Source organism: Tachypleus tridentatus, chromosome 11 (genome assembly GCF_004210375.1).
Source record: "Tachypleus tridentatus isolate NWPU-2018 chromosome 11, ASM421037v1, whole genome shotgun sequence".
Taxonomy (NCBI): domain Eukaryota; kingdom Metazoa; phylum Arthropoda; class Merostomata; order Xiphosura; family Limulidae; genus Tachypleus; species Tachypleus tridentatus.
In genome coordinates this window covers 51188269-51260357 of record NC_134835.1, presented here as the reverse complement: position 1 = coordinate 51260357, position 72089 = coordinate 51188269, and the positions used below count along the sequence as shown (strand labels likewise).

Below are 72089 nucleotides of genomic sequence, written 5' to 3'. Positions count from 1 at the left end.
CCAAGAAATGTGAGAGAGAATGAATAAATCGAGAGAGAGGCAAAACAAGGAAGTAATGTGACTCCAGTAAGAAAATAAAAACTGTTTCTAAATCTATATGTTATTGATTACAGTTAATAAACAACAATTTAATATGTTTACATTGATATGAGTTAATTCCTGGTGAAAATAAGTAAAATCTAAATAACGTTAGTGGAAAATAAGAAGGTAAAACTCTCCAAGAGGATAGGGAAGTAAGTAATATACAGTATTTGGATTCAAAAATTGGTATTGTAATATTATTGCTACTGAGTATGATGTTATCTTAACGTAACAGTTAACCAATGCTATAAGGAAACAAAGGTAACGAGGACTGATGCTTTCAACTGCACAAAGAAAGAGAACGTACCTGCTGATTTATGGTGTATATTTTTAGTTTCATTCTAGTATGATGTGACAGAGCAAAGATTTACTTTTGGACTACTATATTAGTTTAATGGAAGTTCATTTCACGAGAGAGAAAACTGTGGGACTAAACAGCCTACTAGATACTGTCTTTTCATGTGTGTAAGTATGTACACTGTATTTTATTTTTCTCTGTTTTAAAATAAAGGCTGTTTTCATTTTTATTAACATTCTCCAGTTTCATTGTTTTATCACACACTAGGAATTGGAGCTGCTTTCTGTATGTATGAAATCACTCCATTGGAATGCTGAAGTCTTTGTGAGTAGTTTACATAAAAATTAGGATATCAGTTGTATTTACTCCTTGCATCTGTCAGGATAATCTGGTAATTGAACCAAACAGATCATGGCTCTAATGTTCAAGAGTACAATAAAAGAGAATTTAAGATGGTGCCTAAAATACTTCATTTACGTCACTACTTGGAAAAGATAAATTAGGAACACCTAGATGAGTAGCAGTATGCCGAAATATAGACTACTACGCATATGTTATGTTGCTGATTCAATTCAGTAGAGAATCAAGTAATCCATTAGGCTCAGTTTAGGGCTTAGAAAAGGAATGGCACCGACGAAATGTATATCTATCTTGACAATCTGGTGTAATTCCAGAGTTAGGCATACTACGAATTGGCTTCGCAGATTGGGAGTACACTATGGTAGATAATTTTAATGAGGGATTTCTCAATAAGAATAATGCAGCAGCACTCCCATGGTAGCTATGTCTATCACAACATGTTTTAAGAGAGTTAGTTTAAAGTGGCCACCAAAGAGACAGCAGCCTAAACTCAGTCAAAGGGTTAAAAATCAGCAATCTACACAGAACGTAAATGACGAGTTTTAGGACCAGAGCTTGTCACCGAGCATGTCAGACGTGCCAATATCTCTGCCAACATGCTATTTAGAACGAAACGTTCATCCTCGCCAGTCAGGCCGTTAGTGCCGCCGGTAATCGTCGACGGCCTACCACCGAACCTCACGCCGTTTCAAGTCGCCATGTTGATCGCCCGAGCCAAGCCAGGGGCAACCATTGAACCATCCAGGACCCGAATTTTACGCCGGGGCGAAATCCTCATCCAACCAGCCACTACTGCAGACCAAATTTACCTGTGCCAGCCATGGAACACTGAATTTAAAGTAAGTTGTTCCCCCACTAAAAGTCCAGTCAATCTTTATTCTGTATTCCTCAGGGGCGTCGACCAATCAATTCAACCAGAAGAAATCAGACAAACCATAGAACCCCAAATACAAGCCAAGGTATATGCAGTTCATCGAATTTTTTCTAAGAACACTAACCATCCTACGCACTTCATGAAGATAGTGACAACGTTGAAGTACAGTGCTGACTGTATTTTACGTGACGGCTGTTATTATCATATATTTCATTTTAGAGCCGAACGCCCACATCGACGACCACTTAATACTGGCTCAAACAAAGCACCCAGATATCGCAAACAACCAACGGAAATCTTCCAACATGAAACTACCAAAATACCGCCGAGTCCAGATCTAATTAGAAGAAACATGAAGACAGATTCAGACAACTCGACTCAGAAGACGACAACTCCCACTGTTAGCAACACGCCAAGTTCCAGTAGTTCAAGAAAGAAAAAGAACAGTTCCTGCCAGACTTCAATCCTAGTTCCACAGAATTCAACAACCAGCCAGACTCAAACCATTACCAAGATAACCATCGACGCGACAGTACAAACTGAAAAACAAACTACCTCCACGCAGAAAACTCAAACCAAAATCTCGAGAAGAAACAAAGCATCACAGACCAGCGAATAACAACTCACCGAAGAACAGCCAGTAGTTCCACCAACGAGACCACGTTTTTCACTTGCACCAATGGGCTTAAAGTGTGAAAACAAGTTCATGACGAAGTTACCACCTGATCTACAAAACTGCAGCTAACAGCTTCCACGTATACCACCAACATAGTTCATCAGTTTTTTTTCTCTTCCCAGCTACTTCCGGGCACGGTCTGGGTAGATTTATCGGCGCCCAGGCCGTGAAAGTGAGTTTTCTCGGGGTGCTCCCGTTTTCCCCCACAGCAAAAATCTCTAGCATCGGATCTGTAGGTCCCAGCCACATTCTGAAAAGGGCCGTTTATTTAGTCTTAGTCATAGTTCAACCAGTCATAGTATAGTAAATTTTAAATCCATTCGCCAGTCGCCAGTGCACTTCGTCCTCGGGCCAAGGTCTGGCCCACTTCGCTTCACTTATGCTGATCTCGTCCAGTTCTCCCGTCTTGTCTCTTACTCACAAATACCCCACTCCACCTTAAAAATATTAGAACAAAAGTAAACGAAAAACCTATGGATATTCTAACAATTTATCACGAGAGGGGACGAAGAGGAACTACAGCGTTCCTGAACACCCCAGTTGGAGAGAGAATTCTTACGATTTCTCTCTCTCTAAACTAAACCCCTGCCACGTTAGTTTGCGTTTGCGTTTGAGAACGTAAATTTGAAGAAACCACATTAATTTTTGGTGACTGACTGAGCTATCTAGATCTTCACGCAGATTTCATTCTGCAGTAAGGCCATGGTATATGCTACACCAAAATATTTGCACAAGGGGTATGTTCTGTCACGATGGTACATGTTACTGCAAGATCCATTCATGGAATATATGTTGCAGTCACAGTCAATTCCTCCATGGGAACATCAACCAGAATGCAAATACAAACGCATCTTAATTGCTTGTGAATATCTGGACCACTGGACCTTGCTTCACAGCAGAGCTATCAGCTCCAGCCAGTAGTTTAACAGACACCAACCTACCCATAATGTCAGTGACCAACTATCTCATTTGGCTAATGCCAATGAAATAATACTAAATGTGAAGGTACAAGCAAAGGTCTAACTCAGTCTAGGAAGTTTTGCTTACAAAATGATGTAGTTGTTTTAAATCTTAGAATAGACGTGCTATAGAGTTTATCAGTCAGTTTTGTATGTGTGGCAGGTGAATTAGTCATCCACTGCGCTCAAAACCGAGCGTTAACAGTGTAATTCACGAGCGTATCTAGCACTGTACCTAAGTTTATATATTTATTTTAACGTTCATGGTATAATGCAAAGTCTAATACGTTTTTAAAGTGTAAAATTGTTATAGAAGCAAGCATGAGATAAACTGTTTTATGATTAAATGTCAGACAGCATTAGTTTGGGCAGTAACCTGCTTAACACGAGATAAAGTTCCAATATGTTCGTAATGGCCATAAATACAGTAAGTGAGGTATGAGAAAAGACTACTAGCGGTACAATTAGTATTGTATATGTTGAATCGTGACTGAAATCTATATAAAGTTATTAACACATTTAGAGGAATTGTTTAACAACTCCAATGACAATGTAAACCTAATGCATTCAAGCAACTTAGTGAATTGTGAGCAAATAAGCTGATGCGTTTTTAGGTCCAAGTACAGATCAGCTGTGCAGAACTGTTATGACTCAGTATTATATAAATACTAGCGAAGCATGTCTCCTAACCAAACACATACTAAAGAAGGATTATTGAATATAATTTCAAATTTACTATATGTAACTAACTACACAAAATGTGATTAGCAGTTATTAAAACATACAATTCCGTTTTACAAAAAATTAGCTGTATTATAAAACTATTTATCGCGTGTGTGTTTTCTTATAGCAAAGCCACGTCGGGGTATCTGCGGAGCCCACCAAGTGGAATCGAACCCCTGATTTTGCGTTGTAAATCCGAAGACATACCGCTGTACTAGCGGGGGCATTTATAGCTAAGATATATATTTGAGTTGATGATGTCAGTTTGACTCGGACTCTGACAAAGTACAGTGCAAGATAATTTCCACGAAAAGAATAAAAATACAGTTTTGACGAAAATGTTTGCGTATTTTGTAACCAGTAAGATCATTATTATTAAGATGCAATACAAATACACTTAGCACTTTCAAACTGAGAAATAAGTGTTATATTAAAGCATCCAACTGTTAATGACACAGATTCTATGGACATCATGAATGATATATTGGAACAACAATCAATTTTAGATTGGTTTACTTCATGCTCTAATAACCTCTACAAATCATCATAACATGCTGTAAATGAGGTTATTGATGTAATCCACCGTTATTTTATCCAAACTTGTTACTAGAAGGCACTTAACTCAGTTGAAGTAGGTGGTTTAGGGGCGTAGTTAGCAATTTTCTGGCCCAATTCTGCTCAACAATTCTCAATGTCATTACAATCTGGAGACTTTGATGGCGATGGCAATATTGTGACATTTTCCTGCTCTGGGTAATCTTGTGTAATATACGCATTTTGGGCAGTGACACTGTTATTCTGGAACACAAAGCTGTTGTAAAAGCATATGGTATAGATATCATATCTATGTGATGCCGGTAGGAAGCGCCATTGACTTTTTTCTAGAAGATATGAAAAGCAGTTTTTACACCATGAGAAAGAGCTTCTAAAAGATGTATTAAACCACCTCTTGCATATTCTCTGTGGGAAAGAGAATCGTTCTTTATCTGTTCTCTAGGCAGGCAACGAACACGAATCCTAATAACAGCCTTAACAAGCCTAAAAACAAGACAATTTGGAAAAGTGAAATATTGCCAATGTCAAAACTGTAACTTGGTATGCTATCTTGCCCAACTAACACCGTTACAGCATTAAATTCTTTTTAATACTGGTTTGCAATTTCAAGATTTATAGCAGGAATTTAACTTTTAATATCTCTCATGCCTCAAAACGGTCTTTAGAGATTGAAATGCAGTCTGGGATGCTTAGAAACGCTGTTTCTCTTCACCCCACATGAGAAAAAGTCTAAAGATTATATGAATTTGTATGAGAAGTAACTTATAGGCTTAGTAAGTTAAGTAAATTACGTTGTTTCAAGCTGAGAAGAAGCTGTTCGGTTTTTTGAATCATTTGTGGGCAGGCATACTTTTGACATAACTCAGGAGATAAATGTCGAAATAAGTGAGCAAGGAGAAGAAAGGTAGAATCAGGCACACAAGTTCTTGTTTGGGCTGTTGCTAATACTTACAATCTTTATTGGTTTCCAAATAGTCCTTCTTGCAAAATAACGTTGTTTGTTCAGTTGTTTTTCATTTTTATTATGAATTTATGGAAAAATATATTCATGCTATTCTTGTTGTATGTTGTTGAAAGACTTCGTTCGACCTTAAAACATCATCTCTGTGGTCATCTCTGGCAGTCGATCTTCGACGTCTATGTTTTCTCTAGTTTGATGATGTTTCAGGATTCTGGATACAGTACATGGGAATACTCTGCTGTTCTGGCAATGTGAGTTTGATGCATACCATTTCTGGGAAGAAAAATTTGATGCTCTATAACTTCTGGCACGTGACGAGGTATAACTCTAGACCAAGTATAGAAAAACTGTCTAAAGAGAGCACTTATGTGTTTCGAAAAATATTATATCAAAATCACACCATTTTATAGAAAACGTGTGTATGTGTGTTTGACTAACAAATGCTCAAATCTCGTGATGACGAAAAACCCACTTGAAGCAAAAATGTATCTCTTTGTTAACCTGAAGATGACCTCAGAAGGTCAAAACGTTGTTCTTTGCTTTATTAGTGAAAGTGTTAATACCCATGCCAACCGTCCTAAGATACAAATATTCAAAACAACTTATACAGACCAAAATAACAACTAGTAAATGTTTGTTGAATAATACGCTATCTTCTCTGTCACTTCTCAGGAATTAATTCAATAGCTAATCCCTGCATGTAAACAATAACATTAATATAGAACATTATGCCAACACTTTTAGCTAAGACTGTACTTTTGTTTACCATACAGTTTGCATGTTGAATTTTCATAGAACCTCCAAAACGCATATCCACAGTTTTTCTCGATATCGCCATGTAAGGTACCTGGTATTTACTTTCCTCTACTATGAAGTACCCTTAACTTAGCATTATATGGTAAAATTATTAGTTAATAGCTATTACATGAAATACTTAATACCATGCTAAATGGCGCCTTGTAGAAAGTTGTGACATGTGCATTTTGACCCCATTTGTGAACGTAAGGTTAAAACTAGTGTCGTGCCTACTTCATAGGGAAGTTACAAGTGCTGAAATGAAGTAGAAGCCGCAAGATGGAGTCATACAAACCTCTGAAAAAGCTTTTTCAATCCTGGCAGTGGTTTTCAGGAAGAAGAAAGGTATTCAAATATTCTAAGTGTACTTCCAGTGAGTTAACATATCAATACTGAAATGTTAAGTGTACTTCCAATGAGTGAACATGTTAATATTGAAATGTTAAGTGCACTTCGAGTAGGTGAATATGTTAATATCGAAATGTTTCGTTTCTACTACGTTATTAAATTATTTTACTCAATTATCAACTTGAGATCCATCGTGTAATTAAAAAGGTACAGTGAACACTTATTTCCTGAGTTGCTAAGTGAATTTTGTGATAAAAGCACAAGAAGAGCTTAGCTCGATGATGAGAATTTTGCTAAGTATATTATCCAGTACTCATTATATTTATCCTTCGATCATCACGAATAAATACCAGATCGACAATGAGAGAGTTAAACTTTTCTTAAGTGTGTATTACAGAAGACATTATGAATTTAAATACTGGTAAACAGACTTTTGTTTCGAAGGTCTTGGTTTGCCTGAATGTCATCAGTGATAACGTAAATACTGGAATACAAAACAGTTGAGTTTGACAGTCCTTACATGATATTAGTGTTGTTACTGAGCGTAGCTCTGCAGGTAACTTGGATTTTATCAAAGTTGTTCATGAGGTAGTTACAAGCAAGCTGTGTAAACTAGTAAAGTACTTAATAAACCAATTTAGATATGTAAATACACATTACAAAGACTTTCTCATGAATGTTTTAAACAAACTGAAATAAATGAAGCAACTAAACACAAAGGATAGTAAAAAATATGAAGAAAATGTGAATCAAATAAGAAAAAAAAAGGAATTAAACATGAAGACAAAATATTTGATCCCCAAATTAACACTCCTACGAAAAGAGGGGCCTACTTTTCGTAGGAGTGTTAAAAATTGATGAATATAAGGTTAACTCTGATAAAAAAATGTATATAGTGTGTGAATTTGTTTGTGTCTGGTCAAGTAGAAAGCTACTCAATGAGGTATCTGTACTGTATCCAGTTATTGAAACCCAGAGTTTAGCAATATGGGCTTTCAGGCTTAATGCTGTGACGGTTGGAGCAGCCTTTAAGACATTATTAGAAAATATGGTTTACTTGTGATCTTATTGATGAAGAAAAAAATGTTTCCACAATGACATTGAGACATTCTGGAGATTTGTGGAAGAAATAATAGTAACACCACTAAGATAAAGCCTTTTGCAATGGATACTGCAAAACAGAGTTGATATATAGATAGACAGAGCATGCTAGAACGTAGTGACATGAACTGTATCAACGTGTTGAAGCTCAAAACTCATTATAATCTAACATACTCAACCTTTGCAATTCCAATTTATTTATTAATACCAATATAAAAACTGTATCATGACTTACCAATTATCTACTTCATGGAGAGCCACCTGCCGTTGAAGATTTGGATGATAACGTTGATAAAGTGGTGTAGCTTCTGATTCATATTGAATACCTTGCGCATTGTCAAAATAACCAGCTCGTTCAACTGTTCTGTTAAAAAAGCGCCTTTTTGTAATGACATTTTAAGAATAATTTTTTAATATCACACAAATACATTTCACTCTTAGAAAAAACTTTAATAAACGCGATATAAAAACAAACCTTTTGTGAAAAAATGTTAAAACCATATTACGACTTCATGTGTATACAACCAAAGGTTCTTACAATAAATTACTGACGAAATTAAAATTTTGTCAGGATAAAAAAAAATCTTAAGTTGTAGAGAAAAAAAAGGTTCTGCACACGGTATGAAATTTCGCAAGATTTAAAGCATCATAGTTATTTATAAATACAAAAATATAAATATTTTTTATCCTTAAAAAGCACCATAACGCACGGTATTTTCAGATTCAAGTTTAAAATTCACATTACGAAAGATACGAGTCTATTAGGAACAGATATATTCACGTGTCCAACATAAAAAAGTATTAACTCCAGTAATGTAGCGGATTCGTAGCTCACGAAAACTATCAAACTCAATGAAACTATCTTAATAGTGCCTTGTACATTTTGAAACAAAGGCGCTTATTATATATAAGTTATCACGATTTACTAAAAATTGCATAAATACATTTATTTTAAATTATACTGAATTTATTATCTCTTCAAGATGGTTGTTGTTGTTGTTTTGAATGAAGCTCAAAGCTACACAATGGGCTATCTGTGCTCTACCCACCACGGGTATCGAAAGCCGGATTTTAGCGTTGTAAACCCGCAAACATAGCGCTGAGCCACTGGAGGGCCTTCAAGATGGAAGATCATGTTCTAGTGCAAACTGCTAAAATGTAGAAACTATCCTGTTTATCAAATTATTATACTCTTAACGTGTCGTATTCCCTGTGTCAATCTTCAAGTATCCACTCATAATGAATACTTGAAGTAGTGAAAAATAACAAATAAATATTGCATGAATACTATTTAATTTTGATCGTAGTAATTTCCAACTTTTTTTTTCGATTTCATGATCTACTGAATATCATACAGTAGGTTTACGTTTTGAGTTAACATCGTGTCAGTTTAAATTATACAATAATATTCATTTTATTACTCTAGTTTTCAGAAATCGTGATGAGTTAACCAGTCGTGAAATAACTGAAATGTTTTAATAACAAAATTTAAAGAGAAACAAACTGCATAAATCATCTGTATAAATGTACAGTTTCAAAATATTTTTAGAGGAAACTTGTATGTTGATTTGTAATTGTTGTAGAGCAAAGCCAAAATAAGCTATTTTATACATCCACCGCAAGGAATCTAACCCCAGATTTTAGCGTTGTAAGTCTTATTGCGTGCAAAAAGGAAATTTGCACTATTATATTTGCTTTACTTGAAATTATTGCTTAAAACATCAGCGAATAAAATAAAAACCGTGATACCTTCGATTGGATGGAAACTGCCCCAGTTGCCTTGTTTTTTGTCCATCAGCTATTACTTTATAATTATGGAGGACAGTGGACGTTGGATTTTGTTTCATATTAACATATCCAGACCCAATATATTCGGTCGGAGTCTTTAATTTGCTTTGTAATTTCTGTGATGTTCTTGGAATGATTACGTTGTTGACAAGACTATTGTGAAACGATTCACGTTTGCCAAGTAACATATTTTTTGAAACGATCGATTCCAGTGACAAGTAGGTTAGTTGCTCAGTTCTATCAACGTTAAATCTGTTGTTGACGGATAGAGGTAAGTCTGACATACTAGAAGATCTTGGATTTAGATGTGACTTTTCTTTAAGATGGTAGTTTGCAAAATGTTGCTTATTTTGCGTTTTGGAAACATTCTTCTTATCGACTAATTCTCTGGGTTGTGTAAACGTATCAGAACTTGTTAACTTGTCCAACTTTGTGTTATAAACATTTTCTTTTTTAAGTAATTTAACTTGATCCTCAAGTTTTTCTTCGGCGTATCTGAACGTTTTAGTAGTCAATGCACTATCTAAACTTGTCGCTTTGTTTGGATTTCTTAAGACAAGGGAAATGTTAGTCTGAGGAATGTTATATCTTTTTTCCTCTTTAAAAAAAGGTTCCTGTGTGCTATGTGAAGACATTACTGGCGCAGAGATCTGCTTAATGTTATAGAGGTTTGTTTTATCATTAGCACTAGAACTACATGCAGCTACCAATTTGTGAAAAGCTTCTCTAGATTTTCGTTTATCTTCTGCTTTGTCTCTTGGCAGAGCCACAGGACATTTTGAGTTTGAACTAATTTCAAGATTTATAGTTTGCTCTATTTCTTCTCTTGCAAATGTCGTTTTCGATGACAAAAATGATTTCTTATTCGAACCGACAATTGCTTGAGAGCCTGCAGCAGAACTTCCCGTAGACTTTGGTCGCTGGGAAAACAGCAAATTATCCATAGCGTTAGGAACTTGTAGAAATTTAGGTGATGATTTATTCAATTGATTAAGTTTTCCATTCCTTACATTTCTTTCTTTCCGAACTGCATTATAAGAGTTGGACCTAGAAAGACTAGAATTAGTTTGCGAATTACAGCCAGAAGTACTAAGGTTGGTTTCCGAAACTGTACGACCATCTACAGTCAATGGTTGATACGAATATTCAGGATTAACGTCATCTAGATCGTATGAACGTATACTGGAAGTGATTAATATCTTTGGTGGAAAAAATTCCGCTGAAGATTTCTTATAAAAAAACTGTCCCAGTCTTTTCAGCATTGCCCTTCTCTGACTACTAGTGTTGGACGGCAAACGGATATTATTAGGTGAAGAAGGTAAAGATAACTGTTTTGATATTTCACCAGCATCAGAATGATGAACATTTGAAGGACTTTGTTTTTCAATAAAATTTTGAACAATTTCAGATACGTTTTCACTGAAAGGTCGAGAATGAGTTGGGATGTTGAGTTCTTGTTGTAACGGGTCTTCAACAGAATCAGAAGTTGCTTGCTCAGTAATAGTTTTACGCATCAATTCACCAAATTTTTGAATCGCCGAAGAGTTAATGTTTCTATTACCCTCTTCTATAATCACTTTGCACTGCGGGTTTTCTGAAGTTTCTTGTTCAAATGATTGTTCATCCATTGACTGGTTGAACTCGCTAAATGATGGTGCTGAATAACAAGAAAACTGAGGTGCCAACTGATTACTCAAATATTCATCAGCCATTTCTTCACTTGTTGTAGATATACTTTTAGGATTGTCGCTCATCCATGATAATTTTAATTTGCTGCTTGTCTTAAGAAAATCATCTAAGCTCATTCTTCTTGGTTTGAAATGTTTGTTTATCAATGATGCTAATATTTCTGATGCTTCTTTGTTGTTTTTTTCATCATCGTGACTTAATTTATCTGAATGAACTTTCTTTATTGAGTGACTTCGTTTGAGTAAATCATCAAAATTAAAAGAATGACCTTGAGATCCATTGCTCGGACTATGAAGCACATTATCGAATGAGGCACAAAAACTATGCGTCCTAAGTCTATTGAAGAATGAATTTGGGTGATTTTCTGTATGAACATAGTTTTGTGAAAGATTTCCTTGGCTTGGATTTAGACCATAACAGGCAGCAGATGTGGATGGGTCTGTAAAAAGAAAAACAACAGATAGAAAATATTATTTTTATGCTAGCTTATGTTTTTATGACTAGTATAATACACGTTTCTTTGTTTCACAAACTATCGTAGATTGTAACGTATGATTCTGAATGGTCTGTGCTATTAAAGCCTAATTTAATTTTCGATAAAAGCTTATAGCAGTAAACTGTATGTATACTATTACAGGATATTAACATATCTTTTATCTTTAATAATGACCATTTATGACGGTTCACAACAACATATCATATTTCAAATCAAGTCAGATGATTTCTATTAAATGTATTTAATCATCGTTTTTTTACGTTTTACTATTTATACTAAGTTTAGCATCTTAGTATCTAGGGCAAACAAAATATTTATTTTTCATTATAAAAGTGTTGATCACTTTTCTCTTTTGATATATCATCACAATTACCATTAATAAGGAAAAGTTATTAGTATTATCAGCTATTCTGACAAAACGTACCTATGTTTAAAAACTTATATTAAAATTTAGAATATATCAAATTACAACTACAGAAATATATATACACAAAAATACTTGCTGTTTTTACTCTTTTCAATTTCTTCGGCTAAAAACCTTTCGATTTTGTCTGCAAATTTGCGTTTCACGCAGTACACTAAAAGGATGATTAAAAGCACAACTGATATGGTAATTAGGCCTAACCAAAATGGCTCTTCCAGCATTCGTTCACTAAGAGGTTTGTAATGGATCTGGAACAAGTATTGGTCGCAATGTCGTCCTATAGAAACATTTTTTTAGAATGATATATCGTTTTACAACAATGCATATTATTTTTCACATATATTCCGTATATTCTGATTTTTATTATATAGGGCGGCATAAAATGGAGATAAGTTATACACTAACGCATCTCTCACCACTAGACCATTAGGTTGATATAGAATAGGTGGTTTTTATAGTTACTAGTAACAGCCTGTGACTGAGCCAAAGTAGGGAAGTTCTGAAACGGTTCACTTTAAGAATCTTGGATATATATATACCGACAAACGAAATTTTAGATTCATAAACATACCATCTAGAGGACACGAATTGCACAAAATTGTTTTACCTGCTTTAATATAATTTTATTCGAAATCAGAATAATTACACAACTACGTTATTTAAACCCCTATTATAATCATCTTTACAATCTGTAAACAACTAATAATCAGCATAAACAAAGAATTGTAATGGTTCATAACATGAAGGTGTAAGTAAAATATTAGAAGACAATACTTCCAAAAAAGCTGTTTCCATGAAAATATATAATATATTTGATTATAAACAAATTCTTCACATTTTAATACTGATAATCTTAATGTCAACAATTAAACCGCCACATATTATTATTTCATATTTGTGTTGTTTTTATTTTTGCAAGTTCTAACATTTTGTAAAAATCAGTGCGTTCTTTACACGTCTACGTATGACATACGTTCGACATGATACTACCAAAGGTTGAAACTTTATTGTGTATATATTAATCTATACTATCTATGTTTATTACTGGATTAAGCTTCAGTTCTGCTTAATGAAAGTAGCTAGCTTTGGTCAGTAGGTGATGATAATAGACTCCCCATAACTTTTACCCTTGTCAAGAGCTTGACTGCTCCTAATAAGTGAAGCATACACTTAACAAATCAATCATTTAATAGGTCAGTTACCATTGCTTTCTTTATATATTTATCAAAAAAATCAAAATATGTCGTATGGTTTACAACAAAATAAATAAATTTTAGTTCTGTTTTTAGGTCTTAATTTTCTTTTTCAGAATGATGGGTTTATGGGTGAATTTGAGACACTTTCAAAAACATTCTCGCCTTGTAATATTGAAATAGAAACCTTCATAACCCAAGCGCTTTCGAAAGGTGGACCTTTTTTCTTCAGGGGCAATCTGGAAATCTTGTAATATGTTATGCATGATCGCGAAATCACGGCCTTCTCTTCAAATATAGTATGTCGTTCTCATATAAACACTTAAAAATTGTGTGATATCTTTTCAGCAAATTTGAATTTAAGTGTACGAATGTTTCTATTTACTTTCTAGTTGTATCTTTTTAAAGTATTTTATACAACTATTTCCTTCTATTTACATGGATACAATGTACTAATCCTTGTGACTACGAATCATATATTCTTAAAGTGTGTTATCATAGATCGCTTATGATTAAACTGTAAAATTTAAGCCGTTTAAATATTATATGTTTGCATATTTCTTTTTTATGTTTTTTCTATATTAAAATATGAACGGTATATATGCAACTAAATTTGTTGTATTACTGTTTTGTTTCCTAAATGTCGTATTTACGTGTTTAAACCAAATGTACGATTTATGTTGATTTACCTCATTTTCTTTTAAGTCTTCGTTTTTCTAATATCCCTTGTGAGTGTTGTATGAATACGAACTTCTTTATTACAACATAACTTAATGAAGAAAATGACTCAGATTTTGATATAGACCTTTTGATAGAATAATCCAAAATGGCATCGGGCATTACGTTTTAATGTTTCAAAAAATATTATTTGTTATTTATGTTGATTTTGAATCTCACTGTTTTAATTTACAGACAGCATTATCTGTAGCATTCTAAGTGGTTGAAAGAGCCACTTTTAATATCGTTAACATTTAAATATGCCGTTTTAATCATTTGTATCAATTAATTTAAGTGTCATCTTTTTATTTAACTGTTTGCTTATCGGGTATGTCGTCTGTATTATACTTATAATTGTTTACTTGGCTATGTGGTCATCTGTATTATGTTTTTAATTCTTTTGTTGTCGAGAAAGACACTTCTACCATTTTTAATTATTTTATTGTCGAGAATGTCATCTCTGTTATGTCTATAATTGTTTACTTGTCGAGAATGTCATCTATATGATGCTTTTAATTCTTTTATTTTCGAGAATGTTATCCCCATCATGTGTATAATTGTTTACTTGTCGAGAAGTTTCAAGACTTTCATTGCTAGTGCATATATATTTGTAGATAAACCACAAATATTAAGTTCCAACGTTTGCGGTAACAAAAAGGATCCGCTTTGTGGAAAAGTTTACGTTATTTGGTTTATTGAATGGGGAATGAAATGTTCACTTCATTTGTGCGCAACCATGTAAGTTTGCAGATACGCCTGTTAAATTTCATGTACATGTTAACATGTACCTAATTTTAAAGTAACAAATTTGAGGAAAGTCATTTTAAACCACCCACTGCTAAGTCTTAGATCATTCTCATCAGATTTAATAATGAGATTAATTCACTACTCTCTCCTATAACGCACTCACGACCGCAGTTTATAGATAAGTATTTTTTATTTACTTTTTTTACGCTAAAGGGAAGCAAACCACGGAATTTGAGATTCACATTTCTGCATACTAATCAGTATATTGCGCTTGTTAAACCTATTCAATTATCTATGATAAATATTTCCACCGAATGATTCTAGGTTGTATGTGGTGATTTTCCATATTCCTGTTTATTTACAATATTAAGATACTCATCTGATTCGCGAGATATGCATTTGTTTATCTGTCTTTTAAAATTTGTCTGCCAATTTAATTGAGTTTTTATATCAAGAATGGGCACAGCAAGTTTGAGGTAGTAAAGGCAGTGATGAAAACAAGCCCTTAAAGTTGCCCGTGCATGACTACGAAAGATAATCACTTTGGTGTGGTCCCTATGTATATACCTTATGCAATAATCTTCCAGAGTTCGTGGTCAAAGAAGTGGATTATGTTCTATTATCACAATATCTGTAATTATATCAAATTAAGACATAATAATAAATTACTGAAGCTGATCGTCCTGCGCGTTTCATCTGTCAAACTAAATGATTTATTGAACTATCTACAAATGCGTAATATCCTCTGCAACAAATCAGTTTTTGTGTTTCAGTTTCTTGGTAGGTCGAGTGTTAATCATTTGTTTGTTTGTTTTGAATTTCGCGCAATGCTATACGAAGACTATATGCGCTAGCTTTCTCTAATTTAGCAGTGTAAGACTAAAGGAGAGGAAGCTAGTCATCACCACCCAATGACAACTCTTGGGCAATTCTTTTACAAACGAATACTAGGATTAACCGTCACGTTATAACACCCCTACAGCTGAAAGGGCGAGCATGCATGGTGTGACGGAGATTCAAACCCGCGACCCTCGGATTATGAGTCGAGCTTCTTAACTACCTCGCCATGCCGGGCCTGCTTATCATTTCTCGCTCAAGAACTGGCCACTGAGTATGGAATGCGAGATAGTCTACTAAAATAAGCTTTGACTGATTGTACTTATATTTTAACTGATTTTTAACTTAACAATTAAATTAAGAAATTTTGATTACAACATGTTAACACATACTTGCGTATACTGCGCATCCTTTACTTCAAAATGAACAGTTATGTTGTAATAATAAAATTATCCACCTAGGGATCTTTGGCAAATTTACAAGACTTATAAATACGTATTTTATAGTTCGTAACCGTGACATAATTGCACACACCAAATAATTTGTTGTTTTTTATCAGAAATCATAAACATGTATTTCGATCTAAAACCATCAAACAATACATTAACTTATTTGTTTTATTTTTTCAGTTCAAAAGTGATCACATATGTTTCAATTTTTTTCATTGACATTCACATTGAATGGTACCTGTACCGGCAATTCTAGGGTTATTACTGTTAACTGTTAACTTTTGAAGAGCCCAAGACGCCAACTACTCATCTCTGGTATATACGTATGGGAGAATTTTTCAGTTTTTTGTGTATAGAACAAGAAGAGATAAATTTAATTTACCAGTGAAACCTTCAGTGCATCGACATTGGTAACCGTCTTCATTTACTACGTGCTCACACGTACCGCTGTTTTCACATCGACATCTGTCGTAAGAAGTCATGATTCGGACTTTTATGGCAGAGTCATTCAATAAAGAAGCACCTGTTAACAAGACCGTTACGTTAGATCTGCATACATACATTCGTGAAAGTAAAATCAATACACAAATAACTTCAGATTAGCTAACAAGATTCGTTATTAGCTCGAGTAGGACAAAGGTAAAGGTGGTTACCTAGCAGAGCTTTACATTTATAACCGTTTTCAAGTAAACAGGTACGACCGTATATTTCGTAATAATATTTAAAATTTTAAAACTGATGTTACAGAATAAAATAATGATGAAGTTCAAAGAAAATAATCTCAACTTATTGAGAAAAAAATCTTTATTTCTCAATATTTCAATTTATTATTCAGCATTACTAAGTAACGTATTGGTTTTGAAAGTGATGCCTCCCACTTGATCAGCCGTATATCTACGGACTAACAACGTTAGAATCTGGGTTTCGATACTCGCTGTGTGCTTAATTACAAACAAACAAATTAAAATTGCTTTTGGAAAACGTTGACTGCACGTTTTTACTTGCAGCGATTTTAATCATTTCTTTGAGCTATGCTCAAATAAGTGGTTGAGTTTGTTTGTTTGTTTTTGAAATTCGCACAAAGCTACACGAAGGCTATCTGCGCTAGTCGTCTCTAACTTAGCAGTGTAAGACTAGAAGGAAGGCAGCTAGTCATCACCACCCACCGCCAAAGAATAGTGAGATTGACCGTCACATTATAACGCCCCACAGCTGAATTGGCGATCATGTTTGGTGTGACGGAGATTCGAACCCGCCACCCTCGGATTACGAGTTTAGTGCTTTAACCACCTGGCCATGCCGGTCCAGTATTATATAGTGCAGATGATAAATAAAGGTGGTTTATGAAATAAAAGCTTTCAATCGAAACATTTGCCTTTTTATTAAAGCCTATAATGAGTATTAGTATTAAGAAACAAATAACACCAATCGGTTTTATATCTGCCTGTTTTATAAGCGGCATTTTTATATCAACATTTACGAAACTAGATATCCAGTTCTGAATTTTCATTATTCAGTTACAGTCAAGCGGAAGTTAATAAAAGAATCGAAGTTGTTGAGTGCACTTCACATTACCGTTCAGAATTTCAGCATATAGAACAATGCAACAATATTGGAATATTTTAGATGATCGGATTGTATAATCGCATCATATTATGATCTATATAAAAAAACCTGAAGATGAGCATCTCACATATTTTTCAGAACGGATTTTGTAAGAAATACAATGATTTTGTACAGTTGATAAGAGCATAACGCCATATATTGTAACATTTTGTAGGAACATTTAAATTTTACTGTGTCTCTACTACATCGGAAAAATATGAATACTTCTAATGTTAATGCAACAACTATGAAACTACAAGAAAATGGTTTATTTTCTCATTATATAGTCATAAGATAACACGGTTATCAGCCGTTTGTATTTTTGTAATTACATGGTATTAGATGAACAAAACTACGCTTAAAAATGTTGTTCGTACTTAGAAAGGCAGTTATTGCTAGTTTAATTTACATGTTTACCTTTTAACGGTAGCTGTAAAGCACTGACGATCGGGAGCTAATTAATTGTCATGTCAAATATTGTCATTTAACTTACAACTGAAACTTTACATGTTAGTTATATGTTCCATTCTAAAAAGATGCTTCACTATTGCGCCAAAATTGAGATATAAGTGCCCCCAATGTATCCTCTGGTTCTGCCGCCTATGGCTATAAATTTATCAGATAAATCTGTCTTATTAGAGGGTGACTTGTCTGATCTTCAAAGTAGTTTATACAGTTTAATTTACTTATTATGTCTTTAATGGTACTTGGCTTTAAAAGCTTTTCCTGTATAATACTGCCACCAATATACAAGACCAAATAAATAAATATACTTGTTTTGGAATTTCGCACAAAGCTACTCGAGGGCTATCTGTGCTAGCCGTCCCTAATTTATCAATGTAAGACTAGAGAGAAGGCAGCTACTCATCACCACCCACCGCCAACTCTTGGGCTACTCTTTTACCAACGAATAGTGGGATTGACCGTCATATTATAACGCCCCACGGCTGGGAGGGCGAGCATGTTTGCTGTGACGGAGATTCGAACCCGCGACCCTCGGATTACGAGTTTAGTGCTTTAACCACCTGGCCATGCCGGTCCAATATTATATAGTGCAGATGATAAATAAAGGTGGCTTATAACATTATAACGCCCCCACGGCTGGGAGGGCGAGTATGTTTGGCGCGACTCGGGCGCAAACCCGCGACCCTCAGATTACGAAGCGCACGCCTTAACGCGCTAGGCCATGACGGGCCAAATAAATATACATAAATGAGACTTATATCAATGGGAATCCGAATATTTACAACGATCCTATAAAAATACACTTATTCAGCGTAAATAGGAATGAAGATCAAACTTGAGCTTCAAAATTGCACGTAATTATTTTTTTTATTCTAAAGACAAGAATGTTACACAAACTTTGAGGACAACGCCTCTCCTATCCACAAAAGGTCTTAAAATGCGTGTAAATTACATATTACATTTGGTTTGAACCGAATCGTTTTAGTGTCTTGTACTTTTCCAGTGCTAGGTGATTTTCATTTACCTGATATTATTTTTGGAGAGAAAAGATGGTATCATAGATAAATCACGAATTACAAAATTATTGGTGGATAAAAATGAAAAGCGGAAAGATACCGTATTATAGTATACAGTATAGTATACGAGGTCTGTTCAAAAAATACGCGGACTGACGTCATAAAACAAAATGTACTTTATTTAGAAGTTACAGATCTGGGACCCCTTCAAAGTACTCTCCTCCCCAACGCACACACTTATCCCAATGGTGTTTTCACTTGTTGAAACAGTCCTGGTATGCTTCTTTTGTAATGTCCTCCAGCTTCTTCGTCGCATTTGTCTTAATCTCGGGAATCGTCTCAAATCTTCTTCCTTTCAAGGGTCTTTTGAGTTTGGGGAACAAGAAAAAATCGCAAGGAGCAAGGTCAGGTGAGTGTGGGGAAGAACAGTGATCGAGTGTTTGGCCAAAAACTCACGAGTTCTGAGGGCTGAATTTCGCAGCAACGCGGTGCATCTTCAATTTTTTAGCCAAAATCTCGTAACAAGATCCAACTGATATCCCACACTCTTCAGCAAGCTCCCTGACAGTCAGACGTCGACTTGCCCGCACCAGGGTGTTGATTTTGTCGACGTGTGGGTCATCAGTTGACGTGGAAGGACGTCCAGGACGCTCATCATCTTCAATGGACTGTCGACCATCCTTAAAACGTTCATACCACTTGATACATGCCGTACGCTTCATAGCAACATCACCGTAAGCCGTGTTAAGCATAGTAAAAGTTTCAGTCGCAGATTTTCCAAGTTTAACACAAAATTTCACAGCAAGTCGTTGCTCCTTCAGGTCATTCATTCTGAAATCCGCCAAACGAAAAAATCGCACTTCACTTAAAACCGCGTAGCTAATACACAAATGAAGATATCTGCAATCGGAAAATGGCGTCGTAATCAGTTGATCTGTGCAAACCTAGCGACACCAATCGGATTCCCCTGGAACCAACTGGAGCCGCGCAATTCAAATAGTCGGTGTATTTTTTGAACAGCCCTCGTATAACTTTATTTTTAAATACTGCAAAAAATTCTCAAACATTGGATCGAGAAATCATTATGTGTTATAATAATTGTTTTATTTGTTTTATTATTATAATATACCCATAAAAAGTTATTTATTAGTTTCACTTCTAAGAATTTAGAGTTTATCAGTTAGTGACAATAAATAGAGAAGCATAGATTTTGCAAGGTAATGAATAAGTACAAGTTTAAGACAGAGTGAGAATGTTTGTGTGTGTATTTTTTATAGCAAAGCCACATCAAACTATCTGCTGTATCAGTAGGGAATCGAACTCCTGATTTTAGCGCTATAAATCCGGAGACTTACTGCTGTCCCAGCGGGGAACAAGGTAAAGTGAACTGAGCAATTAAACGTATAATGACATTGAAAATACCTGAAACCACTTTATAATCCATAGAAAAAACAAACGGATCGTCGTCTCGATTCCCTTGATCGTAAATCGTAAACTGAAGTTTGTTTGAGAAAGACAGAAGTTCAAGCATTGTAGTTTCATCTTTTGATTTGTTTATAGAACATAGTTCTTCTATATAATGCCTTCCTCCTTCTATGCCGTCTATAGTCATTACTTTCTTTTCACAGATACCTTCTCTCCACACTGCGTTGTTGAAAATAGCAAGTATTTTGAAGTGCAAGGGAGCTAATAAACGTTTTGTATAGTTTACTCCCTCTGGTGGGGTATGTGGAAAATTAATGCTTGTCAGAGTTCCTGAATCTTCCTCGTTCAATATTACGATACTTTCGAGTAGTTCTCCATTCCCTGAGTATAATAAACAAGTAAATAAATACGATTATAAAAACAAAAAATTATGTTTAAAGAATTCTATGAAATGTTAGTAAATAAAACTGAAACATTTTTAAAAAATTGAGATAATATGTCTGAGATAAATAATTTAACTTGAAAAGACAGATTGGAAAAGAAAGTTCGCTATAGAAAGTTCTGTTGAAATTTTCTTTTATCCACGCTTAAGAAACAATTCTTTAAGAGGAAGAAAATTATTGCATAGGTGATAAATATTATAAAGAAAGTGAAATAAAATGGACAAAGAATTATACTGATTATGCACTTTAGTCAGTGTAATGTTATATGTCATAGATCACTGGATTATTTCTGAAAGCATAATTCATGGACAAAATATTAAGCAATGTCAGGTAAATATGAATTTCTCGAACTTTTCTAAACTATTATATTACGTCAAGTTATACCACACATCTCATTATAATTTAAATAGCTACTTTGAGTAAATTTAATAAAAAATTCGGTTATTCGAACACAACAGCACTGAAACATTTACAATGCATTAATGTATGGCATGCACTGTTTTAATGTACCAGGAACAAAATCATATTTCCATTAAGTTTCATTATGTGATAAAAACAACTGTATAGAAATCTATTAACTTACATAGTTCATACGTTACATTAAAACCGTGAGATTTTCCCTTTCGATGCTCGAAAGTTTTGAGGTCCATTGTCACAGTATTTCTATAGCTTAATAGAAGAAATCCTCTATAAATGCTTGTTGAATTCCCACACAGTACAACAGATTTTCGGGGCTCCTTTTCGTCCAGAAGAACATGTAAATAATCATTCTCACACAGACCTTTATTGTTTCTTTCTCCAATATCAAAATCATTGAAAGTGAGAAGTATTTGACGCTTGAGATTTGTTTCTAAGCGGGTTTGGCAGTGAATATTGGATAACAGTCCTAAAGGGTAATGAGGACTAAATATGTTGTTTTTATTTTCAACGTTTATTTTCTGACGTTTCTGACAAATGCTGACATCAATGGCTTTCCATGCAGCCTCAAATCCAGATCCACTGACAGCGTAATCGGAGTGAAATGTCAGAATAGCAATATTATTTGAAGAGATGAATTCAAACCTGGAAGATTTGAAGTGTCAGAAGTCATACATAATTAATATATATACATAATTAATACACGTTATATGAAAGTTACCTGACAAACTGAATGTCCCAAAACAAGAAAAAAACAGTATTCAACTTAGACTTTTCTCTTCTGCAAAATATAATATTAAATAGATTGAATATATTATGCACTATTGAAATCGGTCATGGAGCTTAGTTTGTAAGTGGTTATTCAACATTTGTTTGGGCTGAATAGAATCATAATTGTTGGAAAGAGAGGAAACAAAGTATATACTTTATATACGATAGTTTTAATGTGTGGTATTATGTTCTCTATTGTTGAAATCAAACGGATATATTACATAAAGAATGAACTTCATGTAGATTGTAAGGAGTTAAACGCAGTGAATATGTTTTCACCGCTTAACGGTAAAGTACAGAAAAAGCGATATTCACTGTGTACATCATTTATATTTTACGTTGTGCTTTTGAGATGGTGAAACATAATGAGCAGGTTTTCAATACGTAACTAATAAGAATAAAAGAAAGACATAGTTCTTGCTGTGTTCTCCATTTATATTCTGCACCGTACGTTTTAAAGGGTTAACTAGAGTGAGTACGTTTTCAGTATGTAACCATTAAATGTAGAAGAAAGACACAGCATCTACTATTTATATTTTACATTATGCGCTGTGGGAAAGGTTTCTCAACCCATGAGCCGTAAGAATGCGTGAAAAGGTCACAAACAGACTTCTTTAATGTATAATAGTTTGTGCATTTTAATTTTTAAACTCATATTCTTTTATTCAGTAAATATTCAATATGCCTGATGTTGGTTTTTACTAAAACTTTAACAGATATCAAATAATATCCATTTCCATCAGAGCAAGCTACCTACTTTGAGTGAAATGTTTAAAATAGTTAGTAATGGTATGGCTAATTAAATATGTTTTCTTCTGTACTTATAACTGAAGACTATAATCCATTGTTTCACCATACGAATATGCTCTCTGTTAATGATATTTTCGACCATAATTCCAATAATATCTCACGAGGTTCGGCCATCTTAAAATATTTGAGTTAATCTTAAATACATATACGAAGCTAAAATATCAAAACAGGCTCCATAATAAAAGTAACAAATAAGGAATAATATAGTATGCCATATTTATAAAACACACAAATACTAGCTGTTGGTTTCATATGTTTACAAACGGGTCCTGAGCCAAGGAAATATTGAGAACCACTGTTGTAGAGAATCGAACTCGAATATAATATCTGTGGAATTTCCTGTTGATACTATTTCCTGTATTTTAAAACCATTCATGCATGAACTTAAATTTACCATATTTTATATCCTATACCTCTTCTTTACCATTTTATATTATTAACGAAATCCACACGATATGCACTTCCTCCCAGATTATTTAGTACAGTAAATTAACTCTATGCTTTGCAGTACAAAATCTAACAAATATAAATTTCACAGAAGAACAAAGATCTAAGATGATTGTATATATTTATCCAAGAAGAAACAGAAGAGGAGGGGATAGAACAGGTGCTGTTTTAATTTATTTTTGTAGCCAGGAAATTCTACTAGCAAGAAAACCGTTTTTCATTTCTTTTGACCAGTTTTTATTTTTAAATGTTTTCTTTTGACTGTTTATTAAGGTTTCCGTTTTTGTTAATAAAATCAGTTGATTTAACAGGAATCTTGAAACTTTATTAGTGTTTGCTGTAGAATGGGTTAATCCTACATCATATTTAATATTTAATTAATATTTTTATTGGAATTGTGCCAATCTTAATAACATTATGATTCGCAGGTGTAACTGAAAGCCAGATGGCGACTTATATACTATGTAAGCCACGCAGATATCTGACTGTTCTAAAGCTGAAAGGTGAAAATAGGAAATTATTATTAAACAAAATCATGTTCTTACTTTTTCTACAAACTGATATAACAGAAAGAGCAGGTATTAATCCATATATAAATTGGTGAGAAGCTCAACAGCGTACATACCACAACTCTCACAAAATATCAAAATATATTTGTTTGTCCGTTTTTATCATCAGACCAAAAACATTTTTTATAAAACAGCGAGAAACAGTAGTGAACATATTTACACCATGTTTTATCAATGTTAGATCAATCTTGACAGAGTTACAGAGCAAAAATAGTGTGAACAATCTGTCTTTATGTTAACAGGAAGAGATTTTTGTGACCTTGTATGAATTAGCATTATAACTACGAATTATGTATAACTTTCTTTATCCTTCTCTTACATAATCTAACTCAAACCTAAGAATCTAACTTTTCAAAGTTATCAGTTTAATCAACTAAAATATAATTTATGTTGAAACTTGCGCTTTTCACTATGTGGTTGACTTATAACAAATCCCCATAATCAATAAAGAATATAAGTACTTTCTACATGGTGACCATACATGCTCCAACTCACGTCCAAGTATTTATATTTTCTGTTTGTTTGTTTCCGAATTTCGCGCAAAGCTATACGAGGGCTATCTGCGCTAGCCGTCCCTAACTTAGCATTGTAAGACTAAAGGAAAGGCAGTTAGTCATCACCACTCACTGCCAACTCTTGAGTTACTTTTTTATCAACGGATAGTGAGATTGACAGTAATATTATAACGCCTCCATGGCTGAAAAGGCGAGCATGTTTGATGTGACGGGGATTCGAACCCGTGACCCTCAGATTACGAGTCGAGTGCTTTAAGCGCCTGGCCTCCCAAGTATTCATAACACCATAAAGATTAAAAACTATATATCCGCTATCTCCGACTTTCCTCAAATTCTATGCTAATTTTTCTTCAATTATCCTTACAATTTTAAGACTGTTGACTTTTGGTTTGTTCCCTTTATAATACCCTCTCTTATGTATTTACATCTGGTCATCAGACTTTCTGTACTAAGACCATCATTAAAAACTATGGTAGATTAAGACAAGTAGAACTATTTCACAAACAAATGGTCACATCTTCTTACAGAATGTGTGTGCTGTTGTTTAGTAGACAGCTAGCTGGAACTTGTCACCTACTAAATAACAAGTAGAATTCTGTTTCCTTAATTTAAAGTAATTTACATTATTAAATACAAATAATTAAATATACATTTTAGTTATTTATGGTATTCTCTAGTTACATACATAACAGAACTTTTATAAAATAAAATAACTACTTTAGACGAAAACAATAGGCAACTTTGCTTGGACGCTTGGAAATGCCTAATCAGGCCCAAACCTCATCAAGTGTTCCTGGGTTGAGGTCGAAAATACCCCTGTTAGCGAGAGAACGCAGTTGATGATCTAAGACAGAATGGTCAGACAAGCTCTTCGTACTTTCTTATTTTTACTAATTAACACTATTTATTATTATTTGTAAGTATTATTTTATAATTTCTAGTAACTGTTTTGGTAGACATTACTACATGATTGGCATCATTATGGGAGCAACTATTAAAAATAATGTTATTTTTTTACCTTGAATGATATCTTCATTAAGAAATCCATAGTGGTTTTTTTCGAGGATATTAATTCTCGTGCACTAATAAAATAAAACTTACAAATTGCTAATGTAAGGAACAAAACTTGATGTAATGTATTTATATCTTATCAAACGAGGCATTACTCATGTAACTGGAAAACGAACTAACCAACTTAAGTCTGTTCGGTGACGTCCACAGAATTTCTTTTCAGGACTTTCGATGTCACTACGAAGAGACACGTAATCGTACAAACATTGTTCTTGCAGTTCCAAGTCCAAGTGACGTAATGTAACGTAAATTCGACTAAATGGAGGCCCAACAATAGTGTATATGTAGTGAAAATTGTTGAAATACTGGGAAGGAAAGTTGGGACTGGAAATTATTCCTTGGGTGCCTGTAGAAGTAATATTTTGGCGTCGTTGGACTGCTATTGGTCCAAAAGAGAAAGAAGTTATCTGAAACATTTTTCAAAAAAAAAAAAACATGCAGAAAGACAGATAAATTCTTCAATTAATAAGTTATCTTACTGGTGCATTAGTCTTGAGAATGATAAATATCTTCATCATGTAAAAACCTATGTAAAAAAAGCAGCAATTATTTCAGACGTCGATCGACGCATAATGCATAACGTACCTCACGTACGTTCGTTTTGTTTTTAAATACGAAACGTTACTGTTGAGCTACTTTTTGAGTTTTATTTTTGTTACTTCTATATTTATAATTGTTACTAATATCGAGATGGCTTTCAGTAGGTTGAGTTCCCAGGTTTTGGTATTTCAACTTTATACATATATTCTGTTGCTTCTTCACTTATCCAAATTTCTGATTTTTAAATTTCTATATATTTCAAACAGTTTCTAACAGGACTAGAAATAAATATGGTGATAATATATTAAACCAAAACATAGTGTTAATTTAACCTTTAAATCTTATGTAGTTAGTATTAATATATTTATATAAATACTTTACCAAATATTTCTCTTGAGATACTTGTTTCAAATTTTGAATTATAGCCATCATAAAAGTGAATGGATGTTGAATGAAAAAAACAACAAAACATGTTCCCATTCAAGGACTACCAATACGTATATAGATGCCCACACGAGGTAGGATGCTGTTTTATTTGATTAACAAAAAGAAACAAAAGGTAGAAGATTACATTAGTATTTAATAAATCTGCCCTTTGTAATACGTAAGCCAGAAACGCGGTTAAACATCGTAATGATAAGATATTAAATTTGGGCCTATGAATTGTACCTGGCGAAGATTTTGATTGTGATTATTCTTAGAAGTTTATTGTTTAGAATGTTTCGCAGCAAAACATCAGAGATGAGCCACATGTTCGATAGAGTTTATCCGGCAATTAGCCATCGTTTGTAGTACAGGCTAAGTGAGAAATCGCATTTTGCATGGGAGAATTGTCTAATCTGATTATTAGCGTAAACAAATAAAAGGCCTCGTTCAAAAAGTGACATATTAGACAGCAATGGCAGTCCCTTCGCATACCATTAGTTTTGATATTCAATTTCCTAAGTAGCACTCCCTATTATAACATAATGCCTCCGTATTGTGTTACGGTTCAACGAGAATTTCTGGGAGGATATTAGCGAAACCTGTTTTTAAAAATTGGCAATATGTGGACTAGTCGGAAAACGTTCGTGTCCTAAAGACTGGAGTGAAGTGAGTCAGTGTACGATATTGCCTGGAATAAGGAGTGGCTTCCGTCTAGCTATTCTAACATTCTTAAAGCAACTTCTAATGGGATTAACCACATTTCTACCTATCCTCAAAAGGTAAACCCCATTTTATTTTGATTATCCGGCACCTTTTCAACACAGTATGAAGTGTCTTTTCTGTTGGATTTCATCACGCGTGGCGTGTAGAAACTGTTGTTGTCTGATGTGACTGGAACTGCATTGTTGCTCTATCTGGACAGCACTATTGTATGTGATCTGGCAATTTCTAGTTTACTCTGCCAGTCCTCCTATCGCCCAACTGTGTGAAAATACAGTTAGTTACTGGTATTATTTTGTTCGAGATATGGCTGTTTGTATTTTGTGGACTTTACCGTGTTATATCTTTATACTGTATCATGGAGATGGTCGATTTGTGTTCATAGGAATTCCTATTTACTTATTGATAGGCTGTGTACATGAAAGTAATCTTACTGACAATATATACAAAAAACAAAAATATTTAATCTTATAAATAAAATATATAATATACTTTCACTTGTAACTTTGAACAAGTGATTTTTATTAATCAGGGTCACTGGATGGGTCAGCTTTAAATTTATAAGTTTAAAATGTTAAAATCTGGGTTTCGATATCACACAGTAGACAGAGTACAGATGGTCTATTATAGATATTTGCCCTAACTCAAACATTAATCAGTACAAAATAACTATCATCATCTTAAGTATTTTTATATAAATGATTTAAATATTTCGAACAAATAGTTGTGATATTTCAATATACTTTTCATATGATATTTTAAGTTGATGTTTGTTTGCATTAGATAAAGACCAATATTAAATAAGGGTTGTCTGCGCTAATAGATCCAAGTTTTATATTAATAGACTAAAGGGAAAGCAGCCAGTCAATAATACCTGCCCTTAAACTACTCTGATCGAATACAACGTACCCACGATCCGAAAGTGTGGGATGCAATTTTGCGACAACCGAATGCTAACAATGATCCTCTGAATTATAGTCAGAGATTCTAAACATCAAATGTAATAAAATATTCAGTAAAATATAGCTTTTAATAAAGAGTTTTATATAGATATTCTGATAAAAGAGTTAGCACACAGAATCACACACAAAAGGTGAAATTAATTAAAAGAAAAAAAACCTAAAACTTTTGGCTATTCTTGTTCAGAAGATAGTATTAATAAACTAATTATTTCTATATTAATAAATATATGTTTCGAATTAATAAACTAATTATTTCTATATTAACAAATATATGTTTCGAATTAAATGTTAAGACACCTGTCAGTATATTTAGAAAAAAATACATTTTATTTATTTTTTAGAATGAAAAAAAAAAATCAAAAGGAATGCCGCCTTATAAACTGAGAAAGTTTAAACGTTAAATCCTTAGGGCAATCACAAAGCGTTTAATATTGTCAATCTGTCTAATGTTTCTAGTAAATATCTGAAATTTAAATAAAGTTTTTTAATGTGAGCCACCTAAAAGAATGAACAAATCATGATCAATACATATTTTGTGAGGTATAACAGAAGAAAAAAATATCTCTACAGTCTTTGATTAAACTTTCAGTATATTCAATTGTGGGAAGCAAAATTAATTCCAATTCTACGTGGCTAAAATATAAGATACCTAATATCGTTTAATCTTCTAACTGAGATAACTCACTGTGATCTTAAGGATTCCATTTTTTTTTCTTATTACCTAATGCAAGTACGGTAACAAAATAAGTAGTGTATTACTGAATGTGATTTTTGTATCGAGTTGGTAGGTAAAGATGATTTTTTGTAACTAAGTATCAAACTTGTGGATATTCTTAAGTTAATTGTATCTAAGGATGGCTGATATGGATATTAACACTTTTACTAATAGAGCAGAGAACAACGTTTCGACCTTCTCTGCTTTATTAGTAAAAGTGTTAATACCCGTACCAGCAGTCCTGAGATACATTTTTACTTCAAGTGGGTAGTTCGTCATCATGAGTTACTTCTTAAGTACATTGTTTAACCATTTTTGAGTTATCACTGTCTTAATTGCCACTTTTAACTACATTGCACGTTTTAAAAATATAGAAATAATTTTACAAATATATCTTTATTCTGCTAACATTCTGAAAAATAAATTTGGAAGTTCTATAATTTGTCTATCTGTTAGCTGAGGTCCTGAACATACCCAATATTTCGCGATGACAATTCTTCATGTTTTCACTTCCTATTACAATACATAACGTCGACCATGTTAGCCATGGAAGCTCGTTTTACGTTTTTTTAATGAATAATACGTATCGCTCTTTGTATCCAACTGCACTGGAAGACATAGGGCAAAGGACAACAAGATAGAAAAAGAAACATTTGGACAGATAATTAGGCGTAAATTACGAGTATTAATTTTGTTTAGACTATGTGCTTTTAGCAATACCAACAATGAGCAACAATAAAATATAAATCAAAACTTTTCACGACAGGTATGAGATTCACCAAATAATTAAAGTAAATATAACTAGTTTAAGAGTAGAAGACAAAAACGCTAAAATTTCTAATAAATAGTTTATCTTTCTTTTTGCCAAAAAGGTTGTTTTGGTTTTTACTCTTAATATAGTAGCATAATGTTTTCAAAAGAAATTATAAATAAAAGTGAACTAAGATTTGAGAAAATATTGCTTTTGTTGCTATTTTTTGCGAAGTGATCATGTCTTTGACATAAGTGAATGAGCTTAGTTTATAAAAAAGTTAATCTAAGTGTTTTTACGCTTCCTATAGATGTTCAGATACACCTGAAACCACAATAATCATGAAATTTCTTAAGCAATTGATAATTTAACATTACTTGTAGCGTTCTTCATGCAAATAAACTTTCCTGGTGTGTTACACGTCTCGGATAGCCAATAATGATGGCTATCATTTCCCCGTATTTCTCTTCGAATACCCAGGCAATTCGATGTTTTTACTTGGTAACGACTTTTGTATTTTTTCAGCTGGATTACTATAAAAAAAAGAGAAAAAATACTGTATAAACAAAATTATTTTCCCTGAACATATATTGAGTTTCTTGTTAAAATAGGCATGCGGAATACGTCAAACTCAAACCTGTATTAATATATGTTATATGGAATATAAGTAATGAAATACGAAGTAAATTCACATATAAGGAACATGTAATTTCTCAACAGTTTACACATCTCCTTTACAAATTACACTTTTTTTACAGTACTCATTCTAAAATTAAAAATGTCATTACGTTTGAATACGTATTGTCAACACAGCTATATTTTCGTTTAATTAAACACTAATTGTTCAAACAAAATTCTTTTGAACATTTGCAAATAAAAGAATCAATGAACAAGCTCAAATATGCTAGTTTTTTATATACATGATACAAGGGAAATTGTAATAATCTGGAGAAGAGAATGACAGCTGTACATTAAAACCTAGGTCTATGAAAGATAGCGATGCGCGATACCTTTCGTCTATGTAAATACACCAGGTAAGTGATATCAGTCAGAAGAGAAGTTTAACATATCAACACTTTAGTCTATGAAAGATAACCATAGATAATATCTTTAGTCTATGAAATTTGTTAGTATACATGTGTATAGAAAACAGTTAATATGCATGTGTATAGAGAGAAGATATACAAAATTGGGTTACAAACTGGTAAGGTTTGAATGAAAAAGGTATCAACTAGGAAATATCATATACAGAAGAAATCAAAATTATGTGCACACGCAAGTGCATTAATCAGTCAGAAGAGTATCACACGCAACTACCATTCATTTTCTGCAAGCGGTTATGGGAAGTACAGCGTACCCCACTTCTTTAGAAGTTCTGTAGAACCCTCTTTCAGTAAGGATATACACACATATACTTTTAACGTTAATTCACCATTGCTTACTTCTGAACACCATTTTTCTAGAAAAACTCAGTAAATATTGTATGCCTATACAGTTATAACAGCCCATATTCGATTTAATTTTGTACATTAAAAACAAAAATGCAGTATAATTCTCAATGCAAATATGCCAAATTATCTCACTATGTTAAGCGAACAATTTACTTAATGCATGTTCATCGTTTTACCAAAATAGTTTTGTGATGTTAAATCTTTTTTATTGTTGTTGGTTATGATAAAATGAGTACTTAAAACAGTCTAGGTGTCTTTGGTTTATTTTAGTTTGTTTTTACGACGTACTCAGATAGATTAAGAAAGCCTTGAGAACCAATAGCTGAAATGCCTTTTAAAATGTTCTTTACATACTCCATTAAGTCCTGTAAACTTAGTCTATGCAACTAAATTAGCTTTCCACAAAAAATATTTTCAATTAACTTTTTTGCCAAATATCACTAAAAGGAATTAAATATTTTAAATTTTCTTTTCTTTTTCTTTCGCAAAAAGACAAATAATAAACTATGAGAAACATAATGGTAAATTATTTTATAGTCTCCATCTCTATTTATATTTTTACTTTTTATTGTTAGTTTTTTTAAAAAAACTGTCAAGAACTCGACGACATTTACGTGTTCATGGAAATTAAATTTTTCGTGGAGGCGTAAAATAAATTAAAGTTTTATAGAACGTTATTTATACTTTAATTTCATATTTTGGTGTATTAAACAGGGTGTTTAATCTAGACAGAAATTAAACCGGTATAGAGTGTCATTAAAGCATACGTTCAAAAATAAAGTTAAAAAAGTAATTAGATACAACAGCCATACCACAATATTACCAGAAATACAGGAGTTATAAAGTATAGTTCCGTTATGTTGTATGTCTTTCAAACAGTCAAAAACACAAAACCAATTCCGTCTACGTAAAGGCTCTGCATCGCCACGTGGTTATGGCGCTCGATTCAAAATCGGAGGGTAACGAGTTTGATTCCTCATCACTCTAAACATCGCTCTTTTAGCTGTGGGGGCGTTATAATGTCACGGTCAATCTCACTATTCGTTGGTAGAGTAGCCTAAGAGTTGCGGTGAGTGCTGATGGCTAGCTGCCTTCCCTCTGGTCTTACACTACTAAATTAGGGATAGCCCTCGTGTAGCTGTGCGCGAAAATAAAAACAAAACAAAACAAAACAAACCCTCTATATAAACCTTTAAATGGTTCTTTTCTGTTACCAGAAAAATACAACTATATAGAGCTTCTATCAAGAATGATGAAAGTGTCAAAAACACAAGTAAATAGTCACATCATTGAAACTGACTACACCATCTGTTATGTTATATTTATTTTCACATGCAGTCGATAACAAATTTAAAAAAATTAACAACATAATATTAATAATCTGAATATTTCCTACTTCTCTTGGTAACTTGAACAAGCAAAATTTTAGAAATATGACTGAAAATGTCTTAAATATAAGACCATTAATGTTTTTCTTCAAAATCTACCTATTTTCCATCTATTAGTTTTGTCGTTAGTTTTTATGTTGGTGTTATTTTACAAACATTATCGTCTGTAAAGCTCAGAATGTCCGTCTCAGGCTCATTAAAAGTAATTGCAAAATGTGAATAACGACAGAACGTAACAGTCTAAATATAGAGAAAGGTATTTCGAAACTGAATAAATCATCACACCCATTAAGTTATCTACCAATAATATCATAAGTAAAAGTATAAAAAATAACGTAGAATTAACGCTTAAAGTAATGTTTTCGTATCAATAAATTTCAGGGCTTACTCATTTCGTCAATCAGCTGTCCATCAATCCAGTACCAATTCTTTAATCCTGCTTCTTTAACTCCGCCCACCCAATATAAAACATTAGATCGAACTTCATCTACAGATTCCACAAGAGACTGAAGTATCATCTTCTGCTGGAGAGACGGGGCAATGGCTAATATTGCGCCAGACTCTATGCAAATATCATTTGCCTTGGACCATTTGACTTCTGGGTACGAGATTAACAGGTAGCAGGTGTTATTTAAAAGTCGAAACATTTGGCTATCGCACTGGCTGGCGACTGCTTCATTTTCTTCTAAGTCAGAACAAACGTACAAATTTATTTTGCAGAGAACGGAAAGCAATATGTTGAAGAATAAAAATAAGTAACAAATTATGCATGTAAAAACAACAAAGGCCGAAGAACAAATGAGTTTTTGTTACAAAGAAAAGATTATTAAAAGTCTTAATGAATCAGTATAAGATTAACTGAAGAATTTCTTTCAACTTAAGGAGTTATTACACAGGCAATAATTTCAGCATTGAAATTCGTGAAATAATACTTTCAAAATGACGTCTATTACAAATTTATTACGAAACATTTATTTTACTGACAAATTTATTTTTATCATATAAAGTTGTTAAATTATATATTCAAAAGATTTTAATACGCCTTTATCTTAACACAATTATTTGAGCATAGAGTCAAATGTGCAACATAAAATGAGCTCTGAAAGTAACAAAGCATTTTTACAATTTAATAGCTTTTATTAAAAATCCATAAAATCACCATTGGTAATATAAAAAATCAAGCTGTGTTGTATATTGACAAGCGGTGTTAAATATAGCAGAGGGTTAACATAGAAATTACAGTTACAAAAGACAATTATTGTAGTTTTTATATTTAGTTTTAAATTGTTAATTATGCTAATAACCATCAAGCTACTCAACAAGTTTGTAATAAATATTATTTCTATGGTAAAATCAATGAAACATGGTTTATGATCTTTAATACTGTAAACAAGTACGCACGAATAGCAAGTATGATGGATAATTTCATAAGCATTCTTTCTGTCTTATATTAATTTGTATTCTATGCGAATTTGTTTGTTTTTCCCTCTGTACTCCCTCTAAAGATTTCAAATTAGCAAAACCAAACTTAGTTTGTGGTCTTTGGTTGTCTCGAAAGTGCCCTTATCTATGTGGTGTAGCTTCTTTGCTAATGGGAATTAAAACACATCCCGAAGATCAACAAGGCAAAACGAGTGTTTTGAAATAGGTTTTAGGGTTGTTAAATCCTAATCTGGCATCAGATTTTGCGTTTCTGATCCATATCGGAATCCTTGGCGCCATATTTGAAACTACGTTTATGCCTCCCTTACTCAAGCTAGCGGGACCAAAACTGACACGCTTGATCAAATACCAAAAGCAGGTGTCCTAGCGTGTTTTGGGGATTTCGAGTACGAACCTCACTTATTTCTCAAACAAAAAAGATTACAAGTCCCCAATAATTTATTTATACATGATAGGCGTCTAATAATAGGTTTTAAGGATTGCTGAACCTGTATCTGGCTTCTGATTTTGTGTTCCTGGTCTGGAAAGATGAAAGTCTTTGAATCCAGCAGGAGAGCTTCGCTATTTTACGCCAATTAAAATAATGTTTTTAATGAAAGAGTTTCATGCGTATAAATAAATTAAGGTTAAAGTATTCTAAATTCGGAAAATTATGTACCTGTAATGAACAAATACGTTTAATTAACAATTTTAAACAAACACCACCTGTAATTAAACAGATGTGGTAGATATTACGTGTACTTTAAAGTTCAACAGAGCTCGGTAACGCAAAAACTACGTATTTTTTGTATATGTATTTTTAAAAAAATTGTAACACAAATCTAGGAGCGTTTAAACCTAGGATATTTTTTTAGGAAAATTGTGCTTAATTGTAACGTAGCAGTAATACAAAAATAACACAATTTTTCGTTTTTGTTTATAAGACTGTAATGTTATACAAAATACGGTAAATTACTATATACTGTTTCCATGAAATAAAAAAAACTATTTAGACTAAAAGTTATGTTTACGTCTAAATGCAAATGACAAGGTTACAGAAAACGCTCGGTTACGGAAAATATCGGTTATTTTGCTTCAAATGAAATTGTACTTTGAGTACAATCTTTATTGTTTGGAATTAAGTAAGAAAACCAAAGGTCTGTCATGTTACAGTTTTAAAAATTTATATACAACATTTTGTCACGTTTATAGAGTCTTCATAAAGCTAATTTTAGTTAGCTCTAAGAAGGGTTGTATAATATCCAAAAAAAATGTTTCTTTTGATATTTAGCTGACAACAAATTAAAAACATTTAAACTTTTATTCTTATTACTTAGATCACATTAACAATTCTCAAGCGACATTGTATATTTTCCTTAAACATTATATCGCTATGATCATTTACTCGATGACGATCTGGTGTTATGACTAAGACAGACGTACTGTCTGTTCTTACCAGGTCCCAGGCGAACTTCTGCTTGAAATCCTCTACCAGAATTTGAAATATCGGAGTGAAACGTAAGCATAATTTGATTAGTTCTGCTCAGGAAGCGAAGAAGCTTTAGTTTATCTGTCCAGTTTCCACAGTGTCGTGTAACAGAGTTTTGATTTTGTTTTTCTCCCTCTTGAATTTCCACGTAGTCATAGGAACATCTTAAAGAAAGATCAAAATAATAGCACCTATAAGTATTTTAATACGCCTTAAGATTTTGGAACATAAAAATAATTTTTTGATATTTTCAAGAAATATAGTCAATAATGTCATTATTAATTTACTTCCAAAAGACTTTTAGCGACATCATGTATGTATAGTATTAAGGATGTTATTCTATCATGCATGAAATAATTCTGGTGCCTAAAGCCAAATTAAAATGTGCAATTTTCAAAAAGAAAAGAGGAGGAATCATAATGTCGCTTAAATTCTTGTATTCACTGAAAATTCTTAGGTTAAAGAACGAGAACCAATTGAGAGCAGTTATTTGTATTAGATCTAGTTGTTTCAACCAGGCTTTATTATGGTAAAATTAAACTATGTAATTTAACGTTAATTGTAATAGTTAAGTCTGTAATGATACTTTTGACATCTGTTTTTATAGATTAAATATTTCCTTATAAGGTTAACATTGCTTCTCGAAATTAAACATTTATTAAAATTATCTTAAATAAATGTGATACATCGAGAAGCTCCGGTAACTGTATACGTTTTAGTCGTTAAATAAAGAAAACACATAAAAGTAAATGTTCATCGTTTAGTTAACCTGCTTCTATATATAATGTTTTCCGAGTAACAGTTATGACACAATAACTGTTGAGGAAAAACGTCTTTCATTTCATTAAAATAAAATAACATTTTATTTGTTGTCCTAATGTTGTTTCATGGTATCAATGATCTTATGAAAAAATCATTAACTAACAAGCTTTAGTGTTTGCGTTTTATCCGAAAACTAAATATTGGTTGTATATTATTAACACATTACATTTTTAACTTCAGTTCTTTTACTTCATTCTAGAGCTGTAAGTATGGATTACATCAGCCACATTATAGTAGTGAAAGAAAGCTGTTGTAAATGTAAATGAAAGGTTCTGATTTAAAAGAAATCTCGCTTTGGTGTGTTAAATACGCAGTTATCCACAAAACATTTAAGGTTAAATTAATATGTTCAATACAACAGTATTTCTTTAAATACAAAATTTCTAGAGTAATACAGAATAATTATAATCACAAACTCCGAAATCTAATTAATTTTATTGGTCTTAGACTCAACATTAGTAAAGTCTTTATTAACTATAGCCTGTATAAAGGGATATATTAACACTGTAAGTTGTATATGTTTATGTTTTAGCTTAGTTAGAGCCAAATTTTAAGGTACTTCAAACTTTCAGTAAATAAACTTATAATGTTATTTTATGACCTAACGTTAGATAGACCTTTTATAAACTTTAATATGTTGTTGTACTAAACGTCTACTAAAGTATATTTACCTATTCCTCCGACCCTGTATGGCGAGGTGGGTTAAGGCGTTCGACTCGAAATCTGAGGGTCACGGGTTCGAATCCCTGTCGCACCAAACATGTTTGCCCTTTCAACTGTAAGGGTGTTATCATGTTACGGTTAATCCCACTATTTGTTGGTAAAAGAGTAACACAGGAGCTGGCGGTGGATGGTGACGATTAACTGCTTTCTCTCTAGCCTTACACTGCTAAATTAGTGACGGCGAGCGCAGATAGCCCTCGGGTATCTTTGCGCGAAATTCAAAAATAAACAAACCTCTTCCTTGTATTTATGTCCTTTGAAAAATCCGCGCGCATACACATTTATATTGTAAGATTCGCGCGCCTTTTCAAGACTGAACACAAGAACAACAACTGAGTATTATAACAATACGTTACCAACTTTAAGGGTCTACAACAATATTTAATCATTGTTGGTGTACCAACTTTTACTTAAGTACTGTTGAATGAAATAGTATCCTTAAAATTCCACAATTTTTATTTTCTAATCCTTTTTTTTTAAAAAAATGGCTTGTTGATCCTCATATCCTTTGTTTGTTACGAAACATAAAGTTACACAAAGGGTTGTTTCTGCGATCTATCTACACGGGGATCGAAATCCAAGTTTTAGCGTTATAAGCCCTTCAGACTTACTACTGAGGGACTTGTGGGAGCACTCTTGCAGTTACATTCAAAATTATTTTATCTGAATCTCTTATATTACATAAATGGCTGATTTATTTGCTCGAAAAATGTTGTTTTTGTCAAAGTTTAGAACGAGGACATATATTTTATATGCATACATTATTACTATAATATAATTATTTAAAAAAAACATCATAAAATATTTCTTTATAATTTATTTACACAAACAAATAATCAGTATTTACAGTTTTACAACAGGCAGTTAGCTAGTTTTAAACAAGCATTACCAAACCAATATTGTTAGCACCTTTTGATTGTTTAGACAATGGGTTTTTACTTAGACTCAATACACGTAAGAGTGGATAAACTGCAATAAGAATGAGTTGTATAATATAATAAACATTGAGTTATTTCAGATGAACCACGTCCTATTGAGGTTAATACATTAGATACAAATCGCTTTTCTTGGTCCGCAACTTTTTTACAGAAAACCTCATTCTTTAATTTTTATAGGGAAGTTTTCGTAATACTAATTAAAGTTCACTTATTTTTTTAGTCTTTATTCAAACCAAATAAAGAATATAGTTTCAAAATTTTATTTTTGTGTTTATTTTAGACTGTTTTAAAGGGTAAATGTAAAACTGTTCTCGTTTAAAATATCCTTGAGAATATTTCTTATCTTGTCTAAATGATGAAGTACTTTTCTAAATACATATCATATGTTTCAATAACTATTGCTCGTTTTAAATTCTGTATTTATACACTGATTTTAGTAACATACATGTCAGTACTAAATGACGTTGATCTGTGAAACATTTTTCACTTAACATGTTATTACTAATTTGACTGAATAAAATTTTCTGTTTCAAACAGAAGACTAAACTTTATGTTTGACCGTGGCCTGGCATGGCCGAGCGCGTAAGGCGTGCGATTCGTAATCCGAGGGTCGCGGGTTCGCGCCCGCGTCGCGTCAAACATGCTCGCCCTCCCAGCCGTGGGGGCGTTATAATGTTACGATCAATCCCACTATTCGTTGGTAAAAGAGTAGCCCAAGAGTTGGCGGTGGGTGATGATGACTAGGTGCCTTCCCCCTAGTCTTACACTACTAGCACAGGACGGCTAGCACAGATAGCCCTCGAGTAGCTTTGTGCGAAATTCCAAAAACAAATAAACTTATATTTAACCATATAACGCAAGTTGTTTTTTTTTTTTTAGTCATAGACATTTCTAAATTGCACTGTTTAATGAATACAGAGAACCTGGATATTTAAATTAACTGGTTTGTATCCTGTACTGAGACAAAAAATGGCTATTAAAACCTCCGATCCCGTATTAGAGTATATAGAGGGCAGCTAACTGTAGTATCACAAATGTTCTACTTCTAGCCATTTTCAGTCTGTGGACAACATAAGTAATATATATGTTAAAGATCAGAAAACATATTAAAGACCCTTAGTTCAGTTACAGGCGATTGAATAGACGAAAGTGCCAGCTGGCTTAACGTGACAGAAAATTAATCACAATACCAAGTGGCGTACCTAACTAAAAACAATTAAGAGTTTAATAAATTAATAGAACGCGTTGTGATATTTCTAAAGCATCACAGGTACACGGAAAGCTAAAAAATCTTCAAGCGTAAAATACAGCTACAGAAAATATTAATGATCGTAGTTACTTTCCACAAGACAACGTTCTTGTTTGATATCAATACGAGGACATAAACTCTTTCTTTTTCAAACAGGTTTTCGTATCTTAGTTTACAGATCAATACTTTAATGATTTATGAGTTTCGTTTTCTTTACTTCGTACCCTTGGATTTTAGTAGAATGTAATTAAACTATCTAGTATTCTAAGTAAATAAATTGCAGTTTCAAATTTGTCTTCGAGGTAAGTGTACCTATCGGATATCACCTACAAAATGGATGACATAACTTATTATCCGCCATGTGGCATATAAGGATCTGCATTATTCTGTTTATTACTATGGAAAATACTGTTTGCAGTAATGTAATTTATTTTTTCTTTAATGACCATCAAGCTACTTCAAGTATATTTATATTCAATATATTATCTTACTTCAAACAATTTGAGATTCAACACTTTGTGCACAAGATTTCATTAATAACCAAATTAGATATTTTTAATTAATCATTGAATCATAAAAATAAAATTAAATTAAATACCTTATATTACTGTATATCCTTATTTTGTTAATTTATAATACCACAATCTAAGTTTTTGCTGGTTTTGATTGATGTTGGTTTTAATTTTCTTCGTCTTTGTTTTTTGGAAAGTTATTATGGCTTAAAATCTCAGTATTTGCGTAAATCTCAAAGTTATTAACTTTTTGTTATTATGATTTAAAAGCATGTATGTAAAAAAAATTTACATTATAAATTTGAACCTACTATATTTTGTCATAATATATAAAAATAAAATAGGTTGAGAAAATTACGACATGAGCTTTACTTTGAAACTAAAATATATACTGTCAGGTGTGACTTTCTTGTTCACAAGTTAGTATTATGATATAATCAGTTAAAGCTGTATGGCGGTTCTTAGTAGTAGACAAGTAGTTGTTGATTAACATCAAGTTCTAATTCCGGTATTTTATTATTTGTTACCTATTAAAAGTTTTTTTAGATGTTTCAACAAGTAAATTTGATCAATAAGCGTATTAAAATTTGATCTACAAAAGTGCCTACAACTAACAATTGGTGTTTATGTGTTCCGTAAGTAAGATATAACTTATATTTTTATTTTTCTATCATCAGCAGTGTTGGCGAGAATTGTTTGGATTTCGCACAAAGCTACACGAGAACTATCTGTGATAGTTGTCCCTAATTTAACACTGTAAGACTAGAGGGAAAGCATCACCACCCACCGCCAACTCTTGTAATACTCTTTCACCAGCGAATAGTGAGATTCACATTATAACGCCCCCATGGCTGAAATGGCGAGCATGTTTGACGTGTTACAGGTTCGAACCTTCGAACCTCAAATTACGAGTCGAGCGTTCTAACCACCTGCCCATACCTGTTCGTTGGCTAGAAGGAGTAATGTATCCAGTTTTATTATTTTTAATTTTTATTATTACAATTTTATTATAACGATTATTTTGCATTACTAGCTTATTTTATGTGTTTAGGACTAACCTAAATCTAAAACTGGCCAAACCTCGAGAAAAAATATAATTAACATTGAGGATACCCAAATGATGAAACAATATACTGCAATCCTAAAAAGCAAGGAAGGCATATTTAGTTAGCTATTATCGTCTGCTAGTTGATTTTATTTTTGATCTAAGTAGATTGTTTTCTCTGATAGGAACTCAATAACAGCTTGTAACCACTTAAAACTTACTCCTATGTAACTTACAGAACAAACATTCAAACTCTTAACTCTCTAAGTTAGAAAGAAATGTGATCTTAAAAAACTGTTATAGCTACACTTTTCTTCCTTATTAAGAATATACATATTAATCGCGTTTTCTTAGTTTTGCTAGCTTCTTTTAATATATCTTAATTAACAATTCACTTAATGGCGAAGTGCATTAAAACATATTGAAAAGTGTAATTTTCATCAATATAAATAACACATTTACCTGTTAATGTATTTTGCGAATTGTACAAAAGGTAAAATATAATACAATTATTTGTCAATCCTTTTATACACTTTAACAATTTATTCAATACACTCAAAGAAAATACCTATTGATACACTTTTGATTTTAAAGCTTTTTTAAAATCCCGAAAAGTTGTGACATTTACACAAACTCATAGTGAAGCATTAATATCAACATCTTTTATGTTCTATTTGAGTAATTACAGTCGTCTACGTTTTAATGAATGTCAACACTTTGATTTCAACGGGATAAAACATCCAGTAAATAATTAATTACAATACTATAAAACTCCCTGTATCCAGAATACCGTCTGCGGCTGGTTTCTGTCAAACTACTTACACGGTAAGTCGTATCACATTTACTTATTTTGAGTTTCATGTGCTTATAAACAACAAAGAAAAAAAAACACTTTAGTGGAAAATCCATACTTGTTCTGACTGACGTTACGCTATTGAATTGAGTATTTTGACTGTTTTTTTTAACTAATTACATATGCCATTTCAACAGAACATAGTATTTTGAAACCATGTAGTTTTCAAGTTAAAATATTTCTTTATGTTCTTTGGAGCTGACGCACAATATTTTTTTTTTTTATATACTGGAGTGTTGAGAAGTCGTGTAAAAGTTGTCTGAACAATAAGAGAGCACATTTCTTTAAACTTATTAAGCCAGACACAATCTCACATCTTTACGTCATTATAACACTACGAGTAGACAATAATTCTTATTATTAACACTATTTTATATCTACTGATTAATCCATTTCAGAAATGTAAAAAAAAAACAAGAATCATTCCGATATTTATAAAACCCATGCACAAATGGTATTATTATTATTGGACAGCTACAGTCAATGTGCTATAGGCCTAGGAAGCTATAAATTTTGTGATTAACGCCTGTTAATCGGAAAACTATAGAATTTGACCAGGAACGTTTATAGATTTCGAACCTTACAAACCATTTAACTTCAATGAATCTGCTTCGGACGTTAGTGTTTCTAGGAGAATATTAACGATCTCCTTAAGTAAAAATAAGCTTATAAGCGGCGTTAGGCCAACTGAATTAGTTAGCTTAAACGAGGTATGTGGCAGTATCAACTCAGAATTAATTTGCTCGTGAGGGAATTGGATCATCGATACGATGCTCCATTATAGGCAAGACAGAAGGCCCAGTATAGCTTGTAAGTTTATAAAATTTATATATAAATCATTATTTGTTGAAACTATTAGTAATAACTGTTATTTAAATTGTATTGTTTTCACATTTGTGTTAAAAAGGAAATTGTGCATATCAATTTTGTTGGCAAATACCATAAATTTGATACGTATTGACATTTAATTAATTTCTAAATGAAAATTTAAATGTCCGATTATTTGAAATACCAACACGTATTTATAATAAATTCGAGACTTGTTCCAGATGAACAGCAATACATAATAAGAGCCACACAGTATATTTAAATTGACCCGGCATAGCCAGGTAGGTTAAGGCGTTCACTCCCCGTCGCACCAAATATGATCGCCCTTTCAGACGAGGGGGCGTTATAATGTCACGGTCAATCCCACTATTCGTTGGTAAAAGAGTAGCCCAAGAGTTGACGGTGGGTGGTGATGACTAGCTGCCTTCCCTCTAGCCTTACACTGCTAAATTAGGGACGGCTAACGAAGATAGCCCTTGAGTAGCTTTGCGCAAAATTAAAAAAAAGCAACAAATATATTTAAACAAATTTACATTCAATTAGTATTTTAATTAATACAACTAACTGCTATTGAGATGTCCTACCTATTTCACCCCAAAACATAAAATTACTTGATATGATCTAACATGCTGACCCCACCGGTAATGGATGGTATAAAAAAAAAGTCACTGATTTTAGCTTTAAGCTCTTCATATGGTTGGGATTTAAAGTTTGAACAGCCTAAACAGTTGAATAAACATGTTTTGCAACAAAGATTATACTCTACACACTACCACAAGGCAACAGCACTTTTAAGAAGTTTTGTGTTTAAATTTTGACCAGATTTTAAAAACTGAGTATCTGACTCATCACTACCGAACTGCATTTCAGAAAATTACAATCTAGGTCATGTAAAGCTGTCATTTTATGATACCTTTTTTTAAAAAAAATTATTCTTAGAGTCTAGGCAACGGTTTATGTTTACAGGAACGAATAGTAATTTATGTATGAAACAATTAGGCCAGTGGTTCCGAAACTGTGCGCCGCGGCGCCTCAGTTATACATGAACAGATCACTTTTACAGACCGCTACTTCGGCTAAATTTTTAGGATTAACTTACGAAACCAAATTAACATGGATACAGCATACTAACAATATCCTGACTAGAATCTGGAAAAGAGCAAATTATGCAAGAAGCCTATCGGGTAAAAACCAAGGCACATCACCTGATGATATAATAAAAATCTACAAAACTACATTAGACCTTTAGTAGAATACGTATGTCCATCCTGGATAAACATAATACAAAAACAATTACACAAACTACAAAAAATACAAAATTCAATCTTAACCTCAGCTTATAAAGTACCACGCAGTACTTCATCCATATTTATGCACAAGTATGCAAACATGGAGACAGTATCTGATAAACTCTTGCATAATACACTAAATTATTTTAATAAAAAACGGCATAAAATATTTTTTTTACTGTGTGATCTCGACAGATACTACATACATGATGAACATAGTCCTAAGTACCTCTCTCCAATGAATATATATTTAAGAAATACAAAGCAAGCTAGCCACCATGCACTAGAAGCTTAGTGTGTGTGTGTGTGTGTTTTCTTATAGCAAAGCCACAAAGGACTATCTGCGCAGTCAACCGAGGGGAATCGAACCGCTGATTTTAGAGTTGTAAATCCGAAGACATACCGCTGCATTAGCGGGGGATAGAAGTTTTGAACTAGTATAATATTCATAGCTTTTCTTCCTTTTTCTTTTTCTCGTTAAATATATATAAATAGATTTAAAAAATAAATAAAAATAATAACGAAAAAAATATAAAAAAGAAAGTAAAAAAACAAAAAAGGCAACATAAGAGCCGCAGTGCTGTGGGTTACTCAGGCTCTACAACTACAACATAGTAGTAGCCGACATGAAAGTCAGGGATAGAGGAAGAGGTCTTGTGCACTTGACCCTCCTGAGTATCTAATATCTAACATACCGAAATATCCACAAAGAAGAAAACATCTATCGGACACCGTGCGAACTACTAGCTTGAGGATGTTCACAGTTTTAACATCAGATCGCGTTACATTCTTTTTGATGACGTTCTCGAATGTTTTTGTTTACTTGTGCTATCAGTTACGCCAGTAACTTATCGAGCTATCTCGTTTCTCAGATTTTCTATTTAATTACCTGTCGACTCTCTCCAGGTCCGTCAGTAATCGTAATAACTGAAGGTTGTCGTGTTCAAGTGTCTGAGAGGTCTAGCGAAGTTCAGTGAATTATTTTCTTGACTTTTGGTTCTTGTGACTAAAAATGGAAAGATTTTTGAACGCCAATGACAAGTGTAGGAATGAAGAAACGGATGGCGAACCACAGACCAATGGCAAAGCTGTAAAGAAACGGAATATCGGAAATATGATGACAGTTATCTAGATTTTGGTTTTCGTTCGATAGATGTCAATCATGAAGAGTATCCATAGTGTATATTATGTCTAAAGGTTTTGGCTCCAGAGTGCATGCTTCCAAGTAAACTAAAACACCACTTAGAGACCAATCTTCCTAACATAGCTAGTAAATCCCGTGATTATTTTACCAGAAAGATAAAAGAACTGAAAAAACAATAAGGTACATTTTTTAAACTAGCATCAGCACCAAGTAATGCTTTTGCTAGCATCTTAAGGTGGTATATAGAGTTGAAAATATAAAAATTTTCACACCATCTCAGAAAAGGTTTCAGCCTCAAAAAAAAAGTTACTACTATGGTGAAGAAAGATGAATGAAAATGGTGGCAAAGACTGTTTTCTCTGTTGCAGCAGTTTGTAACGTCCAATAAAGTTGATGTGACCCACGAACTAAATTCTGTTTTTGAGGAGCACCTAACACAGCTGAGTGACTGGTTTGAAAATTACTTTCCAGAAGATATGAGGAAGTTTGCATGGATTCAAGACCCATTCAAGGCTAAGACTCCATCTAAATTTACCTCTGCAGAAAAAGAAATCTTATTGAGCTGTTTTGTGACAATACTTTAAAAACAAAATTTGGCAGCATGGAATTAACTGAGTCTTGGATATCAGTAAAAGATGAATATCGCTGCTAAGTGCTGAAGCTCAGCGAATCCTCATTTCATTTGCGACATCATATCTCTGCGAAGCTGGGTTTGCGGCGGTTGCTGTGATAAAAAGCAAGTACCGCGCGAAAACCAATGTTAAACAGGAAATGAGGGTGTCGCTGTTCAATCTGATTCCAGGTTTGAAAAGCAGTGCAGTGACCAACAGGTGTACACATCCCATTAGTAACTGAGGTTATTTAAAAATGAAATAAAATATTGTTGTCACTTTCAATTTACGTGTATTATTCTTTCAAATAGCTACGAAGTTGTTTGGACATAACTACTTAATAAACGTAACAGTTAGGTTCTTTTTTTTGTCTAGGGCTCCGTGAAAAAAAACTACTGAGACACTAAGGGCGCCGTGAACCAAGAAAGCTTGGGATACGCTGAATTAGACTAATCTTACTAGGTATCATAAATATTTTGTCCCAGTATTTGTTTTCATGTGTACGCCAAGAATAGAAAGGCCTCGTGATGAAAAATTATCAGTCCCGCTGGAAGAAATTGAAAGAATACGAAGTCCATATATTTTCTTGCATCTTACAAGAGAAAAAAAGAAAACAAACAAACTATAATCTTCTGAAAATTTCGGGTGTAATGTTTTCTTACTTTCCTGAGGTCATAATTTTATTTGATCACAGAGAAAATCATTGAACCTTAGAATGATGGAAGTTAAATCTTTAAAATATTAGGACGACTTGAATACTAGGTTCGTTTAACAAATATAAATGTATTACAACCTTTGTTTGTTTTGGAATTTTGCACAAAGCTACTCGAGGGCTATCTGTGCCAGCCGTCCCTAATTTAGGAGTGTAAGACTAGAGGGAAGGAAAATAGTCATCACCGCCAACTCTTGTGCTACTCTTTTACCAACGAATAGAGGGATTGACCGTCACATTATAACGCCTCTACGGCTGGGAGGGCGAGCATGTTTAGCGCGACGCGGGCTCGAACCCGCGACCCTCGGATTACGAGTCGCACGCCTTACGCGCTTGGCCATGCCGTATTATAACCTGAGAATAACAAAATAGATAAACGTTTACTATAATCTAAGGATAACAAATGTGAGTAAACGTATACTACAATTTAAGGATAACAGAATAAATAAAGTGTAATGTAATCAAAGAATAATAAATATAAATAAATGTGTATTATAACCTGAGAATAACAAAATATATAAACGGGTACTATAATTTTAGTATAACAAAATAAATAAAGGTGTATTGTAATCTAAGTATAACAGAAATAAATAAATATGTACTATAATCTAAGCCAGGTAGTTAGGGCGCTCGACTCGTAACTTGAAGATCGCGGGTTCGAGTCCCCGTCGCACCAAACAAACTTTCAGCCTTGAGGGCGTTATTACGTGCGGTCAATCTCTCTATTCGTGGTAAAAGAATAGCTCAAGAGTTGGTGGTGGGTAGTGATGACTAGCTGCTTTATCTCTAGTCTTACATTGATAATTAAGGACTGCTAGCGCAGATAGCCCTGATGTAGCTCTGCGCGAAATTAAAAAAAAACCCAAAGAAAACAATGTATAACTATAGCAAAATAAATAAAGGTGTACAGTAATTTAAGTGTGACAAAATAAAAAAACAGGTAGCGTATTCTAGGTATAACAAAATAAATAAACGTGTACTGTAATCTAAGTATAGTATTATCATTGGTAAAAAAGTATCCTATTTTAAGCGTTTATTTGTTTTTGTTTTTTAATTTCGCGGGCTATCTGTCCTAGCCGTCCCTAATTTAGCAGTGTAAGACTAGAGGGAAGGCAGCTAGTCATCACCACCCACCACCAACTCTTGAGCTACTTTTTTATCAACGGATAGTGAGATTGACCGTCACGTTATAATGTCTTCACGCTGAAAGGGCGAGCATGTTTGGTGTGACAAGGATTCAAATTTGCGACCCTCAGACTGCGAGTCGAGCGCCTGAGTTACTTGATCATTAAACACTTTAAAAGAAAAAGATCGTAAGCGTAGGAAAAATCATAAACTGCGTGAAAAATCAATAGCTCGTGCCAGAGTTTAGCAACTTTAGTCACTAATGTAATAGATGTGTATTTGTTATAAAAGAAGACGTAATATGAAGGCTGGTGTAGAATGTATGTATTCTGAGTCGCATTTTTCACAGAGCTAATACAATTGAAACGAGTATAGAAACACAATGGCTATTTATAGTGGATTCGCATACTGATTCAAAATCAAACACTTTCATGGATACGTATTACACTTTGTATGTGGCAGAAACCAGAGGAACTGTTGGAAAAGAAATATTTATGTGAAAATCTAAGAATGTATATTGATACGGGTATTTTTGATGTATACTTACTTTCGAAACATCTTAGATGACACGACTTCTAGATAACTTTAACAATAAATAAATCAATTTGTAATCCTTGAAGGTTGTTAAAATGATTCGTTGCTTAGTGTGTAAGGAGTTACGACACAATTACAGAGCGTGTGATGTCATATTTTACAGAAATGAGTGTCAGTAGTTCTCAAGAACACGCTAATCCATAGAAATTATGTTGATGAATAGAACTGAAACATCTCTAAATTATCCAACTAGATATGTCATTGTATGTATATTTAGAAATAAAATTATCCACATTCTGACCACATTTTTCTTGAAAAACTGATTTAGATGTATGCTGGCAGAAGAAATGGAATTGAAACATTCATTAAGGTAACATAAAAACTGCAAGGCCCGGCATGGCCAAGCGTGTTAAGGCGTGCGACTCGTAATCTGAGGGTCGCGGGTTCGCATCCCCCATCGCGCCAAACATGCTCGCCCTTTCAGCCGTGGACGCGTTATAATGTGCCGTGGGAGCGCTATAATGTGACGGTCAATCCCACTATTCGTTGGTAAAAGAGCAGCTCAAGAATTGGCGGTGGGTGGTGATGACTAGCTGCCTTCCCTCTAGTCTTACACTACTAAATTAGGGACGGCTAGGACAGATAGCCTGCGAGTAGCTTTGTGCGAAATTCAAAAAAACAAAGACAAACAAACAAAAACTGCAAACACAAATAGAAAAATAGAAATTGTATATTTTTAATCATTAAATTAATAACAAACAGCTAATATATCTAACAAAACTAATTGTTTTATGTAAGTGAATTGGGACCTACTAAAGTTTGTTTATTTGAATTCCGCGGAAAGCTACTCTAGGGCTATCTGCGCTAGCCGTCCCTAATTAAGCAGTGTAAAACTAGAAGGAAGGCAGCTGGTCATTACCACGCACCGCCAACGCTTTGGCTACTCTTTTACTAACGAATAGTGGGATAGACCGTAACATAATAACAGCTGATAAGGCGACCATGTTTGGTGTGACGGGGAAACCGAACCTGCAACCCTCAGATTGCGAGTCAAACGCCCCAGCCACCTGGTCATGCCAGGCTTCTTAGTACAGTCAAAATAAAATGGAATTCCCTCTGAGTAGAGTTTTCACGATGATGCAGTTTTGTTGTGAAGATGTATGAGTACTAAGGTAAAAGTGATCCATTTGTGCGTAAGCTATGTTAAGTAAAAAGATACATGGTTTCTTTAAACTATTTTCAGCTTAGTTTTGTTATATTAGAAACAACAACGACAACCATTCATTCTATGCTTCATTTGTAACAACAACAACAAAATTCCAATGAGAAACAAATATAAGGTGGAGATTTATTATCATGATTATTATTTTATTAAAGACAGACATTTAAACCTGTGTAGCCTATTAATCTACAGTTGTTTTTTTCTTTTCTTTTTAAATCTTTCTTTTTCTTGTAGTGCTTAGAGGTATTGTGCAGAAGACATAAATTATAGTGGTCTCCAGCAATAATATGCGTCAAAGCAAAAATGTACGTTTTGTTTAAAAGACAATTAGGAAGATATGTGGTTATACACAAATTTTGATTTAATTCCAAATACAAGATTTAAACTAAAAGGTATTTAATAGCCAGAGCAATAAAATAAAACAAGAAGCCTTCCTATTAATGCTTGGATCAAGGAAAGGAAAACAAGAACTAAACAGTACCTTAAGCTGTAAGTAACAAAGTGTGTATCATTTATCTAAGTAAGGACACCCTGAATTACGTCTAACTGAAACAGAAGTTGATTGATGATGATGGTTCACCTACTTAACTTGATGTATAGCTTAACTTTTATTAAGCTAAAATGTGTAAAAAGTTTTAAGCTATTTAAAGGTTGTTTTTTAATCTAATCTAATTTTATTTCAAGTTGTTTTGAGGAAGAAAAATTGTAAAGTAAATAGCCATAGAAAATCCACACATGTGTCTGCAAATATATATCGTTGATCAATATTTTTTTCGTCGAAACAGTACTAGGTTAAAACGGTTTTCATGTCTTAAATAACATTAATATATTTTGTGTGTTTGTGTGGAATAAATGATTATGTTTATTGCTGTGTTTAAATAGCGTCTTTCTTTAAAAATAACATTTACGTTATTTATTCTACAGGTTAAGTTGAGCATATGTTATACTCTGTTCTGTCAATTAGCAGGCCCGGCATGGCTAGATAGTTAGGGCGATCAACTCATAAGTTAAGGGTCGCACGTTCGAAACCCCGTCACATCAAACATGGTCGCCCTTACAGCCGTTGGTCGTTATAATGTGATAGTCGATTCCACTATTCGTTTGATAAAATAGTATCTCAAGCGTTAGCGGTGTGTGGCTATGACAAACTGCCTTCCGTCTAATCTTATATTACTAAATTAGGAATGGCCAGAGCAGATAGCGCTCGTGTAGCTTTGCGCAAAATTCAAAACAAACAAACAAACAAACTATCATTTAATTTATGGGTTAAAATTAGTTCTAAGTGAAATAATTTGAGCTTTGTAAGTCTCATTAGCTTCCCTCTAATCTCATGAACCGTAGACCAAAATTATTTCAAAATTTATTGTTGTTGAATGTACTTATTATATATTTTATTTTCCTAATACGAAAAATAAATTATTGGACAGCAATAAATTAATGATTGGTATTTGTATAAAATGGGCTGTCTGTGATACCTACGACATGTATCAAAACCAGGTTTTTAGCTTATGAACCAAACACAATTACAAAATGTTTCTTTGAGTATGAGCCAGTATCATCACTAGGCACTAACACACGAGGTCCGTGCCCCGATTCCAGTTGACAGTGCCTCAAAACCCAGTTGATGTCTTGAAAAATCAGAATAGAAAGCAATGAAAATTCCCATGCTTTTAGACTCATAGCTACGCTTCTTGACGAATTAAGGACGGCTTGGACCTGGTCGGCAGAAGAAATAAAGCCTCATTCCCATAAAAGACGTATTGACTTCCAGTGAAGTGAGTCAACTTTGCTGTTGAAATCATAACGTTAAGCAATATACATGTGAGAACCTTTTAATTACATACATCATACTATAGCACTGGAAACAATATAGACAAAACCTAAACGTTTGGAAACGCATTTAATTCACTTACGAAAACAACTTCATTAGAACGTGCATGTACCTGTATAAAGCCAGAAAAAGACAATAATGAACTTAAGAATGTGACATACTTAGAAAGACAGACTGTTTAGTCAGCTTTGTCCTGTTTTGTTCCTGAGTTCACTTTTTATTTGTTTCAAATTTCGAAAACAATCGCTGCAGTTTGATACTATCATGGATAATTATATTCTCAACACCAGGAAATATTTAGATAAGGGCGTGTCTTTAGAGAAAGAGGGACATTCTTAGCTCCACTGGTACAGATTGTGTGAATGAACGTCGAATCTCTGGAATTGCCAGTGTGGGAAACTAGTTCAGTTCGTTTTCTGTCTCGGTTACAACATCGTCTAGAAAAAAAAGGACAAGACAATTTACTGACTTGACTGATTTCTTGACATGAAATGTATGATAATTTGGAGAGGAATCCAAATTTGGTGACATCATCTTTATATGCGTCAAGACGGTATTTTCTATGCAGTAGTAAGTTGGTTGACCACAACGAAAAATACTTTGGTTATGAATTTATCCTTGGATGATAGCAGGGTGTCTACTTAATCACTATTATCACGGCGACTGCTGCGTACCCGGACACGCTTCTACACTGAACTATACTCACTATAACTACATAGTTAAGTACAATGGTCGTCGAATTCGTTAAACCTTATCTTCTGATCTTCAACTTTTTAAGTTATTTTGGATTAGATTATGTAAAATAAATGATAATAATAGTATAATGGAAAGTTTGCATCAGGCACACTCACAAATAGTTCGTGTATGTGCGTGTAATTCGAGAGCATAACATGAACAGCACATTCGCCAACGATTTATGATTTATATAACAGCTCCAATAATCGTTTGAAACGTTTCAAAGGGAAGTAAAGCAATAATATTTAAGTGTAAACAGATGTATAATGTTACGAGTTTATAACTATTTAGGATAAAAAATGTAGTTTCTTATACAGTTTGAAGTCATTCGAGAAACAAAAAAGGAGTAATTTAGATTTATCTCAATTATTTTTAGTGGTCACGAGGTCGTTCAAATTGACCAGCCCTGTCTGTATAGAGTTAGGGTAGCAGAAATAACAAATAAAATATGAAGTTTTATTACTTTTAAACAGTATTTAAAATTTATTGAGGAGGTTTTAAAGATTATACAACTGAAATTTGAGGCAAATGAAAGTTTATTTACTTGTAATAATGCACAAAGCTACATCTGGGCTCTGCCCACCACAAGTGTAGAAACAAGGCTGCTATCGAAATATATATGTAAAAAGGACTGGTTTTGGTTGAAAAAAAAATTTTAGAGGAGCGAACAACGTTTCGACCTTCTTCGGTCATTGTCAAGTTCACGATGATCGAAGAAGGTCGAAACGTTGTTCGCTCCTCTACATAAAAATTTTCTCAACCCAAACCAGCCGTTTTCATATATATATTTTTCTACAAGTGGGTTTTTTCGTCATCACTGATAGGTTTCTAGCAGTATAAGTCTGGAAACATATCACTGTGTCACTAGAGGAAACGAAGATAAAGTAATTTTAATCTTAACATAATCCGATATTTATAAATTTCATCTGATATTTTGTACATTTGTGCATAGCCTTTTTTAGACCATGAGCTCCCAGCGGTCACCCAAACCGCCCAAGCCTTAATGTGTGTGTTTTCTAATACCAAAGCCACATCAGGCTATCTGCTGAGTCCACCGAGGGGAATCGAACCCCTGATTTTAGCTTTGTAAATCCGGAGACATACCGCTGTACTAGCGGGGGGGCCAAGCCGTAATCCCTCATTGTTTGTGAGTATAAAATTCATGTTTCCATATATGAAATATGTATACCTATATTAGTGTATATATTTACAAATGATTAGTATTTCTCTAATAGCTAAAACATCACTCAATACATTAATTAAGTTCCATAAAAACAAGTTAAAAATAATATCTATTCATGGTGCTCAGGAACCCTTGTAACCTCAGAAAGTGATGAAACTTAATACAACGGCAATATTTATTAAAGATGCTTCGTGTTATAAATGTTTTAGATGAGAATGCAAGTTGCTGGAAGATTTCGATTCAGTTCTTGTGGTTCATTTCATTATTATAATTGTTGTCATTTTACTTTTCCATACAATACACTTTCTAAAGACATTTATAACGTAATTATTTTTTCTTTACTAAATATTTTTAAAATTCAGTGTTAGCTATGGAAGAAAAATCCAAAAATAAGAGTGATATTATTGATTTTATTATTTAACAATAATAATAATTCATTTTGTCAGAAGCCATGTAAATGTTTTACAGAATAGACAGTAAATGATTTTAAAATTTAAAACCGAAAATTTTGTTTCAGTTGAAAGATTTTCAAGAAAACACTATGCTGCAGAAGTCAAGTTATCTGTAGAAACACTGGAATGAGAAATAATCAGGTACGAACAATAGTTAAAAAGATGTTAGATAAACATATATTTCATGAAAGTCGAGTGGTCATGGATCTTTATCATTAACAACCTTTACGGGACTATTTATTTAACAGTTAAATTTGAAAGTATACAGAAAACTGTCATCAATAGCATTTGTCATCTAAAATTGGTTACTGTAGATTAAGAGTAAATTGGTTAATTACCTGTCGTCCTCCTCCAGTAAAAAATCGTTGAAACGAACTTCGACTTTTTTTTCTTGTGGTGCAGTAATATTGAAATAACAAGTTTGGATTGTAGAATATGAATTTGGGTAGCCTGGGCTTTCAATGAAGTCTTGTGGATGTTCAGACCAAAGAAAAATATATCTGTTGCAGTCAGGAGGGGTGAAGTTCTTGAAGGCAGCTGTTAACAGATGAGACATTTTTCAGTTATTAGTGCTTATTCAATTGAAGTTTTTGTTACTTCTAGAGTGAAATGAAGTGAACTACTTGTTTATGATATGTGTGATTCATGAAACAGCAAATCATGAAATGTGGACTAAATAGCTCTTAAAATCACTATGGTCCATTAACTCGGTAAGTACACATCAATCACTTTCATATATGTATTCCATAATTTCGTTTGATATGTTAAAGAAATGTCAACAGTAACCACCTCCATCTCTTTGGCCACTCTTGTCTCACCAATACATGATCCGAAACTAGAAAATTTTATTTTTTTGGTAGTGGGACACGAAACACTAATATTAATATATTTTAATAAGCCATTTCAAATTTGAATTTGTAAATGTAAGGTTAAAACCCTTTAGCAGTTTAAGAAAATGACAAATAAAAAGGTTTAAACTGGATAATTTTCTTGAGAACACTTGTCACAAACTTAATTTCAGGGTAGCCTAGTTAGCATTGTACTAGAGAGAACAAAATCTTTAAAGCTCTGTTTGAACAACTTGCATAATAGTACTAGACACTATAATGATTCGCTGGCCTCTTCTTTTCCAGCTCAGGAACAAACTGGGCAAAGCTTCAAACAGATCCTTAGACAAAATTTTAGATACCAAAATATCATGTGCGTTTAAATGCAGATATATTTCGAAAGTTTGAAACATTACTATTGTACTGACATTGTTCTAAAAATACTATATAGCAACATTTTATAGTAATATATGCTCATATTGGATGAAAAACGTTAGCTTAAGTACATCATGGAAGAACATGCCCTGACCTTCTACTACAGATCGTTGACATATAAAGGGACTGAGTGCTTCACAGTTTCTATCATTCCAGTAATACATTTCTGTTTGACCCTTCCCTTTACTCGGGAACCGATAGATGTCGCGCAGTTCAATGCAGTCTTGATCTTCCAGCCCGTCATCACTAGGTTGAGCACTATAGTGATTGTATTTAGGCCACCCAGGAAACCAATCTGAAACACAGATCACATCATTGAGCTGCGCAACTAATGAAATTATCATCAAATAAATGTATAGACTTTTATTACATTAGTTCCAATAAAACAATTTGATTGTAATCGAAGAAAGCTTATGAATTCGTAGACTTGAACTGTTGCATGCCAAATGGGAGCATGTAAGTTAACTCTACTAATCGTTTTCACTAACTCATTCTGTCATTGGAAACTAGGTAGAAAACTTAGTAAAGCATGCATTACAGGTTAAAGTTCGAAATGTTAGCAACAACTTTTAAGAAAGATGCTTTGGTTTGAAATGTTATATCAGAGCATATACCACGGATCTTTCACGCATTAAAAAAGGTTCAGAAAACACCTTAAACGTGGAATACAATACATGCACGCGTTACACTAGCTGCGCCTTTGTTTTAAGCAAATACGTTCTTTACCCTTAGAAGCAATGCTTTATGAAGCAAAAATGCTAGTTAGACCAAAATATTACATTGAAGCTGAGTGGAACATTATGTAAAATTAATGTCGCATATAGTTTTAGAGGTGATACTCTGAAGAAACATTCGTTTTATCTAAAGAGAAAACAAAGAAATTACATAAACACATCATAAAATATAGCCACTAAGTTAACTCCTGCGGGTTATTTCAATCACACTAAGTGATCTTTTAAGTAAAAACATGGTCTTTAGTATACATGCACTTGATTTAACGTATTATTTGAACTTTTATAGACTTAAACAATACCAGCTTATAATTAGCAGTATTTCAAAAATAGCATTCCGAATGAGTTACTTGTACATACAGTACATGTAAATTACGTATTATAATTTATATCTGACGAGTCTCCGATTTATTATGTTATATACATTATATATTTAAAATAACTTTAAATTTGAATTTGGTAGCTAATTAAATGTTAATATGTATCAAATTTATATTTGCCGACAAGATTTATACACACGGTTTTCTTTTTTAATACAAATATATTTTAATATACAAATAATAATACAATTGATAATAACAGGTATTACAAATATTGGTTTATACATAAGGATATTACAAACTTACAAACTATTCTGAGTCGTCTTCGTGGTCTAGAACTGAATATTTTATTAACGATCGAGGTCCATGAGGAACAAATTAATTATGAGTTGATATTGTTACACCTCGCTTAAGCTTGCTGACTTGGCTATTTTCACTGCTTATAATCTACTTTTTTCTGACGAAGATGTTTAATGTCCTCAGATAAGTACTGACGTCCGAAGTTAATTCGATGAAGTTGTACGGTTTGTAATGTTCGAAATCTGTGAACGTTCCTGGTCAAATTCTATAATTCTCCGATTAATAAGCGTTGATCACAATTATAGCTTCTGAGACTTATAGTTTACTAGCTGTAGCTGGCCAATAATAATAACTGTCTCTCAGCGCGCCAGTTTTATATACCAATCACACGAGATTCTCGAACTTTCAACAAAGTTCGAAAACGCTAACGTTTTCGTAAAACAAATATTGTTGATTTTTACTCTCAAGACTATTCTACAAATTTATAGAACAGGTGGGACTTGCGCAATATACATCCAACAATATATGTCATAGCATCAAATAAAACACGCATAGATATTAAAATAAACGTATAACGGTAAATCCGTTACAACTGGAAAACTAAAAAATGTGGACTTCAAAAGATGCATTACCGTCTTAATATGTGGAGATGGGCAAGAAAGAAATAGCTGTCGCATATTATTAACTGCTCATTGTACTCACAAATCTCTCTTATAACAATGTAAGAGACTTTTATAAACACCTAACGTAGATTTCCGCGGTTTTCAAAAGTTGTTAATACCTTCAGTCTAGCTTAAAACATTGCTAAAATAGAGAGGCGGTAAGTAGCATAACAACCAAAATTTCTGCTGGTTATTATTATTCTGACGTCATAAGGACTAACCCACCAATACATTGAAATTGTTACAATAATTTATACATCAAACTGTTGATATTAACGTGATTAGTGCATAATTAGCATAGCATTTTACTAACTTTAATACATGATGTCAATCAAGACAACTCATCACAACTCAGCTAAAACTGCTATCTTCATACAGATTACTATTCTTCATTATTCATTGTTTGAAAAAAGAGGGCAAACAAGTAATAAAAATGTTTAAAAATAAAGATGATGTAGGGATGTCAATTCCGAGAATTACATAAACAAGGTAGGAATGAACTTACATAAACCATTATATATCAATCATATAGGAATTATCTATTGTAATACTTTATAGAATTATTCAGTTTCAGTATATTTACTCCAAGCTGAATTCGTGCATCTGGAATTAATTCAGCATTTAGGTCAGAGATAAAAGTTCTTGGAAATATTTGACTATTTATATAGTGATTTTTGTATGGTTCTGTGTATTCATTCCTACCATGTTTCTGTACTTTTTGTATGGTTCTGTGTATTCATTCCTACCATGTTTCTGTATATTTTGTATGGTTCTGTGTATTCATTCCTACCATGTTTTTGTACTTTTTGTATGGCTTTGTTTATTCATCCCTACCATGTTTCTGTACTTTTTGTATGGCTTTGTTTATTCATCCCTACCATGTTTCCGTACATTTTGTATGGTTCTGTGTATTCATTCCTACCATGTTTCTGTACTTTTTGTATGGTTCTGTGTATTCATTCCTACCATGTTTCTGTACTTTTTGTATGGTTCTGTGTATTCATTCCTACCATGTTTCTGTACTTTTTGTATGGTTCTGTGTATTCATTCCTACCATGTTTCTGTAATCTTTGTCATTGGCATCACCACATACTTCTTAATATTTCATTTTACTTGTACAGTTTAACATACTCCATATTTCACTCAGTTATAACAGATTAGACAAAAGAAAAATAAATAATGTTTCCTACATATTATTGAATTGATTTTTTTTCATTTTAAAGAAACGTTTTCGACTGACTTACACATTAAAATAACCCGACATTGCGAACCTAAACAGAAAATTTTAAAGGTTATCCTTTGAGTTTTTGTTTCATTTCTAAGCACAAACCTACAGAAAGGGCTATTTGTGCTCTGCCCACCAGTATCAAAAGCCGGCGTGCAGCAGTATAAGTCCGCAAACATACTACTACGCCTATGTTGGTCTGCATAGGTTGCGAAGTAGTATGAAAAACAAAAACATTCAAAGATTTAAAATATATTTTGTACTTTCAATCTTGACAATAAATCGTTTTCTCTTTCTGATTCCTACACCCTTGTGCAAATTAATTGAAACAAATTCTCATTTTACAATATTTTCAGCATGGCGGCCGGTGTAGGCTCGCTGGACCCGCTGATTTCCTTTATTAGTCATTTTTTTCACACAAACGGCGTCATTAGCTGTGTTTTGCAGTACGGTCGATCTATTTTTGGGATATATGACGAAATTTTGAGAAATATCACGTCATTCGAAATTGCGTTACGAAGGGCAAGGAGATCAGTCACAAAACAACTTCTTACCAACTCAATGAAGAAACTCTCTGGACTTAAATCCTATTGAAAATCTTTGGGCGATTTGTAAAAAAAGACATCGGGAAAAAGACTGTACTACGAAAGATAAGCTAATTGAGGCCATAATTGAGGTGTGGTACCGCGATCCAAAAATTAGTAAAGATTGCAGTCAACTTGTGGACTCGATTCCAAAGCGGATTAATGATCTTCTGAAAAATAAAGGCAATCATATCATGTATTACTTTGTGAGTAATTTTTGGATTCTCAGAAATAAAACCCAAAAAATTCAAAAGATCGTAATTTTCCGTGTTTTTTCAAATAATTTGCAAAAGGGTTTAGATGGTGTGATCGGAAACTCGAAGTTTGAATTATGTTGGACTTGATGGTTCAGAGGTGTCTAAGTTAATTTACTACTTGAATTTAATACAAACGTAAGGAGAGAGTCGTTCTCAACAATATTTTTGTTGTTTAAAAATGGCTTTAAGAAAGTCAGTGACAAGATTTATTAAACTTCTAGCTGTAAAAACGGAAAGGCAGATTGATTTTGCTGTCTCTGGATAAGTCAGTCAGACCTATCCACCAGCTGAATCTAACCATTAAAGTATAGGGCATCCTTGTTGCACCTCTATATGTCTCTTTCTTTATAAATATTAGTTATTGTAAGAATGTAACAATGTAAGAAGATTTCAGTTTTTAATAACAGTGAGTTATCAAAATTTTTGTCATTTAGATATTATTAGTTGAAACGTTTTGTTCCGCAATTTAAGAAAACCTTTTGAAACATGTAATTTGCTTATCTGTTTTAAAGTCTTAAAATCGGCAGTGGTAAGATGGTATAAAACGATAGTAAGATATGCAGTTGGCAAGGGTTAAAAATGTATTTATCTAATTTTGTTGTGTTCTGGACAATCTACAAAGCTGTAATGATTATGTTTCTTACTTTTTATAATTACTTAATCTTTAACATTTTACTTTCAGTTTTCTTTACATGACATATAAATTTATTTATTTATTAGTTTTCTATCTGTAAAATTAACCAACTATGAACAAATTCATTTTTCATTAAGTCGCACTTACATTATTGTAGACATCTTTTTTCATTACGGTCGGTGATTTAATTTCAAATTTATTTTGTGAAAATAGTATTTATGTTTATAATGTTTGGACATGATCTGATTTATTTTTTGCTATATTATATATGCAGCTTCATATGTCAAAATTATAACTGAGTTACATGTTGTTTGTGGAGATTTAATAAACAAATATGAATAAGAAAGAATAATAAAATGCACTTGTTTATTAATATTACAATTTAAAAAATAACAACAACATGAAATGCTGTTGTTTTGTAACAGAAAACTATTTATAAAAGATAATTGTTACTTACTAGTGTATTCGAAAGGTTGTCCATCAGTCCACACATAGTAATTTTCGTACTCAATGTCACTGGCACCAATCCACAAAGCATGAATAGTAGTAGACGAACTGAAACGTTTAGAATTCAACATTTATATATGATCTTTTATCAATTAAACGCTTTAGCAAAAACTAAGCATTCCTGGAAAAAAGTTATTCTTTGTTAAATATATTTCAATTAATTGCATATATACTGACAGTTTTGTAAGTTTTTATACATTTTTCATTCACATGTAGACTATATTTACTTTTAGTCTACTTTCAAATAAACAATGAACTGATAATCTGAAACACTAAGAATTATTTTACTATAATTTTCAAGGAAATTTGAGTAAGACTAAAATATTATGGTTAATAAAAAAGGAATATGGCAGAAAATATGAAGTCGATAATAGTTTGTAATCACTAACGTTAAAACGGAACGAATAAGTTATTTTCTCCTTTAATATCACCTGAAGGATCGGAATCATAATTTAATAGTTACTTTTCAATTTATTTTGACTAATATTAATTCGTTGAATTATTAATATGATAATATCTATTTCTATATAATAAAATACAAAATGTGTGTTGTCTTTCACAATTTTTATTCTAAATTTTTAATTTCCCCGTGATGTTTTGAGCTTTTGTGTTTATTATTTAACGACCATCATAGTTGTTAGGTTTCGCACAAAGCTGCTAGAGGTCCATCTAAACAAATTTTAAAATAAAACACAATTAGTCCTACCACTTCAGCTTTTCTTTGCTTAATTAATGGTTTTCTTATTGAACCTAATAAACTTTGTTTCTCCACAAGAGGTATGTTTACATTGTTTTACACGCCTTTTTAGTAATTATTCCCATAGCCAAAGAACATTTCCACATTTCATAATTGTTTAAGGATATAGTTTTTGTCTATTTTCAAATCTAAACATTACATTTATTTTACTACTGTTTTATTCTCATGTTATCTTGCAGCTCCTTCCATTTTTAAAAGCTACCGTGTTTCTCCGAAAATAAGACAGGGCTTATATTAATTTTCACTCCAAAATATGACACTAGGGCTTATTTTCGGGGGATGTCTTATTTTGATATATTAAAAAAATGAAGTTATAAAGTAAAACTATTAAACTAACCATTTAAAATAAACTATTATTAAACTATTAAACTAACTGATTAATACTTAAACAAACTAATTAACTAACTATTAAACTAATTAATAAATTAATTTTTTTTATTTCTTTACTTTTCCTGCCACTCTTAACTAGGGCTTATTTTAAGGGTAGGGCTTATATTAAAACTATCCCCAAAAATCACACTAGGTCTTATTTTATGGGTAGGTCTTATTATCGGAGAAACACGGTAGATTTCACTCATTTCATTTTAACTTTAGCTCTCACGAGTTGAATTAAAATAGATAAACTCCTACTTTCCTCTGAGTTTCATATTTAAACTTCATATAATAAATTCCAATTTTTCTGTTGGTTTTTTCTGATTTCATAGTCTCAGCCACAAACTTTTTAAAATCTATTTTCATCATAATAAATTTTGGTCTTGCTGTTTTGCATTACTGATAACTAGATCATTTCCTTCATATTTATTTTCCTTTTCTAAATTACAGCATAAATTGGTATTTTCTCGATTTATTTTCTGTCTTCACAACACCATTTGGTGTACTCTAATAATCTGGTTTCATCAACATATATTTTAATCACTTCGTCTCTTATTTATGAACACATCGGGTTCTCAATATCTTAACTTATTTAAGCCCTTAGTAAACTGATCATATAAAGAAACTGCATATTATAATATATCTATTGCTAATTCATCTGTCTTTGCAAATTAATCTTTAAACTTTGAAATATATACCAATAATTACAAAAAATGCTTCCCTTCCAGTTTTATGTCTCAATTTTCTTGTTATATCTGAAAACGTTAATAGGAAGAGTACTCAAGTGAAGTTTCAGTGTAAATTGATGTACCGATGTATTTATTAATATTTTCTTCAAAATTATTTCCTTCATACATATGTATGTTGCTTTCAAATTATTTTAGTTCTATTTTATTGTATTAGTTTACATTTTATCAGACGTCTTAACCGAAGGTATTTTTTTGAGTGAACAACACTCGATTTGAATTCACTTATGTCTTATCAATGTAACTATATTTCCAAAGATAACTGGATTGCTGAAACACATGGACGAAAAAGTAACACATGATTAAGTAACTCTTTTAGTGTTATTTCAGGACGAGACAAAAGTAGTAGCCAATAATTTTTATTTCTATAGATAATTGGATTGCTGAAATACATTAATGGAGAAATGACATAAGAGTAAATAGTGTTTTTAGTATTATTTCAGGACGCGTAGAATAAATCATATTGCTTTTCCAGATTCCTTTACTTATTAGGTAGAATTTATTTTTTTAATGGATTTAACATTCTACCGTTGTTTAAGATACGGCAGTTATCCCGTACTTGAGTTTCTATGTGAATACACTTTTGTAATCCGCAAAAATAGTTTACCATTAATCTTACAAACCTAACGGTTTCCTCTTGTGAGGACAAATATTTTTGAAAGTTCAAAATGCAAATAAATTTATCAATTTTTCAGTTTTAGTGAACAGACGTTTACCAACAGATCGTCCCTCATTTTTAAAGCAAATAAAAAATATCTTTTTAAGATTGATGTTGACGTCAGCTAGATAAACAATGTATTTTGTAAACAGAGTTAAACTCATTAATGAATACATTATATCTTAATATAGATATAACTCGTCACTAATATCAATGTTGCCTCTCTTCTTAATGGAGAAGGCCCGGCATGGCCAAGTGGTTAAGGCACTCGACTCGTAATCCTAGGGTCGCGGGTTGGAATCCCCATTACACCTAACATGCTCGCCTTTTCAGCCGTGGGGACGTTATAACGTGACGGTCAATCCCACTATTCGTTGGTAAAAGAGTAGCTCAAGAGTTGGCGGTGGGTGGTGATGACTAGTTGCTTCCCCTCTTGTCTTACACTGCTAAATTAGGGACGAATAGCGCAGATAGCCCTCGAGTAGCTTTGCGCGAAATTCAAAACAAACTTTAATAGATAAAACTTCATAATCTTGTCATTTAAATTATTAAACGTAAGAATTGTTTCCAAAGTAGTTCCAACGAAAATACTGTTCTTGTTAATAATAAAATATATGATTTCAGTCACAAGCATCAAAATTAGAATATAGGTTGCCCGTATTTAATGGTAGGTTTTACAAGAGGTAATAGAATAAGTTGAGTGAAAGACATACATAAATTTTTACTTCCAGAGAAATACTTTACTATCAAAAAGTACTGTAGCATTAAACTTGACGTATATCCATGAGAATCCATAGAGTAGCATATGTATATTATTTTATGTTCTAAGTCATTTATAATGTATATAACAATCGCGAATTAAAATTCCAGCAGAATAAGAACAACATTTTTCTATATCTAAATGGCAAACAGTCGACACTTTTAATGATAAAGTGTAAAAAATATAGTATAGTAAACTGTACACAATTTAGCAATCTGCAATATAATCTATACGAATATATATTGAGCATAAGGATTGTAAAATAAACACACAAAGACATATCAAAAGTTTTTGTTTTTAATTAAATGAAATACATAAAAGCTTCATCGTATAACAAGTTGTTATCGTTGAGAAGTTAATGAAGCGGGACTTACGAAGTATGGAAAGATCCTAAAGAAAATTTGTAGTAAGATTTTACTTATAAGTTAAAAGTTGGGCTCAGGTAATGTATGAGTTGATATTGAACAACACCCGCCGCCATAAAAGTTTTGTCCTACTTTCTACCTTGTAATAGGACTGACTGTTACTCATATAATGCATCTACAGCTGAAAGTGCCAAGCATCAACAGGAAAGTTCCTGTGCGGCCTTTGGACCTTCTTATCCACACCTCTAAACTATAATTACGATGCCGTTCCGGTCCAAGTTCGTTTTTATATATTTATTTATTTGTATGAATAAGGTACATTTTGATATATGGATGAAAACAAAGAAAATTGAAAAAAATCAGATTCAATCTTAATTTGACAGGTCAAAAGACAAATGATGACTAGTAATTACTTGAGCTGCCACATGGATTGACGAAGAAATGAAAAGTCAGTTGTAAAAGTGAAGATACGTGTCTCTATGAAAATGGCTGAAAGAGCAGAAAGTAGACCAACAACTAGAATAGTTATTGGGCATATGGACAATGTGACCATTAGAAAAAAATTAATAAGGTGTAGGGTATTTTTCTGACAAGGAGATACATTTAAAATATCATTTAACAGAATGTGTATTACACTATGTAACTAGTACTTAAAGCTCTTTTACACGCTTATAACGACGTTTCCTCATGCAAGTTGGAAGTAGCAGATACATCCTTATTCATTACCTTGCAGGATATGCCAGGTTCAAATAGCATAAAGTATTTTTTTTATGTTTCACATTTAATAACAAATCAAAGTGTTTGAACCCACTTTGAATACTGTTATACTTAACAACTTAAGATATTACTTCGTCTGAGAAAACCATATTTAATAATATACGAGAATGAATGAATAACTGACACCGTTTATTATATCGATATATTTATTCTAGAGCTAAGCTGTAAAGACAAATTGTATAACTGATGGAATATTACAGAAAATGACCATTAATTAACTACAAAGGATCTATAATCATCATTCATCTGATACCTTATGAGATGATAGTACAATTTTATACAGTAAATTAAGTGAAAAAATGTTTTGAACAAATAGCAAAAAAATGCGGAATTGTCATTGATATCTATATTATATGTTATGCGGCTTATGATTATCCGTGATAAAAGTTTTTCAACTTTTTTACTTTCAGATCTGTCCCAGATCCTTTCTAGAGCCATCTTATTTATTCTCCCATTTTTGCGAGTGTGACAGCCATTTCAAATTTCCTCCTGTTACTGTTTTAGTACGTACTTTTCAAAACTGATTGGCATGATCTGGTGGCTAGGGCGATCGCCTGGAAATCTGCGAGTCGTGTGTTCGAATCCTGTCATCGAATATGATCACTCTGTTAGCCCTGGAAGCGTTATAATGGAATGGTAAATCTCATTACTTAATTAGAGTAGCTTGAAAGTTGACGGTGGGTGGTGATGACTAGCTTTCTTCTCTTGATTCTATCACTTCTAAATTAGGGGTAGCTAAGGCAGATAGCCCTCTAGTAACTTCCCAGGAAATTCAACAAATAAAAAAAATCAAAATCCACAGTCTGTGAAACTTTTAAGGATCCTTGGAATCTTGTGAACACCTCGAGAAACAGGTTAGATATGTTCATAGTTACATTAATAAGAAGCTGGAGAGAAGGGACGAACCTTTAGGAACCTTTTGTCACTATTCATGGTTAAAGACGTGACGGAAAGACCTTTGTTAGTATCCATATTACTGTAAACTTTATATACAGTTAATTGTTTGTAATGTATCGATCTCAGCTTAAAATTTGTACAATAAAAGGAACCGCAATAAACTCTCTAATTTATTATAACATTAGCAAAAAGCCTTTAGATGGAGGACAAGTTTCGATGAATAGAGATTTTGAGAACTAAAAAAAACGTATCTGAATATTCATTCGGAGCAATAAGAGAAAGTAATAAAATACTGTATTTTATAATGTTCTACTGCAATACCGGGATTCTATTTCATTGTTTTGGGCAAAGCTACACAGAACTAAAGACCGAAACAAAATAGACTAAAGTCATTATAGTTGTTTGTATTACTAAATCTTACAGCTATATTAACTTCTAAACAGGTGAAAATAATTATTTCCTGTCGGTAGGATATAACAGTACATAAGAAGTAAATTTTTGGATTTGTAATGTTAAAATCCGGAGTTCGAAAGCATGTGGTAGAAAGAACAAAGACTGCGTTTAGCGTAGCTTTACTTTAAGAAAAACAACAGCAACAACGCACCGGCAGGATGTAATAAGTGGATTTTTCGTAATTGATATTTCTTGCAATATATCAGAAATCTAATTGTATTTTATGTTTTAAAGATATTCATACATTATTTTACCTTTATTGTTCTATGTTTATTAAGATTCTTTGTTTTTGATTTGCAAAAAAAAATTAGCTTGTTTCTAAGCACCAATCTAGACAATGGGATTTCTACGCTGTGCGCAACACAAGCATCACAGCTTAATTTTTTAACCTTATAAGCTCTTAAATAGGAAAATAAATAGATTGTAGTCAAACTTCATAAAATTAAAATGTAAAACTCACAGTGAAATTATCATCTAAGCTAACATTAGATTTGTAATATAAATAAAAACAACAACAGATAAAATAGCAAAACAACATCTTCAGAAAGGTTATTCATTTGAAGCATAAGGATTTTAAATACTATAACACCAAATCTACTTACTTGAACTTTATAAGTTCTTCGATAATTATCTGAGTTTCGTAATCAGGTATGGTCACAAGATGTCCTCCTTTATCCAGACAGAATGACCTTGCATTTTCCCAAGTTTTAGGCTCTTCAAACAACTTGTAACAGTATTGTGCACGTGAAATCCACGGATACTGGCACATCTCTGAACTCTTGGGGATAGGTGTTGATTTATACTTAATGCAGAAGCCTTCAGCACGAGTTGCTAACAAAGAATACGTTCTGAAGTACACATTTAGTACTATCCAGTCATGAACAGAATGGAATATTAGAGAATCTGTTTCATTTGTGGTGTTTATGCAGATTCTCACAAGTGTCTTTTCAGTTAGAACTTCGATAAAGTTTTCAACACAACCAAAAGCAGTTCTGTCATCACGGAAAAGTTCAACTAGAGGAAAATTAATCTCTATTTGGTATCCCGGAAACATGTTAAAGATGAAGAGGCAATTATTCAGTTTGTGAAAAATAGGTAAGATGTTCTTGCCACACAAATATCCGTTTCTATCCAATATAGTAGAGTGAATACATACGGGAACCGTAGTATAGTTTATTAAAAATCCTGCATCGGTGAAGCTGTTGTAATTAAGATGTATTAATATTGAGTGATTTTTAGACATCAAAGTTTGATTTTTGTCACTTGAATTCAAGGTCTCACAAAACTGGAATATTCTGTTACCAGAAGTACCAAAAATCTTTAAAAACCCTTTCGTACAGTTTTCCGAAACGTCTTCGCTTATCTCACCATATTGCGCCAAAGTGAGGAGAACGCGGTAACCATATGGTGCTGTGATATAATAGAAACAATCTTTCGAAAAATTTGCAGTTTTAATTGTGCCCGATGGCTGGTTCCATGTTTCGTTGCATCCTACACACAAAATGGATAAAATCAAATCGTACATAACGCAGAAAAACCTATATGTTACAAAAATTAAAAATAAAGAAAAAATTATTTCGTATTAATGTTTTGTAATGGAATATATTCTTAATACAATAACACTGTAGAGCTCCCGTTGATATTCTGATATTGAATCATCATTTGAACACTAACTTATGTCCGAAGTCAAGGTAGTTTTCTTTCTAGAATATCAAATATTTTTTATATTTACAGATATTGAAATAAATAAAAGAGGGCGCTTTATTTTGTATTTATGGCAAAAAGTACTGATTTAATCAACTGTTGTTGCTGATTTTGAGCTACTGACCAAAGAAAGACAGCCTTTCAGTTAACTTACACGATAAGGGATTGTAAAGAAATCTAAAATCAATTATAAATGATAGCTCCAAATCTACAACGTGAAATGTTGTTAAAATGTTTTGAAAATCATCACTACATGCTCTTATAGTGTTTCAATTTACGTTTTGGTGTGAAAAAAAAACCACACGTTAAACTATTGAACCTCTGTAACGCTATAAGCTGCGTTGTTTGTAAACTGTTTTGAGATTGGCCAGTCTCTAAGAGTGTGTGTTCATAACATCAACATAACTTTTATGTAATGTAATGTCCATTCTTTACTAAAATTAGCTTGCCATATTGGACGCATATCTTTTCAACGAATTGTAAATCACAATAATGATAATGCTGAAGCTAGAAGCATTATTGTAGCAATAAATAGAACTCAATATTTTAAATTTTATTTTGTGTAATCTGTGAACACCCAACAAAAACATTAAACAACCACTTCTACTTGTCCGCTTATCCATATCCTGATTATACTAAAATATATAGTTTTTTTACTTTCTTGCAAAGCTACCTGCGCTAGCCGTCCTTAATTTAGGAGTGTAAAACTAGAGGGAAGGCAGCTAGTCATCACCACCCACCGCCAACTCTTGGGATACTCTTTTACCAACGAATAGTGGGATTTACCCTACAATTATAACACCCCCATGGCTGAAAGGGCGAGCGTGTTTGGCGTGACAGGGATTCGAACCCGCGACCCTCAAATTAGGAATCAAGTGCCATAACTACCCGGCCGATACTAAAATAAATCACATCACCTCGCTATATTAAGAGAAAATATGTTTAAATTGCTTATTTACACAATTTCATAAGCACAAGTTCAAATGAATAACATAACTAGTTAATAGTTTTTTTTTCAGATCTCTCTTTTTATTGGTTTTTTGTTTAGTGACTTACACTAAGAGTATTTATTAACCATGAAGCCACTTGGTGGTTTCATATATGTTTTTAAAAATAAGTAAACTTATCCTATAATTAGCTCTATAAAGTTATTAAATTATAACAAAATTTGAAGTTACTGTGTATTCAAACAATGTTCTAATTAAAACTTGCTCTATTCTTAAAATAAGTAATTTGAAGTAACAACAGAAAATATAATTACTAAACTTTAAAGGTTCATAATGAAATTATCTAACATGTGAATTAAAGTAGCCAAACTGAAAATATAATTCATTATTATAATATTTTACTAAATTAGTCTTAAATAATACGATTTTGTTTTCAATCGCAAAGCTGTTAGAGGTGTCATGTTTAAATAACAGATGATATATAATGGAAACTAAGTAACATATACCTTCAATCTTATCCAGAGAGTAAAAAGCCGCCGAAACGTTGCATTCCAAACAAGAATTAAACTCCAATAACAGGAAACGGCCTTGAGAAATGAAAACTGGCATTTCGTAACTTGTGGAGGAATTAAACGGAATATATCCTATTAACTGTCTGTGAGACCCCTCGTGGTCAGTTACTACTGCTACACTTCCTTCAGGTCCTGTAGACACTCCTAGAAACTTAAGTAAAAAAATTTAATGTCGCAAAATTATTTCAATTACGATTTATGGCAACGACTTACTTTGTCAACGTTTTACTATTATCGTGAAATTTTACGGCGCAATCAATGATTCTCGATAGAATAATTTTGTTGTAGAATTGCCCTTCATTCAGGTTTCAAAGGCAGATGATAATCAGTGATATAAAAAGACCAAGCTTTGTAATACTATTTTAAGACTTCCAAATAAAACAGAAACACACAATTTTCAAAGGAACATTTTTAAAACATTGAAAGCTCAAAAAAGTAATCTTGTGGCTATTTAATATACTTGTGTTTTATGCTTCTATAGCGCACAAAAGTCAAAGTCATATATCACTGGCTGCATTTTCTTTGGATATTTACTGTTTAGTTGATCTCCAATGTGACTTATATATTTGTTCGCTTTTCTTCTAGAATAGCTGTTCCTTAATCAATCTCAATAATGTTTGTCTGTTTTTAAAATTTCGCATAAGAGTGGTAGAGAGCTATCTGCTCTAGCCGTCCATAATTTGAAAATGATAATTTAGAGAGAAGCCAGCTAGTCAACATCACCTATCGCCAACTCTTGAGTAACTCTTGTACCAACAAAAAGTGGAATTGACAGTCACGTAATAATGCCCTCATAGTTGAAATAGCGAGCACGTTCGGTGATGGAAATCGCACACGCAGATTGCGACTGGATAACTTTGATCACCATGAAATGTTAGGCCTCTTAAGAATGACTAACCACCTTATCTCAGAACCAACAGTATTGATGAGACTTTTATTTTATTATTTATGTTAGAATGAATTGGATTGTGAATGAATGTATACCACGTTAAACTTAACAATTATGTAATATTTCTGTATAACTTGTTCTTGTTACAATTTTAAACACAATCATAAACATTTTGGAACACTGATGATTTTTTCTACACATATGTGGATTTTCATGAAATTCCCTGTCACATAAATATATAAATATGTAGAAGTCTTTTTATTATATCATGTACGTTAAATGGCACCGTAAAAACTGTCCTTTCAGGGCCAAAATATTACATTACTCATTTATTGGTGGCTGTCTGGATTCTTAGAATTTATACAATGACGTATTACTTGTGCCTTTTAGTCATCATAATTATAGTGTTTGGAACAGCCTTTCATCCATTTTAACCATCATTGTTGACAGCTGGAAACCTCTTTCATGAAGTATTTCTGTTCCTCCTATGTTCGTTCTTTTCTTAATGCGTATAGCATTCTCGAGAACAGCGGATTTTCTACCTTCACGTTTATCAGTAACATCCCAAAAGGACAACTGTACAATGAAAAGCTTTTACGTACATAAACTTGCTATTCTTTTGACAATGCAATTTAATGATTCATAATGGTATGTATTGTAACATATGTTTAAACTTAGCAGTAAAATTACTTTATCCCACAAAGTTATCCAATAATGGGAAAAATAACTTGCAATGTCGTCACCAATTATCATGGACAATATATAACTGTCACACAACATTTTATAAAATACTTCTTAATACACACAAATATCTCTACAGCAACAACTTCGCTACCATTGAATTACAGAGAGAAACTGGCATTTTATAGAGAATACAAAGTTTAAAAGTCTAATGGGTGTTTAAGATCTTATTAAGGTAATTTATAGCTAACTAGAGTAAGTGGGATACATTTTTAAACAACTCTTGGATCATTTCTTGCACTAGATAACATACTTCACACATTTTACTACAAAAATTCAATCCCGCCAGGAGATTTTTACAAAGACGTAAACATAACTCATTCAAATGTAAATCATTGTTTGTTTTCAAGAACCATCTCAACAGTTAATATTTATAGCTAACTCAGTTGTTTATGTACAAATTTAATTTTGTTAATGAAAATTTTGTGAACTATGAAACGTCAGATATAACAAGCTAGATTTTTTTCAATGTGTTTTTTTTATCTATTTTATTTATCTATATACATATCTAAATACTAGAATTTTTTCAGTGTGCTACTTTTTATTTATTACTAAACTAGTGTTGTGTTTAGTATGAATTCGAATAGTTGATCCCCAGAACAGCATGTTAACTGAGCATTAAGCATGTTATTATTATGTGTCTGTGCTGTGGAGAAACGGTATTATCAAAGAGTTATTGTAGTTTATAATATCATTCACCTGTAATTTGGTAGAGTGCTAAAAATTCCTGCTTGCAAATACGCATACTATATACATTTATATATGTATACAAAATTACTAAGATATAAATACATAACTACATTTTGATGACCCCGAGAATAGCCTGTGTGATATTAACGATGTTATCAAAGAATGCTAAAACGGAAGAAATATGAAGAATTGATGTTTATCTTCTTACCGAGTTTCTTACCTTAAGGTGTATATTCTGGTTTTCTGAAGCAAAAAGCAATATTTTTAGTTCAAAACAACGAAGTAGGTAAGACTTCAGTTGTTTCAAAGAAATTGTTCCAAACTGGGATGACAAGTGGATGAAACATTCTGGAAACGAAAACAAACACTCTCTGTCAAAACAAAATCATTACTAAAAAAACAACAACAAATATTTAACGAATAGCCAGTTTAATTATATAGGTTTTAAACATTTATAGTATCACGTCGTAATTATGCGATTTTTATAAAACAAAATATTTCCAATACACTGAGACTCTTTTGAGTTTTTTAGTCCTGTAAAATATACGCATTCTTCGTTTTCGAAAGCCGTGATTATTTCCTGTAAAAATTTGTATCTATGTATGTATATGTATGAATAGTATACATATACATATAACTATATATATACACATTATTTATGAAGTATTCTTCTCATTTTTTTTCTGAAGCTCATTTCGGGAATCCAGAAAGAAAACTATAAAGCTTCCATTATTCAAGCTTATGTTGAACTATTCACATTTCATAGAGAAGTCCTTTGGGTAATCAGCTGCTTAGAGTTTCAAAGTTCATGACAGTCTGTCTCGGTACAAAACTAGCGACAACAATACCTTTTCTGAACATAAAATCCCTATGTTGGCACATGTTAATTACAGAGGCTAGTGCCTATTTCTATCACTATGTTAGCACACATGACTTCTAAATACTAGTGCTTACTTCTGCTAAGATGGTATATTAAATTCTA

The 72089-nt window shown here is 32.7% G+C and overlaps 1 long non-coding RNA gene across 1 annotated transcript; it reads left to right on the top strand.

Annotated features, from left to right (window-relative positions):
* The first annotated feature begins 27236 nt into the window (after positions 1–27236).
* LOC143231488 (uncharacterized) lies at positions 27237–65242 on the top strand. Its single transcript, XR_013016942.1, has 3 exons — positions 27237–27370; positions 53363–53438; positions 64625–65242. It is a non-coding gene; the product is annotated as an uncharacterized LOC143231488 (long non-coding RNA).
* Positions 65243–72089: the final 6847 nt, after the last annotated feature.